Genomic DNA, 72089 nt, shown 5'->3' on the forward strand with positions numbered 1-72089 from the left:
TCATTACATCAAAGAGTATTTCTTGGCTATTTATTGTGCTGGGAATTAAAGAAGATACAAAGAAATATGAGATTTATCTCTCATTCCTAATAAACTCAGTATCTTATTGGAGAGATGGGATAAGCTAATGTAAGTCCCATTTTAGCCTAGATAACTGGGTGAGAAAATGTCTCAATCCATCAATAACATATAGACTTAGGCTAAATGCTAAAAAGGTCTTTGAACTAAAAATGATCATTGGGAAAGAATCACATTAAGACAGGCTGAGGAAAGCTGGCCAACACCTTAGGATTTTCTATAAATTATAGATAACTTAAAAGAAACAAGTTGAGTTGATTTCCAGAAATCAGACCAAAATATGACTTTCTGGCACCTCTCTGAAAAGGAACTGCTGGGGGAAAAGAGAGATGGCTAAGGTGTCTTTTTTTTTTCTTTTTGACATTTCCTGATCACCTCCAAGGTCCCCCACATCTTGACCAGAGGGATTTTAGGGGGAGGGGTGTCTGGATATGTTTCCATTGGCATAGATATTTTCTTCTACTGAGGAAGACTGGCAAGTATTCAACAGTTTTGAAGAATTTTGAAGAGTTGCAGGGACACTGGCATATTAAATTATTTCCTCATGGTCATATAGACAGCAAGTGTCAAAAATGAGACTTGAATCCAAATCTTCCTGCCTCTGAAGGGAAAGAAAGGAAGTAAATAAATATTTATATTGCATCAACCATGTGCTAAGTGCTTTTATAAATATCTCAATTTCTCCTCACAACAATCCTGTGAGGAAGTCACCACTATTCTTTCAATATTTACAGTTGTAAAAACTGAGGCAAATAGAGGTTAAATGGCTTGCCCAAGGCCACACAGATACTAAGTGTCTGAGGTTAGGCTTGAGCTTGGGGTTTTTCGCTAAATGCTAATTATTGGGTGAAGAGTTCTCTTCAGAGATAACATTGAACAGAAGCTTGCGCCTGAGTTCAAATCTAGACTGAGACACTTCCCAGCACTGTGACCCTGAAGAAGTCACTTAAGTGCTATTTACCTCAGTTTTTTTCCTATTATAAAATGTTGATAATAATTACATTTACTTTGCAGGTTTGTTGTGAGGATCAAATGAGTTAATATTTATAAAATCAAGTGCTTAGCACTCTGTATGGCATGTAGTAGGTGCTTAATGAATGCTCTTTCTTCCTTTGTATTATTATATTTCATTGCTTCTTACCAAAGTTACTCACAGTTACACAATTAGGGTTTAGAATCTATCATATTACCTGACCCCTAGCCTGGTGCTTATTCCCTATCTTCTCTTACAAATGCATGTACCTTGGAAAGTTCCTAAGTGGATCACAGACAATAATACTTCTCTAACAATCTAATTACACGTTGCAAAAGCATACTTTTTCTCTGATTATTAGACCTTTCCCTAGGAACATGAAATACTTTTATCCAGCCCTCTATATCCTCTTCTTTGTGTTATTTATGTATAGTTTTTCTAAGAAAATAGTAAGTATAGGCTCTTTCTCTCCAAGGACCAAGAATTGTGTAAAGAGAGGAAATGAAAAAGGTGTTTTGTTTCCCCAAGGGCAGCAGTCCCACATTGATATGAAACATCTTCTAGCAGCTGATCTATTTACTATCAGGTAGCTGTGGCCTGAAACTTCTGCAAAGCTCCTTTTATAACCAGAAGCTCTCAGGGCAATAGGTGAGAAACCTCTTCATGATGATTTGAAGGAGGTAATAGGGAGAAAAAGACAAGTATGTACTAGAAAAATTGGGAAATAGTCAGGGAAGGAAGAAGGTAATGAATTACAGGAAAAAGAAAAGAAGAAACAATGAAAAAGTCAATATGAACAAAACATCTATTTTTTATAATAATATCTTTTTATTTTTTCAAACACATGCAAAGACGGTTTTCAACATTCACCCTTGGAAAACCTTAACACTTACATTTTAAAGAATTTTTTTCTTTTATCTATTTTTCTAATTTATCATTTTTAAAAAACATTATTTAATTTTTTCTTTTAGTAGTATTTTGTTTCTTTCTAATTACAAGTAAAGATAGTTTTCAACTTTTTTATATAAAACTTTTTATGTTCAAAACACATATAATAGATTTCAACATTCACACTTGTAAAATCTTGTGTTCCAATTTTTTTCTCCCTCCCCTTCTCCTTCCCCTAGATAGCAAACAATCCAATACATATTAACCATGTACAATATTTCCATGCATTTCCCATATTTATCATGCTTCTGATATGTTATACATATACAATTCTTCTATACATATTTCCACAATTTCATGCTGCATAAGAAAATTCAGTTCAAAAAGGGATAAAGTAAGAAAAAAAGCAAAATGCAAGCAAACAACAATTAAAAATGTGAAAATACTATGTTATGATCTATACAGAGTCCCCAGTCTCTCTCTGAGTGTAGATGGCTCTCTCCATCACAAGACCATTGGAATTGGCCTGAATCATCTCATTGTTGAAAAAAGCCAAGTCCATCAGAATTGATCATCGTATAATCTTGTTGCTGTGTACAATGTTCTCTTGGTTCTATTCATTTCACCTAACATCATTAATATTTATTTCTGTAAGATTTTGAGTTCCAAATTTTTCTGCCTTCATCCCTTCCCTCTTCCCTTTTCAAAATAGCAAGTAATTTGATACAGGGAAAACATACCAATAAAGAAAAAAACACCAATAAAGAAAGATAGCTCCCAGAGTTAAGAAAGTCAGATTCTCATAAACTGCTTGCATTTTTGTTTTTCCTCCTGGATTATTTATACCTTCTGGATTCAATTCTCCCTGTGCAACAAGAAAACTGTTCGGTTCTGCACACATATATTGTATCTAGGATATACTGTAACCTATTCAACATGTAAAGGATTGCTTGCCATCTGGGGGAGGGGGTGGAGGGAGGGAGGGGAAAAATCAGAACAGAAGTGAATGCAAGGGATAATGCTGTAAAAAATTACCCTGGCATGCGTTCTATCAATAAAAAGTTATTAAAAAAAGTCAGATTCTCTTCTCACAAACATTGTAGAGTACATATATGGGCCTGTCCATCTGTAGTACTTCCAAAAATACCTGATTCCATCTTTATAGTTTATTCCCCTACAGAGTCAGATTGAGACTCCCTTCACATGTTAGTCAATGGTATTAGTGAATTGCTTTGGAAAAAAATTTTTTTAAATGTCATTACCATTGCTGGAGATTCTAGTGGTCAGCACTTTTGAATTCAGCTGGTTTCATTCACAGGTACAGACTCACAATTTGTTATTAGATTTATACTGGAAGCCTTTCCATATTAGTAAAAACCTACCTTGATTTCCTCAGCCACTGATTTCAAGAACCCAGGATCAAGTCAAATAGAGATATTGCAATAGGATCATTGATAGAAGAGACTTGCAAGGTGGTTGTTTAATAATTTGGGAGGAATAATCACATGCTAGCTGCTGGATATGATGGAGACCTTATTATGCACATTTCATCCTTGCACATAACAAAAATTACACAATTATTAGACCTTTCATCTCTGGCATTCCCATTCTTTTTTGCTACTGGATATGTACTCTTTGCCCTGACCTCTTATCCTGTATTTTTTAAAACCAATTTGGGAACAATTATCAGGACAATATGGTCCTTCCTTTCTTGACCATTACTCTTCTATATATGTTGTTTCTCTCATTAGAATATTTGTTTCTGAAGGGTAAGTATTGTCTTCACTTTTGTATTTATATTCCTCAAGCATGGTACAGTGAGTATAGAATAAGGTCTTAATAGATGCCTTTTCATTCATTCATTCATTTATAGAATTCTGATTATAATATCAACAATATTGATAATTATTATTATTAATAATTATTGTATTTATTTAATTTGAAGGTTTGGAAGAACTTTGCAAATACTGCTTCATCTGAGTCATCACATTTGAAGGCTCCTGATGGGAGGAGAATGCTAGAATGTGAGCTAAGTTCTAAAAGTATCCCTTCTTGGACTTCCCAAAAGACGTTAAACTTCTTGAAATCTTGGACTGTATTTTACCCTTTTTTATATTCTTACCCTTAGTAGGCACTCAATAAATGTTTGTAGATCCATTTCTTTAGCAGATAAGGCAACCAAAAACCTGAGAAGTTAAGTTCTTTGCTCAGGTTCACACAACTTGTCAATGTAAGAGGTGGAATTTTAATTTGGGCCTTCTAAATTTAGTGCTCCATCCACTACATTATGGTATGGATCCATAATGAACAATTAGGAGATAGGTTTATCTAGGAAGGAAATTAGTTAATTCTCAATACCCTACATTCTTTCTCTTGTTTCTTTTCCCTTCTTTGTTTGTTTGTTTGTTTTTTTAACATCCAGGCAGGTGATGAGCTTGAGAAAAAAAAAATTTTTGAATGACACATTAAAATTAAGTGTATAGTTACAAGAATACTCGAGTTGCAATCAAAAGACCTGATATTGAAACTTAGCTCAACTATTTACTACCCATGGAACCTTAAACAAATCCCTTCATTTCTCTGCACCTCAGTTTTCTCATTTGTGAAGTAAAATAAGGAGGATGGGCTACCTTTTCTCTTAGATCTCTTTTAACTCTCAATTTTATGAAATTACTTTTTAAAGTGGGGAAATTAGATAGGACTTTTAAGAACAACAAGCTTGCAATAATACAATGTACTCTCCCTGCCTGCCTCTTGTTTATTAAATATTCTTATTGACTCTAGCTTTTCAGTGCTTTGTGTTTTGTAGGCACTAAATTACAGTAACTGGATATCTTGCCTACACATGCTGACTGGCTATTTGAGGAATGATTGTACTTCAAGAAATACTTTCCCATGGGCTGCATATCATTGCAAAGCCAATTGTCAGAAGTACTGATGTGGCAAGGCCTTTTTGTGCAGAATAGCATTTATTTGGGAAAAAGCAGAAGTGACTCCCCCTTTCCTCAATCACTACAGCTTTAATCTTTTTTTTTTTTTTTTTTTTTTTTTACTGTTTAATTTTGCTTTGTTTTGTTTTTGAAAGTGGTCTCCTCTCCCAGGCTGAACGTGCAGTAGTGACTCACTGCTGATCAGCTCAGAAGCTTAATCCCATTCTATTTTTCTAATCAAGACCCACTGGATTTGTTGCTAGTTATATTAGAACCAGACTTAAAGCTAAAACCTGCTTGGGTTTTGTCCTGGAAGCTCAAAATACCTGACATCAAATGATTCATGAATTTCAGCTTCTCCAGAAACAGGGACTACAATTGTGTGTTATGCTTGGACCCTTGGTCTTTTATCTCACTCTACCATGGAGTGGTAGGGGCTCCCCTGGTTCCCCATGGAGGCTCACTGAAATAGAACCATTTAGGTTATGAGGATTTTTAAGGGTGGTTTAGAAGTGGCTTCTTGAGCTTCTTGGAAGGTGGCTTGATTGAGGGTCACAGATCATAGGGTACAGAACTGGATAAGACCTTAAAGGTCATGTACTCATATCCCCGCTCCATCCCTCCACTTTTTTTTTTTTAACTGAAGAAAAAACAAAGACCCAGAAAGGAGAAGAACTCTTCTCACCAAATTATATAAGATGGAAATAGTAGAGTTCAAATTTGAACTCAGGTCTTCTTATTCCAAGATCAGCCCTCTTTCTACATATAAAACGTTGATGCAGAATATTTCTATCCCTGTATTACAGTAGAATGTTAATTTTTTTGAGGGCAGGGACTCTTGGTTTTGTATCCTCTGGAACTTAGTTCAGAGCCTGCTGTATAGGTTACTAGAATCCTGCTGAATTGAATTAATATTAGAAAGAACTGGGTTCAAATCCTGATTTTAATATTTTCTGGTTGTGTGGTATTGGGCAATTCATCTCATCTCTATGAGTGTCAGTTTTTCCAAACTATAAAAGGAGGATAATCATATTTGCAACCACTTTCCTTATGAGGTTATGGAAAGAACCTATGAAATACTTGAAAAATGTGAGCTATTTTTGAGGGTCAGTTGAAAGATTGAGGGAATTTTTAGCCAGAAAAAGAAAATGTAAGCTTCTTCAGGGAAAGGTCTATTTTTTATTTTTTCTTTATATACTTAGAACTTACCCCTAAACTTTGTATATATACTAGTAGGTGCTAATAAATTCTTTTTGCACTATATTGGATCCAAGAAGATGGTGTTTAACTTATTATAGCCATGCTTTAGCCACTTTACAACAAAGTATACAAAATTCCTTTAAATTAATTCACTCATTTCACCATTGGAATAATCTCGTAAAGTAGATTATTATTCTTGTTATCTTTATCATTATTAATAATAATGTCATTTTATCATTTTTCTATATAGTTCATATAAAAATTATCTTAGGGCAAGTTGTAATATTACTATTTTCTTTTCTGTTTTTAATATTTTGAATACTATTACACAGGTTGATTAAATGACTTTATTGCAGCAAAATAAAAAATGTTAAAATGTAACTCTCTTTTTGTTGGCTTAATTAAAACATCCTCGTTTCCATTACCATAACAGACAGTATGATGGGAATGATGTGTACTATATCCTGTTCCCACATGATTTTGATTTCTTCTTTTTGTTATCTAAAATTTTAAAACTTTTTGTCTCATTCAGCTTGGAAATTAACAGTAAAAAAGCATTATACTTTTTTTTCTCCCTGAGGCAATTGGGGTTAAGTGACTTACCAAGGGTCACAAAGCTAGGAAATGTTAAATGTCTGAGGTCACATTTGAACTCAGATCCTCCTGACTTCAGAGCTAGAACTCTAGCTACTCCACCACCTAGCTGTCTCTAAACCATTATTCTTAAATTTTTATGTATAAATGTTATATCTGAGTAGATATGGGCAACAGTTCAACTTAAGGAAATGATCTAGTTGCAATGCAATTTTCTGGTGAGTCTGAAGAATATTTTAGGTCAATATTTATTACATGGAGATTTGTAGCTGGTTGTAATATTTAATAATTGATAAATGCAACTATGGAATTCAATAATCTTTAAATTGATTAAAAATTATTCTTTTAATCACTGGGACATTTTGGTTCAACCTTCATTTTTTTTTCCTTAGCCAAAATATTGTTTCTGGTGTTTATAAATTCTTAGAAGATTCAAAACCATAGATGTATTGTATAAAGTATACGTAAATGCATAACTGTTTTCTATTTGAAGGGAATCACCAGTGTGCACATTATTTGATAGTAGATGTATTATGTTTAGAATTATAGGACCATGGGGAATGGGTAAACATATGAAAGCATATGAATATTATTGTGCTATAAGACATAACAAAAAGGATAATTTTAGAGAAACCTGGGAAAATTTCTATTAATTAATATAGTGAAGTGAGCAGAAACAGGAGAACAATTTATGTCATAAAAACAACACTGTAAAAATTAACAATTTTTTATGACTTAAGAACTTTTGTTACACAATGATTAACCATGATTCTATAGTACAGATAATAAATAATTTTACTAATTTTCTGAAAGAGACATAATAAATTCAATACGCTGAATGAGGCAGTTAGAAAAAAGTTAGTATGGGAATTTGTTTTACTTAACAGTGCACACACATAAGTACATGTTTTATATATCCATACACATATACATTTATTCTATATGCAAGTATATGCATATATGTGTATATAAAGTTGTTACAACTATTTTGTTTTTCCATTAGAGAGAGGAATGAAGGGAGAAAAAAATAGATGCTAATTAAAAACATATTTTAAAAATTAAAATATAAATATAAAAATGATGGGATTAGGATTGCATCTGAAAGGAAGCCAGCAAAGCACTTTGCTAGTAATCAATATTGAAGCATTTGAGCCAATAATTATAGAATTTATCCAGCTTTTCAACTTTTCAGTTTTACAGAAAACTGAGTTTCAGTCATCTTTCTGATGTAACTTTAGTTGATCATAATGCTAACAGGAACCTGACTTTCTATTCCTTTTTTGATCCAACCACTGTTTTGTAGGGGGGGGGGGGAGTGGTTCTTATCATTAAAGAAATAATAAGGAGACAACCAGACATTTTCTGTATTCTCCTTCTTTAGAGATTGTTTGCCAACTTGCTTGTCTGTCCATCTCCCTCTTCCTCTCCCTCCCTCCCTCTCTCCCACACTCCCTTCCTCCTTTCCTCCTTCCCCCCCCTCTCTCGCTCTCTCTCTCTCTCTTTCTTCCCCCTCTCCCCCCTCTCCCTCTGCCTCTCTCTTTCTCTGTCTGTCTGTCTCTCTTGTTTGCTTGTTTCTCAAGACTCAACAATAAAGTTTCCAATTGAGGTTAAATTGTTCTTTTGATTTCTTGTGTTGCTTTGATTCCTTATATTACCTTAACTTTTTGACTTTTGTTTTGATGGAATCTAGTATTTTGAATAGACTTTTATTTTCTGGATTCAGCTTTTCCCTGTTTAATTGTCTTTAAATTTGGTGATATGATATTCACATTGTATACAACATGTAACAACTAGCTATTGATGTAATTTCCAAAACCTGTATTACTTCTGCCATGATGTTATTTGGCATCTGTAATTAAGCATATTTCTGGTTAGCTTCATCTTCCCTCTAATGATTCTTCCTGAGGAAAAGGTCACACTGCATATACTGCTGTGCACAAGTTTTCAAATATGTTTGTATATTGTGAAATATCATAAGAGTATGTGCTCATCAAGTTATGGTATATGTGAATGTTATGCAATATTATTGTTCTGTAAGAAACGATCAGCAGGATGATTTCAGAGAGACCTGGAGAGACTTACATGAACAGAAGCTAAGTGAAATGAGCAGGACTAGGAGATCATTATATACAGCAACTGTAATATTATTCGGTGATCAATTCTGATGGATGTGGCTCTCATCAACAATAGGTAAGTCAGACCAGTTCCAGTGGTTTTGTAGTGAATAAAGCCATCTGTCTCCAGAGAGTTCTGTGGGAATTGAATGTGGACATAGTATTTTCATTCTTTTTTGCATTTTGTTTTCTTTCTCATTTTTTTCTCTTTTGAATCTGATTTTTCTTCTGCAGCATGATATTTGTGGAAATAGTATGGAGGAATTGCACATGTTTAATATATTGGATCACTTGCTGAGTGAGAGGAAGGGAGGAAAAAATTAAAGCACAGGGTTTTGTAGGGGTAAATCTCAAAAATTATCCATGTGTATATTTTGAAAATAAAAAGCTATAATTTTAAAGAGTATGTGTTTATTCATGATGGTTATAACAAAAATCAGCTTTCTTAGGAGCTATAATCATTGTACTGACCAACCATACTTCAAGAAAACTGATGGTAAAGCATGAGTTTTTATTTTTCTTTCTTTTTCAATGGGTAGTGGAGGAAGATAATTTGTAATTGAAATTAGAGTAAAATTGAATTTAAAAAAAGAAATATGATGTCACAAAGGAGAAAGTAAATATTGAATTGATTATATATTTAAAAAGAAAAACAAGTTGCATATAGTAGAGATTCAGATCTTCATGTACAAATTCTCCATTCCATTCTGTGTTTATGTAAATGCCTGTTTCATTTGGTTTTTGTGAGGTTCATAATGAAAAATAAATTTAAAAATAAAAAAAGCAAATGGGAGCCTTTTTGAATTTCTGTTTTGGTTTACTTGGCTTGCTAGTTGGATTCATTCCATTATGCTTAAAAGGTCTTTTGAAATTCCAATGTAAATATGTCCATTTCCTTTTAGAAATCATATGAGATATGAGTATTGTTTTTGTCACACATTTCACTTTTAGATAGATTTTTTGAAGTTTGTATTAAGTAAAGATTTTCAGCGGCCTTAAGTCATTAAATTTTTTCTTCTCTCTTCAGATTTTAATAACTCCTGGTTTCATGTCTTATTTTATCTAATCCAGACTTGTTTAGGGATGAAGAAGAGTTTTTTTTTTTTTCTCTATTTTCACTGTCTTGCATTAGTCAGCAATGTATTGTGGTACAACTTGGATCAGAGAATTCTAATGACCAAAAACAGTATAAATCCCTTGCCTATAATTGGGAAGATCTCTTTCCAATTTTGTTATAATACTGAACTGGTACATAATAAAAGCATTGATATATTCAGTCCATTTTTTGTTCATTTGTGGTTTGTCTATTTTAGGGGTCAGCACTATCTGCATTGAATCATTTCTAGTAGGTAGAGTATTAATGCTTCTGATTCATTCTGGTTTAATTTTGTCTTTTTTGTGATACTCTAATAAAAAGGAACATTATTATTATTATTATTATTAATATTATTATATTCTCTATCATGTGTCAAACTGATTATTAGGCTGATTTCAAGTAAGGTCAACCTGAAAATCTATACTACCTGTCTGTTTCTTTACTTCCCAGAAGCAGTCATACTGAGTGTGGTGTGAACTCACTCACTAGAGTTCTCAGACACTAGTTGTCTAAAGTCTCTGGGTTCCTCCCAAACCTTCACTATTAATCTGAAGGTTGGGGGTAAGTGAATCTGGCCTGGAAGTAAATGAATTTTCTGCTTTCTTTCATCTTGGTTGACATACCTCCACTTTGCTGTTCCTTTCCTTCCACCCATTCCTGACAATGGCTTTGACTTTGTCATCAATATGATTGACATTTTGGAGAGATGGAAACATGATAGCCTTCTCAGCATATAAAAGGTGGCCATGTGTGAGAGAAATGAGACTTATTTTGCTTGAGTTAAACTAGGAACATGTACAAATAGATTTGATATTATAGCATAAAGTGCATGCGAGTGATATAAAAAAATAGTAAAGTACTTCAGAAGAGCAATTCTAAATTTCAACATGGAAATCAATTACTGTAGTTTTCTTTGTCTTCCATTTTATTTTGAGTTTGTTTTTCTTTCCTAGAAGAGGCATGGAAAATGTAGTGCAAGAGAAAGAATGCTAGACTTGGAATCAAATAATTGTAGAACTCTGAATTTACTATTTATGTGACCTTACAGGTTGCTTAACCTCTCTGGGCCTTTATTTCCTCAAGCAAACTATTTGGGGTTTATCTTCTTTGAGGTCCCTTCCCAACTCTAAATATATACTCTGATGAATTATTTGGCATAGATAAATGTCAACTCCTTCATCTGCTTTCATAAAATCAACATCACAAGTGCAAGATGAAAAGATGTGACTGGATAATAACTAGTAATAAGAGGGTTTTTATATACTTCATGCTTAATACAAGACAATAGACTTAACAAGGAAGGTAAAAAAAAAAAAAAAAGCCAATAATAATTTAATCCTAGACATCATTAATAGAAACCTAATTTTGACTTTGGGCATTTTCACTGTCTATATTCCATATCTGAAATGCTCTGTCTCCTTACCTCCAACTTTTGGTTTTCCTGACTTCCTTCGGGTCTCAGCTGTATTCCCATTATCCTTAAGAAGCCTTCTCCACTCCCCATTAATTCAAGGGACTTCTATCCAAGATTATTTCCACTTTATCTTGTTTGTACATAACTGGTTGTAGGTGGTCTTCCTGATTAGACTATGAGCTCCCTCAGGGAAGGGAGTTTGTCACCCTAGTGTTTAGTTCTTGATAAATGCTTGTTCACTTAGCTTGTTGACTACTGTAATCAGGAAAAATAAATTTGTCTAATCTTTCTTTCATACAATCTCTTATATGCATAAAGATAGTTATGGTGACCTCCTGGAGTCTGTTTTTATTAGAGTTTTTCTCCTCTTGCCTCCTGATCTTTTAAACAGTCCACATAAAGGATGATCTCAAGGTCCTTTTCCATCAAACTGATCCTATGTTGGGCATCAGAAACTCCTTTAACGGTGGGAGATAGTCTTAGGTTGCTTCTGAGAGTCCATGATAAGATGTTATGATTTTAGCTTTAAATGAAAACACACTTTCTCTTCCTCCCCTACTCCCTTTGCTTTTGAAGGAAGAAAATGACCATCTGAAAAACATTTACAAAGCTATGAAGTGCTAGTTTTGGTGCTGGTCAGTTTGTGGCAGTAATTTCAAATGGTGCCTCCCTTCCAACTAATCTGTCCAGTGTAATACAGGTAAGATGGACTCCCACTTCTCATTTTTTTCAGGGAGGGGAGATAAATTCTCTCCTCAGTACATAATCCCATGGGAAATTTTTCTTCACTAGTTTCTAGTAGCTTGACCTTTCCACAGACCAGAACATCCCACTGATCCTGGGATGATGCTAAAAGCACTAAGATTAATTAGCTCTAAATCCTCAAGAATAGCAGCACTGATGCTAGGAATTGAATTTAATGATCAAGCTAGTTTGTGATCTGCTAAATCATTGGTGTTTCTGGATGGGTGATGGGATATGACTCTTAGGACAGAGCTATGATTCTCAGCTCTCCAAGATGCATCCACTGCAGGGGGAAATCATGTTTAAAGTCGCCCTTTTAAAAAAAATAATTCAACAGATAATAACATCTTAAAAGGACAGGAAAAAAAAATGTTTTCTAAAGCAATTCTTTACTTTGTATTAACTGGCTATGATACCACAAGAGTCAAACAGCCTGTTCATAACAATATTGCTATTAATTATGATTAGCATTTACATGAAACAGTAAGGTTTACAAAGCATTTAACAAATGTCATCTAATTTTGATCCTCAAAAAAATCCTGAGAAGGAGGTGATATTATTCCTATTTTATAGAAGAGGAAACTAAAAAAGGTAGAAATTAAATAACTTGACTAGGGTTACACAGCTAGTAAGAGTCTGAACTAGCTTTTATCTGGAAACTGAGCAATACTTGTAATTTAGTTAGGTGCTGAAGTGGGAAGAGAGAGGAATTTGGAGTTTTGGAGGGACCAGGTCATATTCTGCCTCAGGCACTTTTTAGCTTGATCACTTTGGGCAAACCAAATAACCTTCCTTAGCTTTGTTTTCATAGAATAAAATTTTATACCAGGTTTTAAAAATGTTAAACACTATATAATGTTAACTAATATTATTATTCTAGTTTTAGCTCATTTACTAATGAGTTTTATAACTTTGAATCACCAAAATTCTGATGGAGTTTGAAAACTAGTCATATTAGGATATGATAATTAGAGGTGATGCCATTTATTTTGGAAAAATGTATCATAAAACTGCAGTATTTTAGAACATGGCCCAGAATTCAGGGGCCATCTAGATCAGATACGTGATTTGGATAACTGATACTTTGATCTCTGGATAGTTGAAAAAAAAAATTCTTACTACAAGGTAACTGATAGGTGATCAACAGCTGGGAAATGAAGCATTTCTATTGATGTAATATAGCTTCTAGGGGAGACAGAAATAATTTAAAGTCCCTTGACCTTGGGGGGGGTTCTTTTCTAATAATCTGTCAATGATTCTAAATCTTCTGGTTTTGAATTCAAATCTTCCTGATTCCAATTCTAGACTTCTGTCCACTGCGTCACCTTCAAACTGTTCCTTTATTCATTGGATTACTTTCAATGTTGTCTTGTTTATTTCCTTCTGAACTTTGGATAAAACATCCAGTTTATACATATCTCTAGATTTCTCCCCTTCATCTGTCTGGGTTCCTCTTTTGTCTGGTCATAATTCCTCCCTCATCCACAGGACTTGAATATAACATATTGTTATCATAACTTTTATTGAAAATAGAGAAAAACAGAAAGAGATAATCGCTTCTACATGGCACAGTCCTTGACCAACTATTTCATGATATACTTTCTCTCTCTCCTTCCAGATATTCAGGAGCTACAGGAAGAAATTCCCAGACCATCCATAAGAAAGATGTGTGCCTGTATAACCTTTTATGATTTTAGCTTTAAATGAAAACACACTTTCTCTTCCTCCCCTACTCTCTTTGCTTTTGAAGGAAGAAAATGACCATCTGAAAAACATTTACAAAGCTATGAAGTGCTAGTTTTGATGCTGGTCAGTTTGTGGCAGTAATTTCAAATGATGCCTCCCTTCCAACTAATCTGTCCAGTGTAATACAGGTAAGATGGACTCCCACTTCTCAATCTTAAAAATGAATATTGAAAATTTTTTTTGCATGTAATTGGGGAAAAATCAAATACTAAAAATATATAAAAAGAAAGCGGATGTGTGTATGTGTAGTCTCATTCCTCGTTAACAGAAAAAAAAAAAGATAAAGCAGGGGGAGAAAATGCTAGAAATCACCATTCCTTTTTCAGTGTACCAGTGCAACTCAAATTACAATAGCTAGAAGTCTCAGTACCAGAGGTTCCCTGTCATGAACCCCTTCATCTGTGTCCCAGTGGCAGAATCATAATGTCCTCTGGCTACTCTCAGGCAAAGAATGCCTTTCATCACCAATGGGAATCTTAAAATCTACACGCTCAAGAAGGCAGGAAGCTAGGACAGAGGTTAGAGGGATCTGTGATATGCACATGAATATTGAGAATTGGCTGCCTCTTTTTCCTTCTAAAGTCTTTGAGATTCAGATTCCCATTGATGAAGTCTTCCCAAAGACTGGGTTCCTTTCAGTGGTTCAGTGATCTTACAGCAATCCCAATAGATTTTGGACAGAAAATGTCATCTTCATCCAGAAAAAGAACTAAGGAAACTTAATGTAAACCAATGCTATGTTTCCTTCTTTTTTCCTGTTGGCTTTTTTTTTTTTTTATGTCTCCCATGGGAATATCTCATCCCATTGATGAGATTCATATTCTCCACCCATGTGGAGAGCAACGTGTGTGTGTGTGTGTGTGTGTCATCACAAATCACATTCCCAGTCACTTTCTCTCCAAATCATTATTCTTCAGGCCCTACATGAAGTTTAGAGTTACAGGAGACCATTAATGAATTCCCTAATCTTATTTTTCTGTTGTCTTGTGTTATTATCTTAACACCTGTCTGACTTACCTTATTGAGTTATTGTGAAGCAAGAATTTTCTAAACTGTAAAGGGCTATGTAAATATGAACTATTATTATTTCTATTTGAAAGATGGGAAAACTGTGACTTCAAGAGTTTATCATTTGCCCATGGCCCTCTTTACCTCAGGATATTCCATAGAATTGTAGAATATTAAAATTAGAAGAAATCTTAATAACCATCTAGTTGAACTTCTTCTTTATACAAATATGAAAATAGAGGCCTAGGGAATTCAGGGACTTTGGATAACCAAAATGATCATGAGTACCTAATGCCAGAACGCCAAACAAAGTTCTTTGCAAAGAAGAAAGTGATTTATTAATATAATCATCATTATTATCAAGAACTACCTTCAAAGTTAGTAAAATCTGAGTTCAAATCTTGACCCTAACACATAATAATTAGATAATCTATCCACATCTATCCACAGTCACTTAAATTCATGCTGTTAATTAGCATCTCTCTAAGTTGTAGAACACTTGCAGATCTGCATCAGTAGAGAAAGTACTTCCCTACATCAATGAAATCACAGAACTGGAACAAAAACAAGAAGAATTATTATTATACAGTAGCTAAAACTATAGCTTAATTCATTTTCACAGAGTGTGAATGAACACTGAATAAAAATTTCATGTATCTACAAATGCTATAAAGGGATTTTAATTATGGTTAATTTTTTTCTCTCTAAATAAACAGGTCCCAAACCATCTGATTCTTTTTCCTCCTTTTCCTTGCTCTTAAATCAAAGAGGCTGCTTCATTGTATCCTGCTGCATGAAGGTCAGAGACTAGCCAAACGTGGAGTTTGGCAGATCTTTATATCGATGCTTGCTGAAGCCCTCTTCCATTCTCCATGTGTCGATGGTTTCCAACTCTGGCTCCATGCAATTACATATCAAGGTGACCTGTGCTTCTCACCTCCCCCAGATCCTCATTGTTCACCCTGAACACTTTTTGTCAGCTCTTAGATAATTAAAGTTTGGGATTCACTGGCTCTTGAAGGCCAGAGTCCCAACATAGAGAGAAATTTCACAGAGGGACAGTAGGGTTTAAGGCAGTGTTTCTCATTCAAAACACTATTATCAATTCATAAAATATCCCAGTTCTGTAGACATTTCTACACAAAGACTTTATTGGGTTCAGAGGATGAACACTGGAAACTGGGGCAAATTGGGGAACTTCATTTGGGAATGAAATGTCAGGAATAGGATCCAGAATTTTAAGTTTTATAGTTTCTAAGAAATAGAATCCCTCAAGAGGCAGTGTGGTGAGATGAAGAGTATTAAAGTTTTCAGCCAGAAAAACCTGGGCTCAAATCTTGTTAGCTAGCTATGTGACTTATTACTTTAATTTCCATGAGCCTCAATTTCTCCATCTGTAAAATAGGAATAACAAAGCAGCTATCTTTCAGGGCTGTTTTGATGATCATATGAGCTAATATATGTAAAACACTTCAGAAAAACCTTAAAGCATTATGTTTAAATAAATTATCATTATTATAAAATATTTGAATGAATAGTAACAGCTTGAAGAATAAAATGACTGGGAGAGTTGCTGTTAAGCTAGTAGCTCTGATCTTATGCATGATGGTAGAGAATGCTTCTTTTTTCCTCTCAAATTATTTCCTTCAAGCCTTGGTGTATGGTAGAGTTAGAATTAGGAACACAAATTTTCCAACTCTAGATGTACTTCACTTTTCATTATACCAAGCTGCAGAGGCCTAGGAGGATTCAATTTAATAATACTATATACATTTTTTAAGCTCTTACTGTTTCCTAGGCATTGGCTAAGCGCTGGAGATATAAAGCCAAAAGCAAAAATTATAATTCCTCTCAAGGAAAGTTATCCTAATTTATTTTTTTCCTTTTTCTTTTTTACATGAGAGACAGGATTGCATAGTGTCTACAAGGTTGACCTCTGAATCAGGATTCAAATATTGCCTCTAACACATACTAGCTGAGTGATACTGAACAAGTGAGCATCTCTCATTCTCTCTAAATGCATTTTAGATGGGTTTCTTAATATTTTTATGTTCTTTAGTCATGGATTCCTTTAGAAGTAAGATTAAAGCTATAGACTTTCTCAGAATTATGTTTTTAATTGTATAAAATAAAGTACATATGAATACAAAGGAAACCAAGCATGTTGAAATGCAGTTATCAACATGTTAAAAAAGAACAACAAAATACAAGTTGATGGAGTAAAGGTTATAAATCCCTACTCTAAGAATATAGATTGCATTTATTAATATCGGTGTAGGGAATTTCCTCATGAAAGCTTCCAATGAAATGACAAGTCTGATCCAAACAACAACAAAAAATTTCACATGACCAATAAAATTAAAACATGCCCTGCTTCTGACCTAAAAGGGATTTGAACTCTGGACTTTCAGTTAAAACTGAGTAGTGTAGACATCTTTTCTGGAAGGTTGAATGGCTATGTGATAGATAAGGCCTAAGATTTGGTGACTTCCAGTTTCCTTTAGCTTTTTATCATCAGCTTAGTACTATTTCTATTCTAGGTGCTCAAAAATATCCAGTTGGAGGTCCACAACTATGATGATGACATTTTTTGTGAAGTACTTTGAAAACCAGAACAAAGGGTCCCAGAAGAGCTCAAGCCTCAGTGTATTTTTTTTTCTTGCTTGATGAGATTTCTAGATCTAAGAAGGGCTGGCAGCACTATTCATGATCAGTGAACTCTGCACCCCGTTTAATCTCCTATCCAGCTTGGCTTTGCAATAATATCCGCCTAATGGAAACCCATCATCAGAATGCCTAGTCACCCTTCCACTGCACAAGAGATGAAGCTAATCATGTTTTAAAGAGACTAAATATTATAGGGAAATAAAAAGGTTCATTATGTCTTAGTCAGGAATATTAAACATCTGTGACCTGGGAAAGGGAAAGCACAGAGATTAAGTTTGACGTTTGAATGAGAACCCAGCAATAAAAACAATTAGAACATTAATGGAAGAAGATTCCACATTTTTTAATATCATTGACCTTTTAAAGCCCACTGTGTCTCTCTCCCTTGTTCAATTCCAAAGTCTTGTAAAAAGCCCACTAGGGAAAAAGCATAATTTTGAAAATGAAAAATGAATTTTTTTTCCTTTGGTTTAGCTTGACTGCAGCTTCACCATATTACTAACAGGAGTCTATTGCTGGAGGCTCATTCTCTCTTCGTGGGCTTTCTGTCTTAGCTTGATAGAAAGCTAAGACACACAGACTACGTGGTCATTACAGACACCTGACTCAGGGGTCATAATGCAGCCCTCTGCTCCTAATCTTACCCAGCAAAATCATCTTTGGTTTGCATAGAATTCAAAGATGATGACCCAAGATATTAGCCATACCTAACCCAGAGAGAGGCTTAGTGGGGACCCTAACTAACAGTTTGGATGTTACTCTGACTAAAATGGACTTTGCTTGATATAGGTTCAGTGACCAACTATCATCCCACCCTGTAGTCCAAAATGTTCTTGTAGGTTTGGGGGAGTGGTTTCTCTTCATAATAATAACAATCCACATTTACATTGGGCTTTAAGTTCTGCAAAAGCTTTTTTTTTTTTTTTTTTTTTTTTTTTTCCAAAAAGGATCATTGACATTACAGATGATATCTACATTTGTGTGGACTGATTTTAAGTGAAGCAGAATTTCACAAAGCCTCCCTCTCTCTTCTGGAGTCAATGAAGCCAGTGGCAACATAAAAGTCAAAATGACTTTGGGTCTTCAGTGTCTGACCAAGCCCTAAGTGCTCCATAGTGCCTTTTTCAGCTACTTTCATGGCCATTAGAACAAAATAGTGGGTGGCCACCATTCCACAGACATCCCCCTGACATCTTCCTGCAAAAGCGCTTTCCTCCCAGAAATCCCGGAAGGTTGGTAGTCAAAATATTATTATCTCTATATTTCAGATGGGGATACTGAGGCTTTGGGAGATAAGGGACATCCTCATTTGTCATCTAACTGTACTATATCCATTGTGAAGCAATTTCATAAAAAGTCTGCTATCCTTTTATCAAAAGTAATGCCTTTTGGTTTTGAATCACATACATTTCTGAATGTATTTTATCTAATGCTTTCACCCCACTGGCCACATTACATAACAAAAATCTGAAAAGAAGGAGGGGGAAAAAAGCAGTTTAATAAAAGCAACCAACACATCAACCAGATCTGATGGCATATAAAATGTTACATACCATAGTCTTTCACTTCCAACTGAGAAGAGAAGGAATTTTTTTTTCCTTTTTTTTCTCGCCAGGTACTGGAAAATGCAAAGATATAAACTAAAAAAGTTTTTGAATTCTTTAAAAAAAATTGTATGGTTTTTTCAATAGACTTTTTCAAATATATATCTTACCTATAATAGTCAGCCCCCTAAACAAAGAATAAAAAAGAAATAGAAAATAAAGTCAAGTAAAATTAATACATTCCCTGAGTCTGACAGAAATGTAGTGCTCTATCCTCATGGTTTCCCATTCATCTAGTCAAATAAAAGAAGAGAATATATTTTCTCAATGTCTTTCTGAACTAAGTTTAATCACCATAATTACTAAAATTACATTTTTCATTTTTATTTTTGGTCCTTTTGATTTATATTGTTGTTTCATTTTTCCTAGATATATTTACTTCACTCTGCATCAGTACATGTAAATAACTCTTGTGTTTCTCTGATGTATTCATATTTATAATTTCTTATAGCACAATAACATTCCATTAGATTTACCTATCACAGTGTACTTAGCCATGTCAGAGTTGACAGACATCTACTTTGTCACCAATTCTTTGCCATCTCAGAGAGTGAATTCTACCTAGTTACATTATATCAAATACACAATTCTTTTTTCTGAGCTATTTATGTTATAAGAGAAAAAATAAGCTGCTTCATTGTTTTGCCATTCATATGATATAATTTTGATAGGTCACTGAGGAAAGAGAACCAAATAGCAAGATCTTATCAGTTTTGTTTCAACACGATTGGGATGCAGAGAGGAGTTCTGATTTTGGAAAATTAATAAGAAACCCTAATTTAGAACAAGACATTTTTTCAAGGGGCAGGGTAGAACAGTAGAAAGCAGCAGCTTTGGAGTTGAGTTCTAGTTTTGATTCTGCCACTTAAAAGTTAATTAAATTTTGACTCTCTCTCTGAGTCTTGTTTTCCACATCTATAATTTGAGGGTAATTACATCTCAAAACATTGAAGTAATGGGATATCCCTTACTTAGCATAGTGCCTGGCACATAGTGGCCATGTAATAATTTTTATTACTTGATTGAAAATGTACTGTCTATAAAAATATAAGTGATTATTAATTCCCCAAATTGGCAGAAATATACCTTAAGGTTATTCAATATTCCTAAGACATCTTATTTTGTAATGTTGTTTTCCTAATTTGACTTGAATTACTAGGAAGATGTCCTATACAGATCTTTATGATAAGTTCTTAGACTGGATAGATTGTAAAACAGAATACAAACCTAGTTCATGTATCAATGTCTTGTGAGTTTGGTTAACATGATTCCCCAGATCAACCTGTGGTTCATCCGATTCATTTCATAGGGTCAATTAATCATAATTTCCCTATTATCTATATTAAATCATTCATGCTATAGCCTAGGTCAGTATATATATATGTAAAATCACAGAATCTACAAAAAAAAATCATAGGATCAAGATATAAGTCCTAAAAGAAAATCACAAGTCTAGCCTGATAACTTGGAGATTATCAAGTCCAATTTTACAAATGAGTAAACTGAGACCCAGAAAGTTTAAATTACTTCCTCAGGCTCACAAAGTGTTGTAGGAAGCAGGCAATTTGAATGATTTTTTGACTGGCAATCCTGGACTCTATATACTATAACCTGTTGTCCCTCTTGTCCTCCAATCTATACTTGAAGCAAGATTCCCTTCTTTATAACATTCCTAATAGGTTTGTCATCCAGAATACACTTGGAGCTTTCCAGTGATATGGACCTTATTTGATACTGAAGTAACTCATTTCCATTTTTTAGAAACTCTGATTATTAGGAAGTTTAGTATATTGAGCTCAAATTTGCCTCTCTGTAACTTGTACCCACAGGTCTTAGTTTCATCCTCTGGAGACAAGTAGAACAAGCTCCTGGCAGCTCTTTACATATGTGAAGACAGGCAATCATGTCCCTCCTAAGTCATTCTTATTTCTTTCTTCCACAGAGCTGTTGAAAGGCTGACTTGTCTTTCAAGGGAAAGTAAGAAAAGCAAATTAAGCTACCTGGAAAAGAATTCCTGAATGGTGCTCTATGACTTCAGACTCAGTATATTTTTAGATAGCAGATTCTGAGATTTGAGATAAAACTACATCTCCCAAGGGAAATGATGGAAAAATCACCACTCATCTAACAGAGCTGGACCCAACCAAAAACACCTGAAGGGAGCTGTCTTCTCTGGAGCTGAAGAGAGAAGTCATGAGCAAGTCAGAAGAGACAGCCTGCACTGACAATCAGATGAGCTATTTTCACTTACCACTCCTGCCTCAGTATGATGTGAGTCATTAGCTACTATCTCCTTTTTTTCCCTTCCTCCCAAAGATAAGTACAGTAAAAGCTTTGACACTAAGCATATTGGCAGAGTGGGGCTTGCTGGTTAGTCAGAAAATCCAGTGAATTCCCATCATTTTTGTATCTCTATTATAACTGTCCTTTCTCTCCCTCCAGAGACCTATGAGGGAGTGAAAAGGAGGTGATTTATAGATATATGAAGGTTGTTCAAAAAGAAACTTTACAAGGTGTTTTAGAGAAAGTGGTTTCTTTACAAGGCAAGTAATTGTTACTTCAACACTTCAACTTCAAGGATATGTAATTTCATCAGTATGGGGAAATGCTTTCCACCGACCCAAAACACAATCTCTCCATGCCTTATTAGACAGTCTTTATGAGTTGGAATTGCTAACAACCCTGCACTGGGAAGGGATTTGGGGGCACACATGACTGATTTCTTCTCTTTCTTAGCCAGCAACTTTTAGAGTGGGCAGTGGATAATACCATTCTATACTGTCTAAATCCCACTGAGGAAATAGAAACAATCATGCCAAAAGAAAAAGAGGGAAATATTTATTGGGGATTGTTATGCCCACAAACTTTGGGAAATTTTCTAGCTCAGCATAAACATGTAAAAGCATCAAAATAGCTTCCATAAAATAGATATAATTTACTTTTTTTTTTTTTTGCTGAATCAATTGGGTTTAAGTGACTTGCCCAGAGTCACACAGCTAGGAAGTATTAATTGTCTGAGGTCGGATTTGAACTCAGATCCTCCTGATTTTAGGGCCGGTTCTCTATTCACTTCACTAGCTAGCTGCTCTGAAATGGAGATAATTCTTAACAGGAGAGGCATATAGTCACACAATAATTCCTGATGTAAAAGGATAGTTTCAGGTTACTTTTCCAGGGCCAAGTTAGCTTTTCTTGACATAGCTCCAAACTATGAAGAAAAAGAAAAAAAAAAGAAAAAAAATTACAGAAGCTACATGAGAGAGAAGCTATCAGAGAGAGAAGTATTGAAGGAATGAAATGAGAAGGGCTGCCTTCTCCTTTACCACCAAGTGGAAAAGCAGGAATAGAGTCATTACCAACCAACCATTATGTCCACCAGAGACAGAAAACTTAAAAAAAAAAAAAAAAAAAAAAAGGCAGAAGATTCTTAATCCTATCTATCATTTCTGTGATAGGTTATATATCTATTCTCCTTCATGTGAAGTCACCTTATACTTTTCTTTAGCCTTTTATTAGGACCAATTCAAGCCTCCAGTTCAATCCCTTACCAGACTTATTGTTAACTTTCCCCTTTTCTTTTCTTCCAACTCATTGTTCTCACTAGAGGTGAAATGGGAAGAGGTAAGTTGTTGTTTTGTTTGTTTGTTTGTTTGTTTGTTTGCAAGTCAGAGATTCTGCATTTATATATCTCCATTTCAAAAGGCCAGAATGTACCAGGTTATCAATTTTGCCAAGAGTAGCTAGCCCAGTAGCTTCTAATAATGTGTCCAAATATATTCATCACCTGTCAGCTAATCTGTTGGTGATGAGCCTCTCTGCACTTAACGAGGCAGATCCTCAGAAAGAAATATTCAGTCTGAGGTCCAGCCCACATCAGTAAGTTTTCCAGCTCAATTGGATTTGACAGGGCCCATACTCTACTGCCCCAGGTCATCCCCAAACCATGGTGAAGAATCAGAAGAGTATTCTAATAAGGAAGTAATAAAGTAATTTTTATTATTATTAAAGTCATGCTCTTCTACCTAATGTTCAAATAGACATAATTTTGTTTAATATATTAAACTTTGATTTTTGTCAAATGAAATATGGGCTCCACATAGTGTTGGGATGGGCTGGGGTAGGGTGTCTAATTCCAGTACTCTTACATGTTTTCTCAATTGAATTTTAAAATAATTACTACAGGGAAGGGTTTTGTTATTATTGTTGTTGCTTGCTTGTTTAATTGTTTATTTTATTTTAAAAATAATTTGTTTGTGTACTTCCTCTAGTGACTGATGATTCATAGCATTGTCTTGTCAGATAAGAAATCCTGTACCTCCAACACAACAGTGATACTCTGAGTACCACTAATAGCTATTTTCCTCACTTCCTTCTTGAACAACTCTTTTAAAATATCATTTTGAAGAGAAATCCCATGAGGTTGAAGTCTAACAGTCTTCTTTACTGAGGATCCTTGACCCCTCAAAGAAAAAAGAATAAACAGCAACTCTTTAGAAACTGTATCCACAGCTACATCTTCCCAAACATATACAAACATGTGATACCGATATTAAAATTTATATTTGAAATATCAGAAATTCCAGTTTCTAGAGCTCTCAAGATAATCAAAGACTTAGCAGAGTCAGCTTCTGCTTTATATAAAGCTGATCCTTCCTTAACAAAGCCAATTTGGGAAAAAGGATTTCAATTTCATTGTGGATGGTTCTCCTTTCCCTCCTCCCCTGCTTGGTCACTCTCTCTGCTCACCCCTTATATTATTCTACTGAAAATACAGAATCACAACATCTTGAAGTTGAAAGAGGCTTTCAAAGTCTTTTAGTCTAATTCCATATCTAATACCAGATAGAAAAATCCTTGAGAAACGATGATTCATCATCCCTAGTATGAATGTCTTTAATGAGGTAGCCCATTCCATGTTTGAACAACAATGACTAATTCTTTAGCACATTTGTTCTTATATGGAGAACCTATGAAAATTAGTCAGGATCTGACTCAACACCAATCTGAAATAATTGCTTTGAAACTGACCAGGCTGATTTTTCTTACACAAAATGACAAATATGAAAATATGTTTAAAAGGATTACACACATTTAACCTATATCAGATTGTTTGCCATCTTAGGGAGGGTGAAGGAAGGGAGAAATAATTGGAAAACAAAGTCTTACAGAAATGAAGGTTGAAACTATCTTTACTATCTTCCATGTATTTAGGAAAACAAAATACCATTAAAGACTAAGAAAAAAAAATTGACCAGAAATGAATTCAAGATAGGCAATCACAGAACTCAGAGCTAAAACATATGGAAAAGATAAGCCAATGTAACACACACCTGAATGGCATTCCTTCTCTTAGACATCTTCCACAAATAGCCAACTAATTTCTGTTTGAAGTATTCCCTACTTTCTAAGACTATTTATTTAACTTTAAGACAGCTGTAATTATCAGAAAAGTTTTCTCATATTCTTAAATTGAATTAAATTTTGCCTCCTTGTAATATCTATCCACAGTTCTTAATTCAACCCTTGGGATCAAATCAAAGTAGTGCAATCTCTCCCTTAGTGAGATAGCCCTTAAAATACTTGAAGACAGTTTTTTTTTTCCTTACAAAATAAGAAACCGAATTCCAGAGAGATTTGTCCAAAGCCCAGTTAGTGAGTGACACAGCAAGGACTAGAAGAATGCAAGTCTCTTGACTACAAGTCCAGTGCTAACAATGTCACTAATTTATGGAACATCTGTCACATAGAAGGAAAAGAACAGGATAATAAATTGTATACTAGAGGGTCTTAGTTCCCCAAATGATTAGAGGATAGTAGGACAGAGAAGATAGTTATTTAAATTATTTGTGATATAAGTCTTCAGGTGGGTGATACAGGCAGATAGGTAGTGCAGTGGACAGAATGGCAGCATTTTCTTGAGTTCAAATACAATTGTATACACTTACTGGCTGTGTTCCTGAGCAAGTCACTTAACCTTGTTTGTCTCAGTTTCTACATCTGTCAAATGAACTGGAGAAGGAAGTGTCAAAACACTCCAGTATCTTTGGCAAGAAAACCCCAAATAGAGTCACAAAGAGCTGGACACGAATGACAGCAGTGGATGCCATAGATAAATGATGGGCAAATGATGTTATAATAACAAAAAGGAAGAAGTCAAACTATGGCCTTGTTTTGCACTATAGGCAGAGTGTTACAATAGAAAGAAAATTAGATGGAGTTGAGGAGACCTGAATTCATAACCTGGCTTTGCAGGTGACAAAAAAGAAAAAAAAGGGATAATCTCAGGGCATGTAGTCCAATATCTGGAATGGATAGCAGTTAAATTCCCTTCTAGTTCTTAAATACTATGAATTTCACACAGCAATGTCCTTTCCTGGTGGTTACTCGCTAACCATGCTCTTGCTTTTGTAGGATGATATTGCAATGAGCCCAGATTCAGTGTCCCCGTCTCACCTGTTCCTTCATTCTGTTTTCTTGGGGTAATGGGTTAACTATTTCTTCAATCTGATCATCCTTAGAGTCAGATCTAAAGACCTTACATGATGTGAATTCTTTGCCACATACTAGGCTACATTATAATATGCAGGACCTTTGCCAATTCAATTAAGTTCTGAGTAGCAGCAAACTAAGTCCAAGAGCTGGATGGCTCTTGAGCTCAGTGCCCTCCATGCCAAACCATTCCAAAGTAATTACATGATGGCTTTATGGTCTGTGTGAAATATCAATTTGAGATGCTCACAGCCAAGAATTCAATTCAAGTCTCCTGTCTCTGAGGAACAAAACACACACACGCACACCCAAAAAGCATAAACAAAACAAAAAAGCAAAAACATGCTAAAACACATTCCTCCAGAGGTAACAAAGATGAATTAGTATGGAGTTGTGAACCCATAATCAGGAAGACATGGATTTGAACCTTGGTGAAGTACTTACTAGTCATGTAATCATGGAAAGGACATTTTCCCTTTGAATGACAGCAGCTCCATCAGTAAAATGGAGGCAACCACAGCAATTCCCTTACAATGTAAATCATTGCATAAATGTCAGCTGTAATACTCTAGAGAGGACTGTCCATTCATATGTAACATGAGGATGTCATTTTGTGACTTGAAGGAGAGAGTTAAGGCTGTGGATCACTCAGCTCTCTTCAGAGAGAGGAATTAGTGAGGCTAGAATTCTATCTCTCTATTCCCTTAAATAGTGTGAGTCCGGGGATATGTTCAGCTGCAGTCTGTGTCTTTGTTGGGAAGAAAGCAGGATCTCTATAAATGCTATATTTGAGACTTGATCACTTTCCTACTTAACCAGTTCAATGAAAACACCTAGGAAGTAGCAAAGAAACTCATTTATCCAAATCAGTAACAAAACAGAAATCGGAGAAAATAAACAAATGAGATATTGGACAACACAAGAGGGAAGTTAACTATGTTGATCCAAGAGACCCATATCTCACCCAAGAGAAAATTCTCTCAAGTCTTTGGATAGCAAACTGAGAACTGGGACATGATGAAGACTGTCAACTCCTCTCATAGCAGCTTTTCCCAAGAGTCTTTTCTCCTTTCAACAATTTGGAGTTGGTTGGGTATCATCCATCGTCTTTCTTAAATCTGGAAACTTAAAGCCTCTGAAATGACTGCAGTTCCTGAAGTCCAAAAAGATTCCTAAAAACAACCGATGGCCTAAGAAAGACTGAAGAGATCTCTCTCCCACTCTTGCCAACTCCTCCATGTATTTCATGTAGGCTTAGGATATTCATCTCCAAAAAAAAGAAAAGTGTTCCATTCCAGTGGATTTTGGGACACAGGTTATAATAGGGCTATTAATATTTCATCCAAAGTGCCTTAATGTTAACTATATCCCTTCCTGTCTTAGTCATTATTCCAGTTAATTTTTATAATATCTCAGTGTACCAAAACAGAAAGTAGCTTGTGCTACTTACCACATAAGTGAAATTGGACAAATCATTTTACCTCTTTAGGCATTCATTTCCTCATCTAGCTTGAAATCCAATGATTCTTAATGTAAGAAAACCTGTACAGGAAGCCAGAGCCTCAGATACAGATGCATGAAATAAATATCACCAACATGCATTTTACTACTAGAACTAAAAATTAACAGCAATCAATATAGACTTTGGCATATGGATAGCACCTTACAACCATTAGATGGTTTAATTCTCATCATGATGGGCATGTAACTTTCCTACAGTTACAATCAATCACATATCCTCAAACTGTAAAATGAAGAAATTGAAATGAAAAATAGAAACTTGTCAATTAAAAAAAAAAAAAACTACTTTCTTTCCTGGGATCAGAATATTCACTTTAACTTGAATCAAAGAGGGAAAAAATAAGGCACAAAAATCAAATTTCTTGCAGTCAATTTTCTTTAAAACAGCTGCTCACATTCATTATTCTACTGGATTATCACAAAACCCTATAAGCTAGGTTTCAACAGATGAAAAAATGGAACTTTAGAAAAATGAAATGATAAGCTGAAAGTCACACATTTGGCAAGTGCCAGAGAGAAACCTCAAACTTAGGTCTATTGCCTTATGGGAGAGCTTCATTGATTGGAAAGATCAACATTTGGGATCTTATTGTTTTTTCATGCTCTTGTATTCACTTCTTCTGAGTTTTTTTGTGTGTGTGTGTGTGTGTGTGTGTGTGTGTGTGTGTGAAGACAATGAAAATTTGCTCTCTGATCTTATAGAAATCATTCAAATTCTCTTTACCTCTCTTTCAACATCTGAAAAAGATATTGATACTCTACTAATTCACCAGTTATTATGCCAATCTAACTATATAGTATATGGAAGTATTTTATAAGCTGTATAATTTCATATAAATGAATTATCATTAGTAAATCAAGACTCTAAGCTTACCAATTTTAACATTTTATTGTTATTTTTGGATGACAGTGAGATATGAAGCAACTCTGCTTCCCAACAGTCAGAAATGAGTATCAGTCAGACATGGAAAGACATCTGATTAGATCAGATTGTAACATTACCAAAGAGGAACTCTAAAGAAGAGTAGGCATCTAGGATGTCATCAAAGAATCAAATGACTGGAAGAAGTGGTATGTTGGTTACTTGGCAAGATTAATGGATACAGGTTCCCAGACATAGTACAGAAATCAAGGAAGGGACTCTACAAAAGAACGGAAATCAATAATTGTAGTGTTTCACTCCTGAAAGATATTATTTACTACTGTGATTCTACCTGAGAGGAGTTGAGTTCAGATTTTTTCAAAGTTACTTTATGTTTTTTTTTAATTTTATTTTCTTTATCATATATATATATTTTAATCATAGCTTTTTATTTACAAGTTATATGCATGGGTAATTTTTCAGCATTGACAATTGCCAAACCTTTCATTACAATTTTTCCCCGCTTTCCCCCCAACCCTCCCCCAGATGGCAGGTTGACCAAAACATGTTAAATATGTTAAAGTATAAGTTAAATACAATATATGTATACATGTCCATACAGTTATTTTGCTGTACAAAGAGAATCGGACTTTGAAATATTGTATAATTACCTGTGAAGGAAATCAAAAATGCAGGTGGACAAAAATAGAGGGATTGGGAATTCTATGTAGTGGTTCATAGTCATCTCCCAGAGTTCTTTCCCTGGGTGTAGCTGGCTCAGTTCATTACTGCTCTATTAGAACTGATTTGGTTCATCTCATTGCTGAGGATGGCCAGGTCCATCAGAATTGATCATCATATAGTATTGTTGTTGAAGTATATAATGATCTCCTGGTCCTGCTCATTTCATTCAGCATCAGTTCATGTAAGTCTTTCCAGACCTTTCTGAAATCATCCTGCTGGTCATTTCTTACAGAGCAATAATATTCCATAACATTCATATACCACAATTTATTCAGCCATTCTCCAATTGATGGACATCCATCAGTTTCCAGTTTCTGGCTGCCACAAACAGTTTGGCACATACAGGTCCCTTTCCCTTCTTTAGTATCTCTTTGGGGTATAAGCCCAGTAGAAACACTGCTGGATCAAAGGGTATGCACAGTTTGATAACTTTTTGAGCATAGTTCCAAATTGCTCTCCAGAATGGCTGGATGTGTTTACAGTTCCACCAACAATGTATCAGTGTCCCTGTTTTCCCACATCCCCTCCAACATTCCCCATTATCTTTCCCTGTCACTCTAGCCAATCTGACAGGTGTGTAGTGGTATCTCAGAGTTGTCTTAATGTGCTGATTTCAAGAGGTTACTTTAAAAGGAATTAATGCTTCTGATAGCCAAACCATCCAGATATTTTCCCAATTGGAATGGCATGAATGTCCCAGTGTTCATTGTGCGTAGTTGATGGGATGAATAAGACTGCAGCAAAAAGACCTCAGGTCTCTGGTAGTTCTGCCGGCCAAGGGAAATGGCATTGCTAATAGAAGGATTTTCTTGAAGTTAAGTGGAATTTGTTATCTTGGGTCCTAGCTGAATTCTTACAGTTTCTCTGGAGCCAGGTAGGGTAGGACTTTGACAGGATTATCTTGTCTTTAAGTGGGTCTTTTATTGCCCTTAAGTAGGCTTTTGTTGCAATGGGTCCTAGTTAAATTCTTTGTTGAATTCCTTGCATTGACAAAATTATTATGATCCTATAGTTGTTTTACCAGTCAGAAGGCCAAGCTAGCCTTCAATTCTCAACATTATCTTTCTTTTATAAAAGAAACTACTGGTACTCTATTTCTTCACTAATTCCTTAGATAGGAATTTAGCTCACCTTTTAGAGTTTTTCCTGCTTGGTTATAATATCCTCCCCCTGGCTAATAGTGAGTTTAACTATGAAACCTTGCCTGTCACTTTCTCCCCTTTTAGTGATTAACTTCTTTTTTGGATCTTTGCCTGACAAACAGTGATTAATAAATAAATCTTTACCTCCTGATTGATGGTCTAAGCCTTTGAATCCTTCAGAGACATTTTTGTGATACTGATCTGAAATCTTAATATTTTTTTGGGGTCTAATCCCCACTCCCAACATTTGATGGTCTATACAAGGAGAGTCCTGAAATGCAAGTATTTTGGGGAGAGTTCAGAACTTCTGAACTCCCAAGCCCATTATAAGAAAGGAATTAAATTAAAGAGCTCTCATCCTGTTTTCTTGTATGGGTATGGAATGTTCAATTGATCTGTTACACAGTATCTTGGGCCATAATCTCCTCTTGCCATATAGTCTGGAACATTTCAGTCAGCTTTTGAATGAGCAATAGACCATCCACCTTAAAAATCTCAGCTAGAATAGAATCAGCACCAGAATTTTGCCACACAAAAGTAACCTACTAGCATTCAAAACCTTTTCTTCAGTTGGAATTTCAGCTAGGAAGTGATTGATTTCAACCAGAGGTAAACTGTCAATGGTTTCAGCATTGATTGATGGTGAACACTAGGAAATCATTCAGCCCTTCTCTCTAGGATGATGTCCTTACCCTTAATCAATGTGGCTCCATCAACACTGAGTAATTGAGATGTACCATGGATTTTTGGCCCATGCATAGCCTTCAGTACATTGCAAATATGCTTTGGATTGTTATTATCAGCATAAAACTGAATTTCATCTGCCTTTTTACTGAGCCAAGAATTCTTCATCTAAGTTTTGATTGTACTTAACTTTTCCTTCCTAGAGAATAAACTATCTTGTTGGTATACCCTGTGAAGTTCTCATTTTTCATTTGGCAGTTTCTGAATTTCTCCATAATTTTCACCAAATCAGTCTTGAAGTTTGCAAGTATTCAGTGCCAAGATGTCTGAAAGCTATCCATTCCTTTATTGCTACTCTGTTACCCACTGTGCATTGATTGACTCAACTTACCCACCAAGTTAGCAATAAACTGTTTTCTCCCAGAAAAGCTCTCTAATCTATTGACATTAATTCATCTGGTAGTCTATTTGCCTTGGGGCTGCCACTTTTTATGAATGTGAATATTTAGCTTGGGGATGATAAGTCTATGATCATTCTAGCACTCTGTATTACAAATTGCCTCGGTCAGTTTCCCATCTTGTCCAATTCTTCTCCTGACAATCACATTGTTTATTAAAGTGAATGTTTGCTGTGAAGGTTCATTCATGAAGTTTTTTTGTGTTTAGGTAAATGGAATACAGTGTTGGTAATGATAACGTTATGAGATACACAAATCTTTATTAGTAAGTGACCATTGCTGTTGTTTCCAATTCCATCCTCTCAAGGACACCCTGCCATGTCTGCCATGTCAGAAGTTCAAGGATGCCTCAATTGTCCATCTCTCTAAAAAGCATGATATCATTTGGACAAAGGGAGGAAAAGAGGGAAGGGGACAAGGAGAGAAGGAAGGAAGGAAGGAAAGAAGGAAGGAAGTAACAAAAGAAAGAAAGAAGGGACAAAGGAAGGAAAGAAGGAAGGAAGGAAGGAAAAAAGGAAGGAAGGGAGGGAGGGAGGGAGGAAGAAGGGAGAAGTTTCCTAATTGGCCAATTCCAGTTTGTGGGCCAAGTTTACTCATAGAAGATTTTTTGTCTTTTGTTCTTGAAGGGGACCATGACATTAGGGATATGATGCCATGACATACAAGTGAATTGGATTTATGTGAAAGAGGATTGTTCAAAGTCACCTGCTTCACTTTCCTCTCCAGAACCATCTAGATCCAGTGGCCAGATACTCAAAATCAGTTGTTTTTTTGTTTTTTTTTGTTTTTTTTTTCTGTTTTGCACCTCTGAATACTCCCAAAACATATTGGGGTTTAATGGCTACATTTCTTTTTTTTTTCTTTTTTTTAATCTTTTCTTTTATTTTATAATAACTTTATATTGACAGAATCCATGCCAGGGTAATTTTTTTACAACATTATCCCTTGCACTCGCTTCTGTTCCGATTTTTCCCCTTCCTCCCTCCACCCCCTCCCCTAGATGGCAAGCAGTCCTATATATGTTAGATATGTTGCAGTATATCCTAGATACAATATATGTTTGCAGAACCGGACAGTTCTCTTGTTGCACAGGGAGAATTGGATTCAGGAGGTAAAAATAACCTGGGAAGAAAAACAAAAATGCAAATAGTTCACATTCATTTCCCACGGTGTTCTTTCTTTGGATGTAGCTGCTTCTGTCCATCATTTATCAATTGAAACTGAGTTGGGTCTCTTGCTACATTTCTTTCTTAAGGATCATTTCTTAAACCAAAACCAATCTGATTTAATTAGCCACCAATAGGTCCTGGGCCAAGCCCCATATGGTCATTGTTTGGGTTATGATTGATTCAGATTGAATGTGAATAGCAATCATTTCTTCTTTGGTCAGAAAACTTGAGGATCTTCTCCTCCCAGATTTATTTATTTAGATTTTTTTTTTTTTTTTTTTTACTATGTAAAAGAAGATATTCTTTGCTTCAATTACTACCTAACCCTAATCACTGAATGGATGTGAATGTTGAAGACCCTAGCTTAAATAGGCCAAAGTCTTCCCAGGGCCATCTCCAATCATCTTTATCTATATCTTTTCATTGAATCCAGAAGTTCTGGAGAGTAAACTGAGGCAGGTAACTGCACAGTCCTCTCATATAAATCCAATTCGCTTGCATGTCATGGTCCTCTTCAAAAATGAAACATAAACAACAATCTCTATAAAGATATAAGGAATAGATTGTCCTGTGATACTCACAGGGAGATTCTCTCTTAGTCATTCTGGCTAGATTCCTGCCATAGTCCTCTTTAATAAACTGATCCTACACCTGGCAGAAGGTAATTTACCTGAGAGGGTATGGCTTCAAAAAGAGCTGAGGGACAATCAATAGGGTGTTTGCTTCTCAAAAACCCCAGGAGAAATGCTAGGAGCAGATATTAAATATTAAACAATATTTATAGATCTGACCAAGGTTTTTGATATTGTCAGTTGTGAGGACTTATGGAAAGTTATATCAAAATCAGGTTTCCCAGAGAAGTTCATCGATATAGTACATCAGTTTCATGACGGTGCGCTTGCCCGAATTCTGGACAATGGACAATGCTCTCAAGCTTATCCAATCACCAGCGGAGTAAAACAAAGCTGTGTGTTTGCTCCCATTCTTTTTAGCGTGATGTTTTCAGCCATATTGTCAAATGCTTTCAATGAGGACAAACATGGCATCAAAGTCAGCTGTTGCACTGATGGCAAATCCTTCAACTTGAAAAGGCTACAAGCCAAAATTAGAGTGGAGGGAGTGTTGGTGCGTGATTTATTGTTTGCAAATGATTGTGCACTCAACGAAGCTTCCAATTCTGAGAAGCAACAGAGTATAGATCAATTCTGTGTTGCTTGTGCTGATTTTGAACGAACAAAACCAACAAAACATAGGTTTTACCCAGCATCATACCATTCATAGGTGGAACTCTTAGTTACAGCACATGGAGAAGTTTTGAATGTTGTGGATAAGTTTACTTCCTTTGGCAGTATACATTTCAGGGATATACACATTGATAATGAGTTTATTCATGCGTTGCCAGAGTTCAATGTTTGGAAGGTTAAAGGAAAGTATGGGAGAGGAGAGGTATTAGACTAACTGAAGGAATGCAGAGCTGTCGTGCTGACCTTATTGTGTACGCCTGGACAGCGTTCCAGTGCTAGGAAATTGAAAAACTACCATTTAAATTGAATTAGGAAGATTCTAAAGATCACCTTGGCAGAATAAGATACCATACACTCTCTCAAACTAAACTGCCAAGCATTCAAACTCTACTTCACAGAGCTCAACTCCATTGGATTGGCCGTGTTGTTCAAAGACCTAATGTACATTTGCTAACAAGATTGTTTTATGGAAAACTCACACGTGGCTTGCAAGCACTCATAAGGTGGTCAGAAAAGGCAATATAAGGACACTCAGAGAGTATCTCTTAAGAACTTTAGAATTGGTTTAGAATTATAATTAGAATTTAGGAAAACATTGGAATTTAGAATAGAACTTAAGAAATTTAGAATTGGTAAACTATAGAATGGGAGATACTGGCATAGGATCTCCTGACATAGTATTCCCTCATTAGAGAAAGTGCTGTGCTCTATGAACAAAGCAGAATTGAATTAGCTCAAAAGAAACATGAGATGTGCAAATTTAGAGAATCCATCCCAAATGTTCACATATTTGTGTCTGACTTCTCACAGAGTATTCCAAGCTTGTATTGGTCTGATCAGCCCTGGTCAGATACAATAATTTGACTCTAACATAATTATGTCATTTTGGTTCTCTTTGAGAACAAAGGACTATAACCACCAACCAGTACCAGTTTCTCCAGGCTTAAATTCCATAAATATTGTGAGAAATGAGTATTTCTCTCTTGTATTTCAAAACTAATTATTGTATTAGTATCAATATTTTTCCTCTTTTCTACTTCCTCATCCAAAAACCAACCAGTGTGGATTATCTCTCTTAAACATTTATGCAGGTCAAGATGTAATCAGATAGTAAAATAAATTCTAAGTTTTGGCTAATGGGTATATTCCTGTTTATTGTATTTGATCAGACAGGTTTGGAAAGTTGTTGGCTCTCCTTTTTGTTTAATATAGAAGATATGGAAATTGATGTCTCTTTGACCAATATTTGGGTATCTTAAAGCACATATCCCAAGACCGACATTTTAATATAGTCCACCTCCCATTGTGTTAATTAATCAAGGGATTAATTAAGGAATATAAACTGTGAGCCCACTACTATTAGCAGTCTTTGATCTAAGAAAGGTGGCCAAATGACCAACCTTTTATTAATAATAAGTTTATTTTGGAAATTGAGTGAAAGCCCATTAGTTGGAGAATGGCTGAATAAGTTATGGTAAAAGAATGTTATATAATATTACTGTTCCATAAGAAATGATCAACAGGATGATTTCAGACAGGCCTGGAGAGACTTATATGAATTGATGTTATGTGAAATAAGTAAAACCAAGATAACATTGTACACAGCAAAAACAAGATTATATGAAGATCAATTCTGATGGACATGACTCTCTTCAATTAAGGCCAGTTCCAATGGTCTTGTGATGGAGACATCCTCTGCATCCAGAGAGGACTGTGGGAACTGAATAGGGGTCACAACATAGTATTTTCACTTTTTTGTTGTCATTCGCTTGCATTTTGTTTTCCTTCTCATTTTTTCCTTCTCATTTCTTTTCTGATTTTTCTTGTACAGCATGATAATTATGAAAATATGTATACTAAGAATTGCACAAATTTAATATATATATTGGATTGCTTGCCATCTAGAGGAGGGAAGGGAAGGAAGGGAGAAAAAACACTTGGAACATAAGGTTTTATAAGGGTGAATATTGAAAATGATCTATTCATATGTTTTGAATTGCAAAAATTAAAAAAAAAGTTTATTCATACAATTATTAAATTGTCCGGAAATTATGTCTTTCAATCCTTCTAAATCATCACAGAATACTCTTAAACATGTCTGGACCACTAACTATGGTTGTTCTTACTGCAAAGGACATTTTGAAAGGATTATTAAGTGCTCTCCATTATACAACATCAGGTTAACTGAAGGAGATCGAGTCCACTATCCATCCATGATCATTCATTCTCTAGAGTCCATTTTGATCCTGTAAAATTTTGTAGGCTGAAACAGAAAGAAGGCTAACTCTCTTCTCATTCATGTTGGTACCAAGGCAACCCATAGAGCAGGAAAGCCCATTGCTAAAGTTATGGAAGAAGTCTCTGGCATGTTTGCATTTATAGCATGATGCTTAAATATAAATTGAATAAAGGGAATTCTAGCTCCTATGGTATCCCCAAAATAAACCTCAAGGGCTTTTATCCACATTTACACAGTGGGCAGAGCATTTATATTTGAGAATACTTCCTACATCTAAGAACCACAGTTAATTCTTTCAGTGACCCCTGTGAGAATTAGATTCTTTTTTCTTTTTTATTATCATTCTTTGATAGTGGCTTTTTCTGTCAGATTCAGACATATGTTTGTTTTCTTAAAGCATGTTTGGATAAATAGCTAAATTGCAGCAAACCATTGTGAATGCTTAGATTTAGAATTTTAAAGTGTTAGTCAAGCTTCTTATAAAACCTCTTAAATGCTTTTTGCTCTTCTGACCATATTGAAGTCATCTTGGATAAATGTAAGAAATGTGAAAATTTTTTTAACTACTAAAATAATTTTTATTTAAGAATGAGGGGAAGAGAAATCAAGCAAGATCTTCAGAATGTTGAGTATTCCCCCATGACAAACTTTTGGGAGAATGTAGATGAGAACTGCACAGGCTAAATGGACTTGGATAGGTTAAGAGCTGCATAATTGGAGACAACTCTTGAATCAAAGAAACCATAAATCTATTTGAGGATTTAAATATGAAGTAGATTGCATATTTTTTGCTCTTAATTCTACCAGTAACACGTAAATTAAGGCTTCTCCTCACTCAAGGAGTTTAAAAATTGCAGATACTTGATAAGCTTCTATTTATTTTAATTCCTTTATGGTTTGGCCAATATCTCTACAAATGAATAATTATGTGGCAACTTTTTATCTTTATGAAGAAGGGAAAAATGAAGCCCATATACAGTTCTAATATATCCATAAAGATTTATTAAAGGATATGCTGTGTAGCCAACCTTGTTTTCAAGAGGATTAGGGAGGAGAGTGAGGTTATGTAGTCTTCCATATCCATGTCAAAACTGGGATGGTAGTATGGTCACTCCCAAAAAAGGGTTTCCAGTTTTCTCTTTGGAAAGGTCCCATTTCTGATGTGTTGATTATGTTTCCTCTTCAAGGGTTTCAGAATAGTTATCAATGAGAGACCATGTGTTTGTCTTGTTTTTATATTTCTACTTTGAAATCTTTAAGTGTTGTAATTGGGTAAAGGGAAAGAGAATTTAAAAAAATGAATATTCATCGATTTGCATGGGATTGGTTAAAAAGAAAATATGGAGAATCTAATCTATGTTGCCAGCTACATATAAGTAAAGGCCAAGAAAGAAACTTTATCTATAACATTATTAGTAAGTCAAGAGGGGGGGAACCTTTTGGCTAATTTTAGCAAAAGGCCGGGTACAAAGAATATTTATAAGATACATTTCAGTGTCTGGAGCCAGCCCGATCCCACTAAAAGTCAATTGTTAAAAGTGTCATTGTGAAAATCCATGGATGCCATAAATTTCTTTATTGATTTTCTAAACTTACAAGGTAATGGAGAATGTGTTAATAATGCAGATTAAACTTAAACTTAAAGACATAGACTTTATTTTTGTGGAGGGCAGCTGGTTGTTAAACATTCAGCAGCGCATCTCTTGATACATGTTAATTGTCTGGCAAGTCCTGATATATTTGGATTGTTCCTTCAGGTAAAAAATAAGCCTTACAAAGGGACTTGCTTTCCCCCACTCAGAGCTTCTGCATATGAAATGTTAAATCAGGTTCCACAGAAGCGGAAACAATAAAATTCTTATTCACAAAGTTTCTAACAAAGGGATGAGGTACCATCTTATTAATGTAATATATATTAAATTCACTGCATATACAGTTTGTTTCATGTTATGACATGCCATATTAATTCATTTACATTCTTCAAAGTTATGAAGGATAGCATTTGTATTTATAAAATTCTAAGAAACAAAAACATATCCTTGAACACATAAAAAATTTCTAAAAACAAAGATCAGATATCATAGAAAGCACTTAGCATTTCTAGATTTTTAGCCCCTATGACTGTCAAGCTTTTGATAAATCACTTCCCCTAATGTGGAAAATGGGATGGTTGTAATAGGTTATGAATTCTTACCATGTATTCTGTGAACTAGTTAAAAAATATGTATATAATTGTACATCAAAATAACATGTCCTTTGTAATGCTATGTATCTTGTTTTATTTATTTAAAAATAGTATTCTGAGAAAGGGTTCATTTGTCTTCATCAGACTGCCAAAAGGGGTCTCAACAAAATGTTGAGAATGCCTGCACTAGAGACATGATTTCTTTGATCCCTTTCAGTTCCAAAATTCTGTCTAAATAGGGAGTTAATCTGCTCCATTTACTCAGTTTATAGGGAAGTGAACCCCTCTCTGCAAATGTACTGATCTCTTTCTAGAGGAGATATGAAAATGTCCCCTGACATCTTGTTGAGAGAACAGGAGGACAGAGGGGAACTCGAGTCTGAAATATTTCTTGACACAGTTATATACTTCAATGAAGATGGATGATTTAGTCTCAGGAACTGAGGATGATTTGATTGCTTGGGGCTGTTTGGGATGGGGGATCAGAGCTACCCATTTGTTCTTAGATGTTAAAAGGTAAAAAGTTTTAGTGGTTGAGATATATAGACAGCTGACTACTAACACTGCTAAGAATGTATCCACACAGTGTCTGTACCATTTTGGTCATCATCTCAAATTCATCCCCTCTAGAAACTTGGATTCTGCCCTTAGAACTACCCTGGCCTGGAAGAGGTCAGCTTTGGTCTTATCTAGACAAAGGTTTAAGATTTCTATAGCATTTCCATGTCATGCTATCCTTTCTACCTCAAGCTACCATCCTGCAGTTGTCCAAACCCTCTTAATGAATTGTCTTTTCCCATTAGAATGTAAGCTCTTTGAGGACAGGCCAGGTACTTGCCTGTTTGCTTGCATTTCCATACTTAGTACTTTACATAGTTCCTAGCACACAATAATGCTTAATAAATGCTCTATGTACCTACCTATCCAGTTACTTATTTATCTATCTATTCTTTCATCTATCTAAATATTATCTATTTTTAGAAATGAGGTTTTTTTCTGAAGTACCTATAGAAAACTCACTGAGGGGGCAAAAATGAGGCAGTTATGATTTTGGAAATGGCCCTTAAGGATGAACTTTGTCCATATAGGTCCAGGCCCAGAAATGCTGGGTCTTGGGGCACAGATAGAAAGTCAGCAGAAGGTTTTTGCTCTTATAAGGACGGAAGACAAGCCCTTGGACATGTTGCCTTTAATATACAGACAGAACTGTATTTTTGTAAATGAAAAAAATGTCAATAAGGATTTGATATGAAGACCATGTTTTCCATTTTTCCCCTTTTTGCTATTTTTTTTAGTCAAGAGTGAAAGTAACTGTATAGCAAAGAAAAATTACACCCAGCAATGAAATATGTTCCCACTGATGTTTTCTGACCAGTGCAATGCATACCAAGTGCTTTTTTTGTGTGAACAGAGAGCCCATGGAGTTAGGCCCACATTTTGCTGGACTTTGGAGAGTATATTTGTGCATCTCCTGGCACTTTCTTGGACTCTATGATTATGTTAAAATCTCTGCTTCAAGTCACATTTCTATGGCTTATTAAATTCAGAAATAAAAAGACTTTAGCAGGGAAAGGGGGAGTCACTGCATGAGAGTGAGTCGCCTTTCACAGTATCAAATCATCCTGACAACTATCACACATGCGCTCTGACATACTACTAGATAAATTTTCATGTCACTTCTCAAGTATCTTCTGTAGATCCCAAATTCCTATAATTTAAAAACCTTACCCTAGCATCGCATTTTCTCAACTCTAAAATGAAAGATAACAAAAGCACCTATTCCGGAGGTTTGTGAGGTTCAAATGAAATAATGTATATAAAGAACTTTTGAACCTTAAGTTTCTATGTGTTAATTATTTTTGTAATTGTTGTATTTCATCTTTCCAGTTTAGTTACTTATTTTTCACAAATCCTATTCACTAACTATAGAAGGCATTATTTCAAAATTTCCTGGACAGTCTTGCCTCTTTATCTTTGTTTAGGATATTCCCCTCTACCAGATGTGCTGTCTGCTTTTCTCTCTAGGAATCAGAATTATTATATTTGTCCTTCACATTCCAGCTGAAAAGTCAATTTCTTCCAAAAAAAATTTTATGAGCTATGTGGAACTTATGTGGTATGACTCTTTTGGTTTCTATAACATTTATTGTTTATCCTACTCATTTGAGTCCAGACATAAAGTTTCCTGAACCATTGTACTATTTTCAGTGACTTCCTTATGATGCCATAAGACAATTCTTTGAAAGTGACAGTTTTTTTGATAATATCTATACACACACATAGATATACACGTAGATACATACACATACTATACACACATTTTTATCTATTTATCTAACTATAGCTATACCTTTCTTCCCCAACAAATCATACATCTTAGATGACTAAGTGACTTGTTAGTAACAGGTGGTCAATGAATATTTGCAGATTGACATTGGGAGGATAATGTTTGGGTTAGAAAAAATAGAAAAATTATAAACACTTTTGATTCTAGGGTAACACAATGGAGGAAAAACTAATGCTTTATAATTAAAAGCTGATAAAAAGGACAAACATGAGCTTTATCCTGCTTGCCAAATGAGCTTCTCCCCCATTGTGAGTTGGATAAATGATAGAAGGTTAGGAGCAGCCAAAAATCTTTTAGAGCAGTTGCTCAAGACATCTGGTGGTCTCTAAGGTGTTGAGCAGCTTGAAAAGTATACCTGAATCTGGACACAGAATTCTGGAATTCTGGAATAGAAAGATTTTTCAGAGGTTATTAAGTCAAATCCATCCCCTTATTGATACTCACATGATCAGTACATAAGTTCTGTCTTTCAGCACTTCTCACCTAGACTAATATAATAATTTGTTGAGTTTGTTCTCTCTGCATCTAGATTCTGCCCTCTCTAATTGATCCTCATGTGCTTACCTGATTAATATTCCTAAAACTTAGATATTGCTATATTGGTTCCTTGGCCTAAAATTTTCAATTAATTAATTAATCAATTTGAGATTTAGTGCAAAGTAGAAAAATGAAAAAAATAAAATATTTACATGTGCACAGCAGAACATAACAGCTGATACAAAATATAAAGCAATAAATTTCCATTTTAAAACCTAAGTAATAAATATTACATGTTAAGAGCCGTCCATCTTTTGTTTGCTTCCTTGTAGGTTTTTTTGTTCTCTGCTGTGCACATTTTACTTTATTTTCCTTCCCTTTTCCCTTTCCCCCAAGAAGGCTACAATTATACATGGATAAATTTGTATATACATATATCACATACATACATACATACATATAGTTAGATATCTTTATAATATAGTTTTAGATCTTGTATTGTTAAGCCACCATCTTTTGTACATTTTTTTTTTATTAATTCCCTTGATATTCTTGGCCTTTTGTTCTTTCAGATAAATTTTATTTTTATTTTTCTAGTTCTATAAAATAATGTTTTGGCAGTTTGATTGTATGCCACTGAACAAATAGACCGATTTAGGCAGAATTGTCATTTTTATTTTATTAGCTTGGCCTACCCATGAGCAATTAATAGATTTTCCATTATTTAGATCTGACTTTATTTGTGTGACAAGGGTTTGTAATTGTGTTCATATAGTTCCTGAATTTGTCTTGGCAGGCAGACAATCAAATATTTTATTTTGTCTACAGTTATTTTAAATGGAATTTCTCTACCTCTTTTATTTTCTTCTCACTCCCAATCCCCTAGCCAGCCTAACTCATTCCTGTTAATATATATATTCTTTTATATTTTCCTCCCTGTGAGTAGTGTCTCCTCTAAAAATCCCTTCCTTATTCTCTCTCCCTCTATAAACTTTTAACTTCTTATTTCTTTCTGAAATTAGAAGACTTTTATACTCGTCTGTCTATCTATTATTCCTTCTTTAACCCATTCTTTTGTTGTTGTTGTTGTTGTTGTTAATTTATTTATTTTTAATACACATTGCTTTATGAATCCTGTTGGGAGAGAAAAATCAGAACAAAAGGGAAAAACCATGAGACGAAAAAAAAAAAAAACAGAAAAAAGAAGTGAACATAGCATATGTTGATTTACATTCAATCTCCATTGTTCTTTTTCTTAATGCACATAGCATTTTCTGTTCAAAGTCTATTGGGATTACCTCAGATCACTGAACCACCGAGAATAACCAAGCCTTTCATAGTTGATCATCAAACATTCTTGCTGTCATTATGTACAATGTATTTCTGGTTCTGCTTGTTTCACTCAGCATCAACTTATGTAAATATTTCCAGGTCTTTCTAAAATCAGTTTGTTCATCATTTTTTATAGAACAATAATATTCCATTATTTTCATATACTGTGGTGTTCTCTTCTTTTGTATAATATAATGGTTTTCTGTGAGCAAGTTTCTTGGGGAGATTTTCTGGAGGCAGCCTTAGTTTTGGTTCCGATCAATAATCACCTCAAATACAGCTAGGAGTTAAAATCCAAATCTTTATTGTCTCTTCCAAAATAGCCCAGTTAGCTTTCTTTGGTTCCAAGAGCTCTCATTGGTAGTCTTTTGCCTCTGCCAGCTTCTGCCTCTAGCTCAACTCCAACTCCTGGCAATCTTCCAAATTGACTGACTCCATTGACTCAGCTCCTTTTTATGTTCTTTTAGAGGTGTAAACTCAAAGGTTGACTCCGCCTCCAAGAGTGGGATTATGGGAGGTGTAAATTTGTGAATCTCATACTAAAGACTGAAAACTCCCAACTTGTGAACTCTAATGTGTGAGCTAATGTGTGAACTCTCAAAGGTGTAAACACAAGCATTGTTTCTATCAATTCCATTGAGTTATCACTAGGATTCTAACAATATATCACAACTTTTTAAGCCATTCCCCAATTGATGGACATTCATTCATTTTCCAATTCTTTGTTACCACAAAAAAAGATGCTACAAATATGTTTGTACATGTGGGTCCTTGTCCCTCCTTTATGCTTTCCTTGGGATACAGACCCAATAATGGCATTGTTGGTATGCACAGTTTTATAGCCTTTTGGGAATAATTTCACATTGCTCTAAATCCAAATAGAAGGATTGGATCATTTCACAACTCTACCAACAATGCATCAGTGTTCCTGTTTTCCCACATCTCCTCCAACATTTATTATTTTCCTTTCTGTCATATTAGCCAATGTGGGAGGTGTGAGGTGGTATCTCAGAGTTATTTTAATTTGCATTCTAATCAATAGTTAGAGCATTTTTCATATGATTATAGATGGTTTTAAATTCTTCATCTGAAAATTATCTGTTCATATCCTTTGACCACTTATCAATTGAGAATAAATTGCATTCTTATATATTTGACACATTTCTTTATATAGTTTAGGAATGAGACCTTTACCAGAAACACTGAGTATAAAATTTTATTTTCCCCAGAGTTTGTACTTCCCTTTTAATCTAGTTTCTATTGGTTTTGTTTGTGCAAAATCTTTTTAATTTAATGTAAACAAAGTTGTCCATTTTGTCTTTCTTTAAGTTCTTCTTTGGTAATGAATTCTCTTCTCCAAAGATTTGACAGGTAAATTATCCCTTGCTCTCCTAATTTGCTTATGGTATCATTCTTTGTGCCCAAATCAGATATCCTTTTTGACCTTTTTTTTGGTATGGGATATGAGATGTAGGTCTATACTGTGTTTCTGACATATTATTTTTCAGTTTTCCCAGCATTTTTTTTTTTGTGTGTGAAATAATGAGTTCTTATCCCAGAAGCTAGAGTTTAGGGGGTTATCAAATACTAGACTAATATAAGCATTGATTATTGTGTCATGTATATCTAATCTATTCCACTGATTCACCACTCCATTTCTTAGTCAGTACCAAATGATTTGATGACTGCTTCTTTATAATATAGTTTTAGGTCTGGTATTGCTAAGACACCAACTTTTGTAGTTTTTTTTTTTTTATTTTTATTAAATCCCTTGATATTCTTGACTTTTTGTTCTTCCAGATAAATTTTATTTTTTCTAGTTCTATAAAATAATGTTTTGGCAGTTTGATTGGTTATGGAACTGAACAAGTAGACCAATTTAGGCAGAATTGTCATTTATATTATTATAAATTATTCCCAAAGGGCTATAAAACTGTGCATATCAACATTGTTATTTTATTAACTTGTCCTATCCATGATCAATTGATAGTTTTTCAATTGTTTAGATCTGACTTTATTTGAGTTTTGTAATTGTGTTCATATAGTTCTTGAGTTTGTCTTGGCAGGTAGACAACCAAATATTTTATTTTGTCTACAGTTATTTTAAATGGAATTTCTCTTTCTATCTCTTGCAGCTGGGCTTTGTCAGTAATATATAGAAATGCTGATGATTTGTGTGGGTTTATTTTATATCCTTCATCTTTAACCCATTCTTGATGAGAATAGGTTCCAGAAATATCTATACTTTTCCTCCATCTAATTTCTCTGTCAGTTCTCACTCTTATATCTCATTTGTATAAATACTCTTTTCACTTTTTCCTACATGGTTTTTATTTTTAGAATCTCATCATCCTCAGCTCTACTCCAATCTCTCTTTTGAACTACCCAATTACTAATGACAATCTTAGACATATGGTTTATATTTCCAAGTTTTAAACATAAACAGTTTGTCCTTATTGAGTCCTTTAAAATTAGTCTTTGATAATGGCTCTTATATGTCAAATTTTCTATTGAGTTCTGGTCTCTTTGCAACAAAATACTGAAAGTCTGGAAACCCCTTGGATGACCTTTTTTCATTAATTACTATGCTTATCTTTTCTGGGTATGATATTTTTGACTGCAAGCACAGTTCTTTTGTTCTTTGATAGTGTTACAAGACCCGTAGTCTTTTAGCTTAGCAACTGCTAGGTCTTGTGTGATTCTAATTGTGGCTCCACTTTGAATTTTTTTCTTGTTGTTCCTTGAATTGGGGGTTTCAGAATTTTGCTTTAATATTCCTGTAGGTTTTCATTATGGTCTAAAATCTTTAGTAGCTCCCCATTTCTTTTAGGATAAAATAAAATAAAAGTTCCTCTACCTATCACTTAAAACCTTATAAAATCTAACTACTTATACTCCCCATGGGTCTTTCCATTAACCTGGGATTACTTGTAAATGTGATTGTTCTGAAATTTTTATGTTCTATATTTGAAACCAGCTAGATTAGCTATGAGCATGAATTCTGCTTATATCACAGATAAGGGACAAATCTGTTCCTGAGGTGTGATATAATGTTTAAGGTATGTAGAATAATAAGAGAATAACTAAAATGATATCTCAAGCATTGATTATTCATGTGATCCAGCTGCTTATTTCTCCATCTTTATAGAAATGAACATGTGGCTGTTTTATTATTGTTTCTGTTATCTCTAGTACTTGATACATAATATATACTTAATAAACACTTGTTTGTTTTATTGTTCATGATCCTGCATTTTGAATCACAGGATTAGAGTGCAAGTTAAGAAGCATTTGTTTAGCCTCTACTATGTACCAAAAGAAGGTACTATGTATCCTCCAACTTCCAGCCAGTCACTACCCATAAGGCAATAAGTCCACCATAAATGAATCCATAGTGTTTCCTGATAGTGAGGTAGAGAGAAGCATATGACAAGGAAGGTCAAACCACCACCTCTTTGACCATCATTTCCCTTTAGCGTCTGACAAAAATAATCCAGAACCCTGAGCTGAAGAAACTTGAAAATAATAGTGCTTCCAGTCAAGTGCCTCAAGCCATCATCCTGGAAGGCAATCTTTGTGGTGAAAAGCACAGCAGCCTTATAATTGTTCTTGTTAGTTCTGTTGAAGATTCTGAAAAGAACCTTGGTACTGTCAAAAACATCAAAAAGTGTCATAATTTTGTCAGTAGAAATTATATTAATGAGGAAGTATTACCATCTGCTTTGCCACTGCACCCTCAGGACCATGAGAACTTTTCATTTTACTTGTAGCTGAAATTTCTGGTAAATGTTGCCTCTTCATTAGAATGTGGACTTTTTAATAACAGAGATTTTCTTTCTTTTCTATTTGTATTCCAAGCACTTAGCATAATGTTTTGGATATAGTAAGCACTTATTAAATATCTCATTCATTCATCTCAAGCCTCACATTTTAAAGATAAAGGTTTTGATTCTCAGTGAAGAAAAAAATGACTTGTTTAAGATCACCCAGGAGCTTGTGTAGGCCCTGACTTCAAATTCTGGTTTTCTGGCTCCTCAGGATGCATATCTTATCGTTGCAATTCTTATCATTAGATTAGAGAAGATAAGGAAGATGAGATGAAGTTATAGAATTTCAGATTTATGGTTTTCAGGTGTAGAAAAACATCTCAGAGGTTAACCTGTATCTGAAAAAAATACACAATGCAAAAAATCTCCAATTTTTTCTTGGAAATTTTAAATATTAGGAATTTTAACTCCTAAGGCAATCTATTCTGTTTTTTAATTATGCTAAGTAATAGGAAGTCTTTTTTTTTTTTAATCTGTTTCTTCACATCTACCAAATGCTCCCAGCTGTGTTATTTTGGGGTCAAATAGGAGAAGGCTAATACATCTTTCATGTGACAACTCTTCAAATATTTGATGAGAATCATCTTCCTCCATTTTTCCCACTCTCCCACCTTGCCTTTCCTCCTCTGCAGCTCCCAATCTTCTATTCTCCAGGTAGAATATCCCAGTCCCTTCAAAAGATTCATCTACATCATGGACTCCAATCTTCAAAGAAGACCCTAAAATGAGCATATTGCTTAGACTCTTCATGCTACCATTTGCTGCATTGCAATGCATTCATTTGTCTTCCTGGAGTCTCCAGTGTCTTTGCCAAGAAAACCCCAAATGGGGTCAGTCTGAAATGGCAGAGCCACAGTAACATGGAAAGGGGAAGAATAATAGAGAATACATATTCAAAATGTAAGCAATAGTTAGAATCAACACAGAAATACCTAGAAGAACAACTAAGGTTACCAATAAGTGGTGATTTGTGGATTCATGGATATTAGGAGCTAAGGAGTCTTGCTTCAGCTCCTGTTTTAGGTCAGAATTTCCTCACTCACTGTTCATGCCTCTATATACAAAGTTCTGAGGTTCCCTGAAGGACATGGATCCCTAGAGGGTGCTTCTGGCTATGCAAGTCTTGCTTCAGGGAGTAAGGTCAAGATATGTGTCAAATAGGAAATAGAGATCATCCTGTTTAATAATGGATGCCTGTATAGGCTCAGAGAAGACTGATATCTGAATAGAAATTTAATAATCTAAGGGTGAAGATCATTAAAAGATAAAGGTATTTTAGCTAGGATTGTTGGAAGCCAAGGATATATTCTGAGAAAGAGAACATATTTCCAAATTTTAATGCCTGTGTGATCATGGGCAATTCACTTAACCTAACTTTCCTTCAATTTCTTCAACTGTAAGAGTAGATGCCTCACAGTTCCCTTCCACCTCCATGATCCTGTGATCCTTTGATAATGGCAGGGATATAAAATAGGGAAAAGAGAAAGAAAGAGAGAGGGTGATTAAAGAAATTGACTATAGAGTAGGTATTTTTTTTCCCTTTTCTTTTGATTGGGCTGCATTTCACTTCTAGAAGAGCTAATATTTGGCTTCCGTTCATATCTATGTTGCTAGCAATTTCAGATATTGAAGAAACAGCATATTTTAGAAACTGAAATGTCATTCCTTCTGTAAGGTAAGCAGTTGGCCATAGATCCAGAGACTTTTTACTCCTGTGCAGAAAGACAGCAATCTCCCAGACATTCAGTCTTCAACATTTGCTCATGAAACATAATTAATTCCCTTTCCTAACTGGTATCTGACAACACTTGTGTTGAGAAGGCATAGTAGGTCAATGCATCCATTATCCCCTGGGAATGAAGGCAAAGGAAGAGGTAGTTTTATAAAACAGGGCACAAATGACTGCTACTGATTCTAATTTTTAAATTTCCCTTATTTATTTATTTTGTGTTGTATTTTAATTGTCTTTTTTATTTTGATGACTTTTAATTCTGATAGGGAAGGGAAGGTTACAGAACTTGTGGGAAATGGCGATAGGATGAGAAGACACTCAGGAATACTGGTTTTGAAGGCAAGGCACAGAAAGTTTGGTCTGTCACCCCTCCACCATGCAGGTTCATGAACTTAAATAGATTAAACTAACTGGAATATGGTAGTGACAAATTTTTCAATGTCCCCTTTCACCTCTGGATCTCTGTCTCTGAATCTCTGCTTTTCCTCTGAAAGGATAAGCCTAATAGAACAGTCCAGGGGTGTGAACTGAATGTGAGCCTATAAATCATTGTCACTATAGTATAAATGGAGGCAACTGAAGGGAAGGCAAGAAATTCACACCTTAACAAGGAGTTTGCCTTGCAAGAGCAACTTTGTCTCTTGCTGGAGATAGCAAGAACTTTTCCCTTCTTAGAATTAGAGTTAGAGCACAAAGAAACCCAAATTATGATCTAGTCATCCTTTTCATTTAATGGATGAGGATGTAAAAAATTTAAGTGACTTGTTTTGGGTCATCCAGAGAGTAAGTGGCAGGGCCAGTATTTAAAACTAACTCCTCTGACTCCAAATCCATTGATATTTTCAGTAGATTATATTGCAGCATTTAGACAGACAGTACCAATGCCACAAGGAAGTTCTCATCAAGGGGGTCAATGAGGATCCAGAACAATGCATGTGCACATACCCTATAGGTGCTCTGTAAACAATGCTTGACTTGTGCTAACATGCCTCCACCCTGATCCAATAAATCACTGAAGATAATGGGTCCTGCCAGGGTTGACACCATTTAATGAGAGTCAGAAGGGACTGGCGATAAACTACAGACAGCCATTAATGTGTTTTAGGAGCTCTCGAGTTATCATCACGCTATCCTCGGCCAAGTGGCCATGTAAAACAAATTCGGCTCCTGTAAATCCACTCCACTCAAAACTCCTATTTCAGAGGAAGAGATAAGCAGCCTTGGTCCCTGGAAGGCTCCTTGGCATGTCCTGGAATGTCTGGACCATATTTTTCTTTCATCCCTCCTGCTCCCCCCTTGCACTCTGACACATCACCATCTGGTTGCTAAGCAACCACCCCAGCACTGCTGTGCATACTGGCATAATTTGCTGTTCCAGGCTGTGAGGGTTTTTTCCCCCTCCCCCTATTCCCTTCTCTCTTTTTCTTTCCTGGTTGAAAAGCAAGGAACCAATCTAAAATAGGCCATTTTTTTTTTTTGACAGACAACTTCGGTATAAATGTTGAAATCTGTGTTGTCTGTCAAAAGCCGTCAATCTGAAAACTTTGCTGAGGCCCCATGTATATTTAGTAACAGAGAACAAATAGAGGAAGACATTTAGATGTCAATTATTCCAGCAAGTTAATGCAGAAACTGGGTATTTAAATCAAGCCATTTAGAGAAGATAAAAGAGAAGTGACTTTAGGATACTTACTTGTATTTTAAAAATTCAGGATTTTTGTGGGTTTTTTTCCCTTCCCTCCTCCACAATAAGCTTGATGCCTATGGCATAGCGTTAACTCTTTCAACATCTGTGGGACTTTTGTCTTGAGGGATAGGGACCAGAGGCAAATACACATAGAATGTTAGAGCTAGAATTTCATTTACACAACATTGTAAGATTTATAATGTTCATTTCCTACAATAAGTAGGTGAGACAACAAATGTATCAAGTATTATACCCATTTATGGATAAGGAAACTGAGATTGAGAAGTTAACTATCTTGACCAAAAATCATACACCTATTATATCAATTGGCATTTAGGTTTTATGACACCAAATCCCATACAATATTTATTCTCTCTCATTTAGGAATCAGAATAAGTCAGGCAAAACAACAAGTATTTTGGGGGTGCTTACTTTCTGTTGGGGGCTGTGCTAAGCACTATACAATTATTATTTCATTTTATTCTTATAAAAATATTCTATATCTAGAAAGTATGCGTTTTGATTATTCCTGTTTTATTGATGAGGAAACTGAGGCAGATTGAAGTTAAATGAGTTGCCTGGTCACATAAGTAATAAAGGTCTGAGGCTGGATTTGCATTCAGGTCTTCCTGACTTCAGGCTTGGAACTCCATCTCTAGTGCTAAATTCGAAGCAAATAAGCAAAAGAGAATGTTAAGGTCTTATTGTTGAGGACCTTACATTCTAAGGGGAAAGGGGGAGAATAAAAAACATTAAAGGGAGCAGAAAATTGTATGTGGGTGTAGGTGTGTTTAAGGGGATTTGGGGGGTGTATATGTATGAATGTGTATGTATGTGTGAAGGTGTGAGTGTGTGGGTGTCATAGTGTGTTTGTGTGTATGGGGGATGAGTGTGTGTGTGTGTGTGGGGTATGACTCTGTGTGTGTGTGTGTGTGTGTGTGTGTGTGTGTGTGTGTAGAAGTAGTGGAAAGAATGCTGGAGTATGTTGTCAACTTCTGTAAAAGCATAAGCAGTCATAGTGGGAATGTAGGTTGTCCAGTCTCTGTTCTTTCCTAAAATACAATAACCCTCCAAGGGAGAAGAAGACTGGAATGGAGAAGGGACTTTGCAGGGTAGAAAGCCCTGGTGCCCAAGGAGATGCACACAAGTTAGATAGTCCTTGACTGTAAGGAGTTTCCTTTGTCATTATTATTGTTCAGTCATTTCTGTCATTTCCAACTCTTTGTGACCTAGTTGGTGCTTTCTTAGCAAAGATTATGGTGTAGTTTGTCACTTTCTTCTCCAACTCATTTTACAGATGAAGAAACTGAGGCAAACAGGGTAAAGTGACTTGTCCAGAGCCACACAGCTAGTAAGTGAGGCTAGATTTGAATTTATGAAGATGTGCTCCTGATTCTAAGGCCAGTACTCTAATTACTGTGCCAACTAGCTGCTGTAAGAAATTTCCAGGTGAATATACTATGCTCACAGATAAGGAAACACGTGATATATGCAAAATAAAAACACTGTGATATAAGGGAACTAAAGACTGCTAGCAATTATTCCTATATATCCTCAGATTTCTAAACCCAATTATAAAACATCAAAGGGTACTTATAGTGGGACCTTAACCATTACCAACATCGTCAGAGACAACATAGTGAAATGAATAGACTGGCACTTTTGGAATACTGGGAAAGCAAGAGCAAATAATTTAACATTTTGGTGTCTGAGACAATGTTTGAGATTATGTTAGAAATGAGTTGTTGATTTGTAGCAGTTTATTAAAGTTTCAAATCTGAGATGCTCTATATTGACTGGGAGTGACTCCTCACTCCTAATAGGAAAAGGTTTAGGATAATACAAATAGAACTTAAAAAGAAGCTAAGCCACAATTTTGACCAGTTTGGGAAACCAGGTTCCTTTTTATCCATGAAAAGTCATTAAACTAATAAAGGATTACCATTAGTTTAGCTGTGCCATATGCCATATCTAATTGTGATCATATAGAAAGAATAAGTCATCAACAATGCACAGTCTGCAAGCTTTGTTGCTGTCCATACCCTGACAAGATGTCACAAGGGATGTCTCCATCACATTAGGACTTTATGGGAGGACAAAGGTGAGAACAGAATGGGCCAGCCTGGACGGAGTCTGATTCTGTATTATTCTAGGAAATGGTCACATAAATGAGAATATCTATCTATCAGAGGAATAGAATACACCATAATTTCAGCTCTATCTACTGGTCTCATCTGGCTAGACTTAATTTCCAAAGCTTCGAGTTTGTAGTCCCTAAAATGATTCCAAGTTTTGATATCAGGACCAATATTTTAGTAGTAGTAGTAGTTGTAGTAAGTAATAAACCCTTTATGAACATTCCTTGATATTTAACCTTCTTGAATTGGCTTGTCTTTTTTTCTTAAGATTGCAAGTGTATAGGAGACACATCTTTCTTTAGTGGAACTGTAACACTTGTTCAGGTCAGTAATTCCCAATCTTTTCAAAATACTGACAAGCTATTATGGTGTATTTGATTTCATGACATCTTTGGCTTTTTCTCCTGGGAGTGTTGTATGCCAAACACAAAAGAACTGCCCTATAACCCTCTTTGATACTGAAAAACTTTTAGGTTCTGTAATTTCATCATTGCGGATACTGACTAAAGCAGATCACAGTCTCTCTATAATTTACTAGATGGTATTTGAAAATTGTCAAGGTGATCAAAAAAATTCATTATCCTGGGGCCAATCTGGTGATAGGTCTCTCTGAACTTAGATAAACTGGTCTTTACACAATAGAGATATAGTTCACTTCCAGGCCTCTCTTTGAATTGTTATCAGATTGATAAAGTCTGTCAGAACTTATTTTATACTAGTATAGTCTTCAAGAACCCGGGGAGACCTATAGGTCACAATGAAGATCTGAAAAGTTTCTAGAGTGTAAAATTTAAAGGGTTACATCAGCACTTGAAGTCTTTGAACAGTGTGGAAACAATTAAATTTATCACTTATTCAGCAAAAAAAAATAATAATAATAATAACTAGTTAAAATAGGAAGCTCCAATAGTCTCATCTCTCTGGGGAGGTGCCTCTTAGGTGGATTTCTTTCTAATCTATCCCCATCTTTAGCTTCATGGTGTTTAACTCCTTGGTGACTTTATTGCTGATAAAATCTTCTAAACATTTCCTTCTTTTTCTTGGATACTGTGTGTGTGTGTGTGTGTGTGTGTGTGTGTGTATGCATATATGCAATTTGCCTCAGGTGCTAAAATTTTTATCTTTATTGACTAATGGAAAACAAGATAATTCTATATAAAAAAAAGAACAATAAAAGGTTAGAATCCTGGATCAGATTCTTGCTATCCATATCAATCTAGGTCAGTAATTCCCAAACTTTTCAAATTATTTTTGTGTGTTTGATTTTACACAACTCTTCCATTTTCCTCTTGGGAATGCTATCTGTCAAAAAACAATAGAACTGCCCCATAGCCCTATTTGAGTCCAAACTTCTCTGGGCATCTTTTCACATCTGTAAAGTAGGAGTAATGATAATTCAAAACATTTAATGGAGAAAACAAGAGCTACAGAATTGCTGAATTTATCTGAAAGTGTTATGCAAAGGTATATTGCTATAATTAATGCATAATCAGGAAAGAGACTCCAAGGAAGAATGGAAATAAAGGAAAAAATGAAAGTTCAGATTTTAAAATGATGTTATATTAACATTTCCTCCTCACCCCTTAACCCCAAGAGATTATTATTGTTTTCAGATAATTTTCTGAGGCATGGAAGTGTTCTTCATCAATAGCTCTGCTTGTTTACAAGAACATCATGCTTCCTGACTCCATCACCCCCCTCAACTTCCACATTAATCTAATCACCTAAAATCTCATCACCATAACTCAGATTTAGATATTCTATATTTTAATAACTCACCCCCACTTATGTCTCTGATTGGAGGACTGAAGGGTGAAACACTAAACTCCTGCCAAAGTCTTCCTTTATAGGAGATTCACAATCTTCCTGAAGCTTCCTTTCTCCAGTGGCAACTCTTCTAATCTGTTTTTATTTAGACAGATATCCTAAGTTCCTTCTCTCATCCCTTTTCAGCTTCCTTTTATGTGTAAACTTTCAGCATTGAAATATAAGCTCTTTGAGAACAGGAATTTTCTTGTTGTTGTTGTTGTTGTTGTTCTTCTTCTTCTTCTTCTTCTTCTTCCTCTTCTTCTTCTTCTTCTTCTTCCTCTTCTTCTTCTTCTTCTTCTTCCTCTTCTTCTTCTTCTTCTTCCTCTTCTTCTTCTTCTTCTTCTTCTTTTCTTCTTCTTCTTCTTCTTCTTCTCTTCTTCTTCTTCTTCTTCTTCTTCCTCTTCCTCTTCTTCTTCTTCTTCTTCCTCTTCTTCTTCTTCTTCTTCTTCTTCTTCTTCTTCTTCTTCTTCTTCTTCTTCTTCTTCTTCTTCTTCTTCTTCTTCTTCTTCTTCTTCTTCTTCTTCTTCGTCTTCCCTCCTTCCCTACCTTAAAATTTATATCCCCATTACTTAGCACTGAGTCTAGTATAAAGGTATATTGAACTGAGTTCAATTGACAAACACTGTGTAATTTTATAAACCTGTATCTGAGAATCATTAATCCAAAAGATCCACAGGTAGTAACACAACCTTAGTAGATGCCCAGCAAAAGGAAAAGAGGAAAGGATAGTAAGAGGAAGAGAGAAAAGAGAAAACAAAAAGAAGCTAATGCATCATGCATGGGTCCTAAGGAGTGTCAGAAACCTCCACTATTGTGGCTCTCTTTATAGGAAGAGAAAAGGGGAAAACAAACATTTATTAAACACATACTATATGCTAAGCACTGTGTGAAGAGTTTTCTAAATATTATCTCCTTTGATCCTGACAGTTCTGGGAACTAAGTATTAATATGATACCCATTTCACATCCAAGGAATCTGAAACAAATACATTAAGGCAATTAATCTACTGTATCCCAGGCAGTGTGTTAAGCACTTGGAGACACAAAAAAGCTCCTGTTCTCAAGGAGCATAGAATCTAACTACCTGATCAAGCAACATCTGTTTAAAGAAGTACTGGACAGGGTTGGAGACTTGGTGAGAGCACCAATCAGGGGTCAGGAAAGCTAACAATCCAAATCTGGCTATGCTAACTGTATGTTCCTAGGCCAATCACTTAAAATTTGTTTGCCTCAATTTCATAAACTGAAAAATATGGATAATAATAGCACTTGTCTCTCAGGGTTGTTGTAAAGATCAAAAGAGATAATAATTGTAAAGTCCCTGGCAAATAGTAAGTACTATGTAAATATTAGCTATCATTATTATAGCTATTATTGATCCTGGTTCTATCATTAGCTCTAACACTTGGAATTCTCTCAAATATGCTCCTGAAGTAATAGTGAGGCTCAGGACATTGGTTTACTTTTGCTTTTTTGTTTGTTTGTTTGTTTTGTTTTGTTTTGTTTTTCTCCAGCTAAATATACTAACTGAATTTAAATGACTGCTTCCTGACAAACAACCTGATGTTTAATTCACCTAGTTAAGGAGAAGAGAATAACCAGGATAGAGAAGATCTTTGGGTATAAGGGAAGGAGAAATAGCAAGCTGCAACTCTTCACTAGTCACAGTAGATCAGCACCTTGGTGAGCACCACAAGACCCAAAGATCAAAACCACCACTGTTGCCTTTTTTATGTGCAGGAAGCTTCTATGGGTCAATTTAACTCTCCTTGTTGATCTAGTTGGCCTTGCTGGGCTCCTTAAGTCTTTTTTTTTTAATCCTTTGGAAATGGAGTGAAGTTTACTAATCCAATCCTTTGTTGGCTACATTTGTAACTAAAGGAAATGCTAAATTTTAGTTATAGGTTAGTGGAAATAAAAATGTAATTTTTTTTTCTTCACAAGTTCATTAAATCTTTGATATCTGTCCTTGAATTCTTTGGAAGTCTGTGGTACTCAAAAACAATAAAGTAGTAGGCCAGACTATATCCATTGTTGAAAATAATTGGCTATTATTTCCTCTAAACCAGAAGAAGCTCTTAAACTTTTTACATTTTTACATTCGATCCCTTTTAACCTGAGACATTTTTATGGGATTCTGGGTATAGAGGCATATAAAATAGGTAGACAAAGCAAACTATCTAGTGATAATAAATCATAATTTTACAACCCTCACATTCGGTTACGAGACTTCATATAGGGTTGCAAACCACAGTTTGAGAAGCTGAACTCTAAATGTCCCAGACAAACAATGGTTCTCCACATTTCTATTGGTATCATGGTTTCTCATGAAGTGACCTTTCTCTTTCCTTCTCTATTGAACCTTCTTAATCCACTATGCAAAGCTGTTTGACATCGGCAAAGTCACTTCCAGTATCTGAGAAACGCTGAAGGTCTTCCCTTCCCAAATTAATACTTTTGTGAAGGCAAACTAGACCATCTTTTGCCTCATTTCTTACTTATATATTTGCTAGATTGGTATCATCTCATACAAACCAAGACCTGAGAATGACTTATCTTAAAAAGGTCAAGATCTCCCATTGCCTCCTGAGACATTGCCAGTTGTCCTGACCTATAGACTACAATGATTCTGGAAGAGGCTAATGACTTTGCTCAGCTCTCCCTCACTTAAATCCAATTCATTTCCAAGTCAAGATAACATCTGTTGGATGTCTTTGTTGCTCTTTGAGAAAGAAGAACAAACAACAATAACGATTCAGTATCTGAACTTCAGTTTTCTAATTTATAACACTACAAAAATAATGTGTGCCCTACCTACTTCACAGAATTGTTGTGAGAAAAGCACTTTGCAAACTATTAAAAAGTTATAGAAATGGGAGTTATTTAAAGCAGGCAAAGACTCAGCAAGACAAGCAATTTGCCTTTTTCCAGAAAACCCTGAAAACACACCAGACCCTCAAGTGCCACAGGGCAAAGAAACGCATTGCTCAGTCACTCAGGTTCAAAGGTCCATTTATATCAATAAAAAAGCCCTGTAAACAAAATGCGATTCTCATTATTTGTATGCCCAGCTGGCTGTGATAGTTGAATGAACACTTAAGATGAATGCTCTTATTATGCCCAATTTGTGATTTTATAGTTGTAGAAAGATAGGGAGAAGAAAGTGAAATTATTTTGCTCAACATTAGCTTGATGGGAAAAATACACACACACACACACACACACACACACACACACATACACATACATACACACACACAACCACATCATCATCTTATGTTTTTTTTTAAACTGCAGAATATGATGTGTAAAACAATAAAGTTTCCATCTGCAGGCAACAAGAAATGCACAGAAATAAATTGTGCCCCTGGGTTTCTCATTTCCACTCATGTTTAACACATTCAGTGCTGCTTGGGTATAGTACTCAGTGAATTGTTAATGAAAGAAAAAATAGCAACCAGAAAATAGACTGGTAGTACAAATGAGTTTCTTAGTATTTTTAAGAAAGTCTTTTTTTTTTTTTTTGCTCTCTTTATGACTTTGGGCAGGTCATTAGCAAATGACTCTCTTTAGGTCTCAATTTCTTTATCTAAAAATGATGGAGTTTGATGATATGATTTCACCTCTGTGTTCTCTTCCAGCTCCAAACCTAGGAACGTACCTATGGTCTTTCAGACTATGAAATACTAGCAAAATATTTCCTAGCTCTGATTGTTTATTTTCCTTTCCTAAGGTCCTTTCTAGATCTACTTCTGAAGTCCCATGCTCTGATATTCTATCTTTAGGACAATAAGGTCACAGAATCTCTACCGTCAAAGAAATATATGAGGAAACCTTTGTGAGTGGAATCTCTCTCTAAAGTATCAATGATGACCAAGATTCTACTGGCAGGCCTAATGTAACGGGGAACTCTGCCTCCTGAAGCATCCAGTATATTTTTATTTTTTATCGGGGACAATTGGAGTTGAGTAACTTGTCCAGGCTTGCACAGTTCAGTATATTTTTAATTGCCATAATCAGGAGGTGAAATTTTCACTGTCTTGAAATCATGGAAGTAAGAAGGCTGTCCAGTCCAATGTATACCTGAAAAAAACAAGGATAACAACACAAAATAAAGAATTCCTTTTAACAACATAAACAAGTGGTCATCAGCTCCCATTTAAAATCTTGCTGTGTGGCTATCTCACTCCCTTTCAGTCAGCTCTCATTGTAAGGAAGATGTTTTCTGATCAAGTCTAAATTGGTCTATTTGCAGTTCATCACGGATTACTTCTACAACTCTGCATTTGGTGGATAAGCAGATTCATTCTAATTCCTTTTCTATATCCCAGAAGTTCAAATGCTTAAAGCTGTCACATCCAACCTAAGATTTCTCTTTTAAATTAATCAATCAACAAATATTTATTAAGCACCTACTATGGTTAGACTTCATGATATGAGCTAGATCTATAAATACAAATATGAAACAGGCCTGTCCTCAAGGAGCTTACATGTATAGTTGGAGAAAAAGTGATCTCTCTCTCTCTCTTTCTCTGTCTTTCTGTCTCTCTTTCTGTCTGTCTATTTGCCTTTTTGTTTTTGTCTCTGTTTCTCTGTTGCTCTCTGACTCTGTCTTTTTGTCTCTGTCTCTCTCTATATATCTGTTTCTTTCCCTCTCTCCCTGCCTTCCTCCACCATTTTCTCTGTCTCTGTCTGTCTCTTTTAGTCTCTGTCTCTCTGTCTCTGCCTCTCTGTCTCTTTATTTGTCTGTGTATCTCTAGGCCTGGTTACCCTCCCATAAATGGGCTCCTGCTTGTCAACATTCCTCTTCCTCCTTATAAATTACTGTATGTTAAAAGTAGAAGAGTTAACTCCTCAGTACCATGGATTAGGAAATAATTCACTAAAGCCACAGATGAAAGTGCTGAAGTTTATAAGCTACCAGATGTCAAAGAGTTAAGGGTGATAGGAACTCACACTTTATTACTGTTGTCTGTTATGTTCAATATCATAAGGTATGAAATATGGAGCATCTCATTAAGCCTATTTCATAGTAATGAAATATTCATGAAGTATAAATTTCCCTCCAATGTAACTTTAATTTTTCTTTATTCATCTATGAAAAAGACTAGTAAAAATCCCTCAGAATTTTGCCAAGCCACCTGTCAGGTCCAGCTCTTTGGGGAATTTCTTTCCATCTCTTTCAATATGTCACATGAGTGTGACCATTTCTTGTCCATTGATCATTTTCAAATTTTGACAGCTCACAGAAATCTAACTGTACCCCACCATCCCCACCATACTTAGAGATAGCACCTGTGATTGGAGGACTGACAAATAACTGGTCATTTACTGCTTAATTTTAGTTTCTGGGTCTTATTAAATGAGTTCCTGTCAACAAAATGCCTCTGTATCATTTGACCAAAATATACAGAAAATATACAGAAAATTCATCCTTGCTACTTAACTCAATTTCCCTATATGTCAAATGTGAGGTAAGGATGAACTTGATGATCTCTAGGGTCCAATTCAGTTTTAGAGGCTATGATCACTAACTAAAATGTGGCTCCCAAAAGGAAACTGTTTGGATCTGAATAGACTAGAACACATAGGAACCATTACTTTGTTAACATTGAATACTATGCTTCTATGAATGAGGCATTTACTTTTGTAGCTTCCACATTGCTAAACCACTTTAACCTTGTACACTATTAAGAGCATCCCAGATCTTGATCAAATGAACTGCTATCTAGTCACATCTCTCCTCTGAGGATATAAACAGTATAACCCAGAGAAGTCCTAAACATTATGCAGTTTTGACAAAAAGGCAATTTTTTTCCATTCAAATATGAGACATTATTTGCATTTATTCCTCTTAAATTTCATTTTGTTGTTTCATTGTGTTATTCTGTTTCATATAGATGGATTTGGATCCCACTTTTGTAGTTATCTAACATGCTAGTTGTCTTTTCAAGCTTTTAGGTCAACCACACATCTGACCAAGTATCCTATAATATCCCATAAATGCCTTCATCCAACCCATTCCTAAAGATATTGCATGGTGGGGCAGCTAAGTAGTGTAGGGGCAGCTAGGTAGTACAATGGACAGAGCCTATCCCTGAAGTGAGAAGGACCTGAGTTCAAATCTGTCTCAGACATTTAACACTTCCTAGTTGTGTGACCTTGGGCAAGTCACTTAACTTCAATTACCTCAGGAAAAAAAAAAAAAGATTTTGCATGACATAGGACCAAAGGATCAATGTCCAGGTGCTTTGTTAGAGTGCTCCCTTTATCACTACTCATGAATTATTGTTCAACTTATTTCAAAGTCTTTCAGAAATCTCCATATAATATCTATGGTACTTTGTTTATTTTTGTTTATTTTTTTTGTTTTGTTTTTAGCCTGGATTATCATTATTTTTAAAGTTCGATATTATTCCGCAGCTACATTTATATTCATTGAAGGTATTTTCAAGTTTAATGTTCTACTTCCTTTGTTCTAATATGCTATGTTTTAAGGTCCTTTTCAGTACTCATAGTTCATGTTTTAATGTCTCTTCTATAGTAAAATGACACAACTGAACCTTTGTCCCAGGATATTGAGGAAGACTCCACTCCACTTGTCCCTTGTAGTCTCCCTCTGCATCACAGACCACACTTAATTCCAGTCTTGTCACTTGCTTGTTACAGCTTCCCTTTCTTCTTCTTCCCAGAGAATTAGGATCAATAGGTCATCAAATGTCCTGCAAAGGTTCAGGCTGAAACCTGTGTTACAGAACTTAACAATGAATGGCTTACACAGAAACCACCCGTGAGTCAATGAGAAGCAAAGGTCTGACCTGAGTGCAGCAGTAGAAGTGAAACACTGGAGCTTTCCTATGCTCCAGGTGAACTCTGTTGTATCTTTAAAAGTTAACCTTGTCTCTTTATGTCTTTAAACCTCATCTTCATCAGTAGCCTCTGGAATTCTGATTGGAGAGTAGAGCCATAAACTCCTCCATTTAAGGAGGGGAACCGAATTGATATCTCCTTAGATATCTCATTTCCTCTTGCACTCATTTTGAATTTTTTCACTTTTTTACCATGCTCTGGCATAGGACTATTATTTCCCCCCACATCTCTCATTTCAGCTTTCAATTGTGCATTTTCTTCCTTCGTTAAAGTATAAGCAATTTGAGGGCAGACTGTCTTTCTTTTTTGTATTTGTAGCTCCAGTCCTTAGCTTTGTGCCAGACATATATGTAATTTAAAAATATTTATTGATATCCTAACATCTTATGTTCTAAGATCCTTCATAGCTCAGTAACAAGTTTCTGTTTTTGTTTCAAATTCTAGGGTCCTCTCCTCTTTTTGTGCGAAGAAATATTACACAATAAAATATGAATCTGAGTTTGTAGAATTGGAAAGTCTGATTCTAATTTTCCTAATCTTTGTCCTGAGATGAAGAATAGAAAAAAAGGTAATTTGTGAATGTCAAGAAGTGATTTCAGAGAAAAAAAAGACTTTATTAAACTCCTTCCTTTAATTTTTAAAAATAAATTTTATTGATTATTCAAAAGCTAGGATTTTTTTTTCTTAAGTGTCTTTATATATCTAATCTCTTAAATATGTTCAGATGCAGCAGGACTTAGTGGGAAGCATAATGCATCTAGAGTCAGAAGAATGAGCCAGAAAGAGACCTCCTCAAACTATTACCCAGTATCCTTGGGCAATTTATCTCCTGCTGAGCCTCTCAGGTTTCCAGTGTGTAAAATCACAGGGTTGGACTAATGTATCTTTAAGATTTCTCCTTCCATCTCTAAATCCTGTGATGCAAAGATCATCTTGTGCCTTTTATCAAAGTTTTCCACAAAAGATTGGTTTGCATATTTTATACTGTCGTAGATTAAAAAAAAGGTCAAAAACAAACTAAACCCGAACAAAAGAGTATCACAGTTGACAAATTTATGGTATAGATCAGGAAGAGAAAAGTTTTGTTATTAAAAATCAGTCAGGGAGAGGTTGATTTGCTCTCTGAGAAATTTTGGTAAACCCAGTGAGTTTTCTCCACAAGTCATTTTCTAATATATATGTATTTATGTACAAACACATGTATGTGTGTATACCTACACATATGTATACATATACACAATATGTATGTAAATGTTTGTTGATTGACTGACAATAATGAAAATATTAGAGTATAGATTACAGGACTTAGAATCCCAATGATCTGGGTTTAGAATCCTGTGTTGGATATTTTCTGTGTATATATGATCCCAGGATAGTAAATTAATTTCTGTGTATTTCAGGAAAATCTCTCATACTTCTCTATTGTCGAAATAGTTGTAGACATGGTGGGAGATGTAGAATTTAATATAGAAATATAGATAATAATTAAATATAGAAAATAATTAAATATATATTAATAATTAAATATAGAAATGTAGAAATAATTGAAGAAATCAGAGTCACTTAGAGCTAAGTTCTTTCAAGACTCATTATAAGTACAATCCTCCAAGGAGGCCTTTCCTTATTCCTGAGCTTCTAATACCTTCCTATCTGAGCTTACCTTGTGTCTTGTGATATATGCAAACACTTAGATATGCATATACCTTATATATGTCTTATATATGGCTACATGCATTTGCATTGTTTTCTCTATTAAAATGTAAGCTATTTGAGGGCACAGCACTGTTTGTTGCATCTCTAGTGTACAGCACAGTGCTGGGTACATAGCACATGTCAAACAAATGCTTGTTGATTACATGGCTATATAATGTGTGATTGATTGTAATTGTGTGCGTGATAGGGTGAGAGGGGAATGGAGAGAGAAAAAGAGAAGAGGAAAAGAAAAGGAGATAGACAAACAAAGAAACAGAAGCATAGGAAGAAATAGAAAGAATATGGTAGAGAGATAGTAAAAAGGAGATGGGAGAGAGACAGAGAGAAAGAAAAGAGAATGAGAGAAAGATAGAGACAGAGAGAGAAAGAGATAGAGACAGAGAGAGAAAGAGAGAGAGAGAGAGAGAGAGAGAGAGAGAGAGAGAGAGAGAGGAATGAGAGAAATAGAGACAGAGACAGAGCAAGAGACAGAGAGAGACAGAGACAGAGAGATAGAACAAGAGACACACACAGAAACAGAGAGAGAAAAGGGAATGAGAGAAATAGAAAGGCAGAGCGAGAGAGAGACAGAGAGATAGAAGAGACACACACAGAGACAGAGAGAGAAAAGGGAATGAGAGAAATAGAAAGACAGACACAGAGCGAGAGAGAGACAGAAAGAGACAGAGACAGAGAGATAGAACAAGAGACACACACACACAGAGACAGAGAGAGACACAGAATCAGAGACAGTGAGACAGAGACAGAGAGGGAGAAAGTAGAGAGACCACAATACAAAGAGACAGAGTGAGATAGAGATAGACACATAAAGATTGAGGATTGAGATGCAATTATCTTCAAGTCAAGACAGTTGCTTATAGAATTGGAGGAAAGGGGTTTAATAAATCGTTACCAGTGAAATTTAGGTTAGTTCCAGAAGGACTCCTTGTCACTGAAGGTTATTGAATAGTGGAAAAAGTTACTGAGTAGGTTATGTCATTCTTCCCCCAGAGATCTTTGAGAATAAGGAAGAAAATCACCAATTTGGGACAAAGTGTAGCTTAGAGATAGAACTGAGGCCTGGTGATGCATGTGAATTTGCTTCCAGTTCCAGGAGGATATAGAATTCTAATAAGAACAACTTATATTTATGTGATGTTTTATGCTTGTTACAGAGTTCCTGCTAAAAGTTATCTTACTAGAGCTTCACAATCATCTTGTAAGTTCAGTAGTGCAAATATTGCTATCCTCATTTTACTTACAAGGAAACTAAGCCAAGGGAAATGACTTAGAAAGATCACAATATTATTCGGCAATGAACCCAGGTCTTTTGGTTCCAAAGGAACAGATTGCAAATTGTCCTTACTTCTGTGTTCTAATCAAGTCCTCTACTCAAATTGTAGTGAATTTACAAAATGTCTTAGGGGCCTACATCTTTCACCCCCCATACTGAGTGAGTCCCAGTGCAACAGGAAGACTGCCCACTGGTTTCCCTCACTTCATTTAAAAAAAAAAATACATCATGGTCTACCTATTTCCATTTACATGTTTCCAGAATGTGAATAGCGCCGATTCTTATGAGCCAATCAAGTCATTGTTTCCTTTTTTTTTTTTTTTTTTAATAGCTTTTTATTTACAAGTTATATGTATGGGTAGTTTTACAGCATTGACAATTGCCCAACCTTTTGTTCCAAATTTTCCCCTCCTTCCCCCCACCCCCTCCCCTAGATGGCAGGAAGGTCATTGTTTCCTAATCCTCTGCAGTTTCTTTAAGTTCCCAGTTGTTCAATCCATTGTCTTTTGAGTTTTCCAGAAGATTGGCCTTTTGAAGGTTATTGTTCTTAAGAGAAAGAAAGCTGTTGTGATTACTAGAGAACTGAACTTGGAGTGGGATGCTCCGAGTTTGAATTCTGCCTTACTCACTTAAAAATGCACCTTCTCTCCAGTTACTTAAGCCTTCTCAGTCTCAATTTTCTCATCTATAAAATGGGGGTAATAATAGAACCTCTCTTGTAGAGGTGTCATAGGGATCAAATAAGATGTGATTCATGATCTATGTATTTATGTATCTATTTACTCTTCTATATATCTATACTGTATATGCCATATGATGTTAACAATTACTATTCCATTAGAATTTTGGCTTAGAAAAATATGAATATGTGTGTATCTCTGTGTGTGTGAGAGAGAAAGAGAAAGAGAGAGAGAGAGAAAGAAAGAAATAGAGAGAGAGAGAGAGAGAAAGAGACAGAGAGAGACAGAAAGAGAGAGAGAAAGAGAGAAAGAGAGAGAGAGAGAGAGAGAGAGAGAGAGAATCTTATAATAGCTAAAAGTTTTAGGTAATTTATCAAATATTGCCTAATCAATTCTCTTCTTTCTAATCAGTTCAATTCCAATATCTATCCATTAACTAAATGGAAGGCCCATAAAATTATAGGTCATAGCTTGGAAAATGGACATATCCTATTTGTTTGTTTTTACTTAATGAATTGTTGAGTAAATTGTGAATTTTCCTTGATTGTAAAGTTTCCTTTATGAATTTTTAGGTTGATCTTCTTTAAGCATTTGTGAATTTCATCAAGGTAGCAATGATGTATGTAGCTCTTTGCAACCAGTACAGAGTTAACCAAAACACAAATATTTCTATCTCTTCCTGATCCCACAGGGAATTCCTCTTTCATTTAGACTCGGCACTGTATACGACAGTAGTGAACACCTTTGATAAATATATTTCTCTGTTTATGTCATATTTCACATTGATAATCAGTGAAGTTTTGAGTAAATTTATCATTGTATTTGCAACTATCAAAAGAATGTTGGATGATTCTGACACAAGAGAGTTTTTTTAAAAGAATATTTTGCTCTGCCAAGTCAAATGATTAAAAAAATAACTAATCAACAAATGAAAACCAAGTGGGATCTTGCATTTGAAAATATCTTTTGTGATAGAAGAAACTTCTGCAAGCCTGCTGGTCTCATTGATGATCTCTTGCTCCTGGATAGCTGATTCAAAAATGACTCCCACATCACCAGTGAGAGTTTTTTTTTTTTTTTTGAATGTGTAAACATATTTATACAATTCTCTTTTTGTACAAGAAAAATGTAAAAAAAAGGAAATGAGTAAGAAAATGAAATGCAAGCAAACAACAACAAAAAGAGTGAGAATGTTATGTTGTGATCCACATTCAGCTCCTACAGCCCTCTCTCTGGGTATAAATGACTCTCTTCATCACAAGACCATTGGAAATGGCATAAATCATCTCATTGTTGGAAAGAGTCATACATAATCATCAGAAGTGATCATCCTATAATATTAATGTTGCCATGTACAATGATCTTCTGGTTCTGCTCATTCACTTAGCATCAGTTCATGTGAGTCTCTCCAGACCTTTCTGAAATCTTCCTATTTCTTACAGAACAATAATATTCCATAACATTCATATACCATAACTTATTCAGCCATTCTCCAACTGATGAGTATTCCTTCAGTTTCCAGTTTCTAGCAACTACAAAAAGGGCTGCCGCAAACATTTTGGCACATAAAAGTCCCTTTCCCTCCTTTAAGATCTCTTTGGGATATGAGCCCAGTAGAAACACTCCTGGGTCAAAGGGGATGCACAATTTGATAATTTTTTGAGCTAAGTTCCAAATTGTCCTCCAGAATGGCTGGATTGGTTAGTGAGTTATTTTTGGCTGGGGTACAGTGTTGCACTTAGTCAATGCCTTCTCTCTTAAAGAAAATAGTCATGATTTATTATAGTTGCATTTTCTGAATATAATTTAAGTTTTGATACATTTCCTTTTAATATGTTTTTCATTATCACCATTATCATCATTACCACTCTGTGATGACTGCGTATTTAAAATCAGCCGGAGTCAGGAATTCAGGTTAAGGGAAAAATCTTCAATCTTTATTAAAGTGAAGAGGTAAAGAAGGATTGTGATAGCAATATGGACAGACAGGAAGCCAGCTAGCAGAGAGGGATTGGAGGTGAAGGACGATCGATAGCAATGCGAGCAGCTGTGACAAGACTTCAGCCAGCAGTCTCTCTTTCTGCTTCCCTTTCCACTCCTCTGGCTCCACCCACCAAAATCGTCATTTCCTATACAACACATCAGGACTTGCACAAAGGGGGGGGGGGGAGAGAGACATTTTTTCTCCAAGCATATATATTAATAGAGTATGGTCCAATTACTATTTAGCCTCATGTGCTTGGGGACCTCAGTGCCTCAACTCGAGCCTCAGCCCATTACATCTCCCGCTTTCTTTTGTTTTAGAATACAGGTGGTCATGCCATCCCTGACTCATCAGGGAGGTCAGAGCCCCCAAGGGGAGGTGATCACACTCTCCCTGACTTCTCAGGAAAGGAGATGAAAGCACTAAAAAGGAAATAATCACGCCCTCCCTGACATCTCAGGAAGGGAGATGAAAAGCACCAAAGGGAAGTGGGGGTTGCTAGCAGGTTTCTGGGCTGAAGGGTCTTATTAGAAACAAGTATGCATAAACCCATCAGCATGGGAGGTATTACACAAGCACACAGCAATAACGCAGAGGCTATTAGTGATGACTCTCCCCACAGTCAGTGCAGGCTTGATGTGGTGTAACAAACATGAATTTTACACCCAAGTAACGGTATAACAAACAATATAAATCAACATGGTGTTGTAAAAGATTGCCAAAAGTCCTAGAAGGAGAGTATGTAAATAGCAGTCATACATACGCCTTCTTCAGCAGCCAAGAGACAGTCCAAAACCAATCTATTGTCCATTGCTTCACATATCAGGGAATCTAATGATCCCCCCCAAAAGTTTTTGAAGTCCTGCAAAAGTCTTTTTATGTGTTAGGGAATCCAATGATTCCAGCAGATTTTGAAGTCCTGTAAGAGTCTTATCATTTCTCAGAAAATCCAGTGATTCCTGAGGGCTTTCAAGTCCTACAATTTTCTATGTTCATAAGTCAAACTCCATAACTGCCCCACTCTTTCAATGGTGAGCACAATCAGCAACAGAACCACCCGATATTTCTTGGGTCTTCTCCTTTGTTTCAAGGGTCTGCTCTATCTCTCTGTGATGGACAAGGCAAATACGGCTCGTTGGCACCCATCTGATTCCTTCTTCACCTGTAGAGATACAAGCAAACCCTCTTCCCCAAGCAGTTAGCCTATCTGGTCCCTGCCATTCACCACTTTCTGGGTCTCTCCAATTCACCTGGCGGTTATCTAAAGATAGTGGCGCTGTTCGCACTGGACACTGCCCTTCCAGTGGGTTATAAAACCTGTCTGCCGGAGCCAGTGCATCTTTGTCAAAAATCAAGAAGTTAATAGTATAAAGGGTTAGATTTAGTAGTTCTCTAGGGTTACCTGTGGCTCCCCCTTTCTTTTGTTTTTGGAGCAGCATCTTAATGTCTCTGTTTCTCCCCTCTACTGTTGCCTGTCCTTGAGGATTAAAGGATATGCCAGTGATGTGTAAAATCTTATACTGTGCACAAAAGTGTGCAAAATGTTTGGAGGTGTATGCACGACCATTGTCTGTTTTTATTGCTTGTGGCACACCCATAATGGCAAATGCTTGTGTGAAGAATTCAGTGACCACTCAGGCTGTCTCTTTTGCTGCTGGTACAGCAAAAGTGAATCCTGAAAAGGTGTCTACCACAACATGAATAAAAGACAGATGACCGAAAGATTTATAATGAGTCACATCCATTTGCCAGATTTCATTGGGTCTCAAACCACAAGGGTTCTTCCCTGTAGGCAGTGTAGGAGCATGGAAAGGAAGGCAAGCTGGACAGCTTTTTACTATGCTCCCAGCTTCCTCTTTTGTTATCCCAAATTGTAAATGCAAAGCTCGAGCAGCCTGATGGTATTTAGAATGGGATTCCTGAGCCTTCTGAAATAAAGACGTACTGGCTAACATAGTTAAAAGGCTGTCTGCCTTTGAATTCCCATCAAAAATAGGACCTGGGAGTCCACTATGTGAGTGGACATGCAAGATATAAATCTTTCCTGGATGCTTTCTCACTTGCTCCTGAAGTTCCTTAAAGAGCTGATATATATTAGAAGTTGCAAATTTTATTTGGACTGTGGCAATTCTTTGTACCACACCTACTGAATAGGCTGAATCAGATATTATATTTATGTCTCCTGGGTAATAAGTGAGAGCTAGCATGATCGCATATAATTCGTTCTGCTGAGTGGACCGAAAAAGAGTTCTGACTACTCCCTTTATAGTTAAGTCATGAGAATATATAGCAGAAATATTGTGTTTGGGTGCATCTGTAAAAACAGCTGGTCCTTTAAGAGGAACTTTAGAAACTTTTTCTTCAAGAATCCATCGCCAATTATGTAAAAGTCTGGTTATCTTTAATGGAGACCCATGTGTAAAATTTGTTAGGGACAATTATCTTATGCCTTCTATTTTCATTAAATGCAGAATGTCAATATCAGTAAGGGTGAGTTTCTCTAGTTGCATGCCAGAAGGCTTCAATTTGGACAAGGATTTCCCATTGAGAAGACAACAACTTAATTGAGGTTTCTGGTCAGTTTGAGATCCAGGTGATTCTTAGTACCTTCTTTGTCTTTTATATCAAAGATTTAGCTTTTAGTGATGCCATGGATTTTATTTAATCTAAATGTTCCATTTTACAGATGAGGAAATAGACCTGGAAAACTATGTTGATTTGCCCAAGTTTATCCTAATAAATAGCAAAGTCAGAATTTTAGGGAGTTAACATTGGGTGGCCAACTGTACATTTCATAAGAATTGTAGGATTTTGGATTTAGAATTAGAGCTCTAAGGGACCTCAAAGCACATCTAGCCCAGTTTTATATGAAGAACCAGATTCAGGAAGGTAGTAAATGTTAGAAATGCAATTTGAATGAGTTAGTGAATTTTTTTCTTCTTTTAAGATACATTGTCTTTTTGGTCCTAAAAGTCTTGGGGATAGGGAAGGAGTGTAAATTTTCTCTTCCCCTCTCATCTTTCAAGTATATATATCATCCTTCTTCTGGCACAAAATATTAAAAGGACAAGAGGTCAACTTCTAGTATATGGAGATAAATTCTCTCTGGAGGATTTATGGATGTATATAAACATGAGTCACGTAATATGAGAAAACACCAATGGGTTATGGTAGAGAGTGTTTATATCAAATCCAAATATTGATGTAAACAGGGAAAATCTTTTTAGATTTGTGAGCATTGTCCCTTTCCTCCTCCTCCTCCTTCCCTCCCTTCCCCACACACTCAGGGAAGACTCACAGAACAGCATGGATATTTCTTATGTAATTGCAACATTATATGATGTTTTGTGCTTAATTTAAGGCCTGAGACAATTCTTATCTTCCCTAGAAAGGATGATCTTAGAGTTTAGGCCTCAAAAAGAATAGTAGCTCATTTTTCATTTTGTAAACACAGATGCTTAATGCCCTGGGGGAGAGTTTGTGATTAGGTAAAGATCTCATTTGTGGCTGATCAACTCGACCAGACTAAATGCCAGATCATCAGACTTTCAGAAGGACCCTTCCATTCTGATTAATGTGGGATATGGTTTTGCTTTAGATTGATCCCTATATTCCCAATGGCATTATTCTCTTTTTGCCTTGGATTCTTATCTATTCTTCAAAGCCCAAGTCAGATACACAGTGGAGATAGACTAGGAGTAAGGGGGACTTGGGTTAAAATTCCATCTCATATATTTAAAAGATGTGTGACTCTGGATGCTTTATCTTCTCTTTCTTATCTCAGTCTCATTTGTAAAATGAAGCACTTGGACTTTACAATCTAAGATCCTTTCCAGCTTTAAATCTCTGATCTTATACATAATGGAATTACTGAACCTTCATTTTGGGCATCAGTATCCAGTTAGTACACCTCTTACCTAAATATCAATTTACTGTGCAAAAATAGGTTCCTGGGCTAAACACAATTTTCCCTTTTGTCTTTGTTTTCCTAATAATTGCTAAACAGCTACTAATAATGTCTAGAAAGAACTCAAAGAAAATAATCCAGTCTTTGCCTGAGGAATTTTAGTGTGGGTGACTTCACTGGTCAATTTGTGAAGCTGGGCTTTCTCCTTTTAAACAGCCCTAACTACCTGGAAGCTCTTTCTTTTCTCTCAGAAGCTTTCCCCATGATCCCAATTCTGCCCTCTGACACCAAGGAGAACAAATCTGCTTTCCTATCCACATATTGACCCTTCAAATACTTATAGTCAGCCATCATGCTTTCACTAAATCTCTTTTTGGAGGTAAACACTCTTTTATTGTTGATTCAAGCATTACTCCTACAGCATGATATAAAGGTCCTTTATTATCCTCCTTACCCTCACAAGAAGGACCATCAATGTCCTTAAAAAGTGGCACACAAAATAGAGTAAGTACAATGTGGTCTGAACAATGTAGAACATAGCAAGACAACCAACTCTTTTTTTTTTTTTTTTTTTTAGGTCTCTATGTCTCTTAAAATAGCTAAGATCTCTTTAAATTTTTGCTGACAAGTTGCACTATTGAGTCATATTGAGCTTTGGGGACACTAAAAACTGTAGATCTTTTCTATGTAGATGACTATATAGATATCTCACCCTCAACCCTCATAGTATATTTATGAAGTTGATTTTTTTGAGTATAAATATGAAATATTTGTCCTTATTTAATTATAGCTTATTAGATTTAATTCAAAGTACAAGTTTTTTTTTTTTTTTTTTTTTGTTTGTTTTTACCATTTTCCCCTGTCATCCAATATATCAGGGGCCTAGCTTTGTATCATCTATAAGCATGACAACTATATTTTTGTTCAATTCAATGATAAAAATGCTAAGAAATACCAAGGCCAAAACTCACCTCTGGGGCCCTGTCTCTCCACAGTTTACACATTTCTAAAATGGCCATTATAACCATTAATGAATATTTTTTGGGGGGAGGGAGGTGGGGGTTGACTATTCAACCAGTTAGAAATCCATCTACCTGTACTATTATCTACCTTTATTCACGAGGATTGAATGAGCAACTACATCAAAAACTCTGCTAAAAATCTAGGTCATCCCTATCTCTGACATCCCCTTGATCTGGCAATCTACTAAACCTGCCAGAAAAGGAAATGAGATTAGCCTGGCAGGGCCTATTCATAATGAAGCCATAGAGACTGGTGATCACAGATTCTTTTTCCTGATATTTCTTAACCATCTTACTTAAAAACAAAAATGTCACACACTATTTAAAGTTTTCTGTATCTATATTCTTTCCTTTTTTGAAAATTCAGTTACTTCCTCTTTTCCAGTTATTTAAGACCTCTTGTCCCTGATAACATCTTTTGTACATGACTGACAGTGGTTCATCACTTCCAGTTTTTTATTTGTTTGTTTCCTGTGATAAAATTCTTCAGGACTTATTGATTTTAATTCACCAAGGATAGCCAGGGATTCATTTTCTATTAATTTATTTGGGATATCTAGTTTCTATTGATCATTTTTGTTCCATCCTTTTCTCTCTATGGAAACAAACAGCAACAAACAAGATTTTAACTGTTTTGCCTTGTGTCCTTCATATGGTATCACTATCTCATATCTCACTTTTTTCCCTTCTATTTTCATATTTAGCATTTTTTACCTATCTTGATTCATTATATATTAATTATACTGACACTGTTTTTTAGTATTGTGGCACATTTTTAAATTATCCTTCAATTATATGCCCTACCTTCTAACTTTTGTATTGCCTTAAAAAAATTGGTTGGTATTTTCCTTGTGAAACCACACTGATATTTCATACACTCCCCATTTTTTTTTCTTTATAAGAAATATTTTCCTTTGCATTCTTAAAATTTAATTCTTTTGAACCTTTTTATTTCTCCTTATCTAGCTTTCTCTGTTTATGTTGGCCCATGGGGTCCCCAGTTTTTTCTCTACCTTCCATTGCTTCTCTATTACAAATTTTAAGATGTAATTTTGATTTTCCTCTAATGAAACCAGTCCCTACATGTTGGTGAAAATTAACCAGATTCAGAATAGATTTTTTTATTTTGGTTTCTTCATTTTTTGAGGATTCTACATTTATTGTTAAGTGAAATCAAGAAATTATTAGCTCTTCTATTTTGAACATAAAGAAAGCTCTGGTAGATGGATGTTTAGTTGAAATCTCCCATTGCCACTATATCACGTCTTCAGGTTAGTCTTGAGATGTGCTTAATGAAATCTTTATTTCTTCTTTCTGTCCTGATTCCCTTTTCTGTTTCTGTTGATCTTTATTCAGTATTGTGCATCACACTCCCTTTATCAGTTTCCTAGATTTTCTTGAGTTTATCTTTCTGATACACAATGCTATCTATGTTTTTCCCACTCCTCACATCCACTCAATAACCACTGATTTTTAAAAAAATCTTCCCAGAAAACATT

Source organism: Antechinus flavipes, chromosome 1 (assembly GCF_016432865.1).
Source record: "Antechinus flavipes isolate AdamAnt ecotype Samford, QLD, Australia chromosome 1, AdamAnt_v2, whole genome shotgun sequence".
Lineage (NCBI taxonomy): Eukaryota > Metazoa > Chordata > Mammalia > Dasyuromorphia > Dasyuridae > Antechinus > Antechinus flavipes.